We start from the raw sequence: 65,000 nt of genomic DNA, 5'->3' as shown, positions 1-65,000 counted from the left end.
GGGCTTTGCTTAGTGGGCTTATGGAAAGCTTTTGTGGGATGGTTCAGGTTTTTTGTCTTGTTAGGAAAAGCACACTAGTTGTTTTCCTTGGGGTGGGGGAGTGGTGAGAGGAACTTGAGTGCCTAAATGCCTGTCCCCTCATCCCAGGCCTGAGCACCTGTTATGATGAGTGGGAGCAGGGGATAGGGCCCATAGCCCGGTGGTTTTTGGAGATGAGATTTGGAATCCCTGAGACACGTTTCCTTCATTCTCTGTCTCCACTCTCTTCCATCCTGCAGGAAATGACTGCACTTCCTTCCCTTTCTGCAGGCCACATTCAGACCCTGTTCAACAAGGACCACCTTGGTCAGTTCCTGCCATGGGAGGTGGTTTCCACTTTGGGGAGCAGTCCGGCAGGACCCCTGCCCTTCTGATACCCCCCAGCCTCGGGATCACATCTCACGGGGCACAGAGCGACAGAGCCCTGGGGCACCTTGTGGAGGGGCGAATGCTTATCCTCAATCTCATGGCCCTTTGCCATGGCACCAATGCACTCCCATGGCCTGGTGTGTGCAGATACACTGCGTGTCAATCCCTGCATACGTGGTTCTGGGAGGGGATGTTTGCCATCTCAGTATTTCCCCCAGAGCTCACCCTCTAATATGTTGTCACAGCCCTGGGCCCACCAAAAAACTGTCACAGGTAGCTCAACTTCTGCCAGTGGGGACCTGGCAATTTCTATGCCTATTCCAAGGTATCTGGAAGTTTCCCTGAGGGAAGAACACAATCTATCTCATTGGTTTAGTCGAAGTCGCATTAGGGGTCAGTCTCTTGCTGCCAGTGATCAGCCCTCAAGACTAGAAGTCTTCTCTGTCCTCGATCCAAAAGAATCAAAATCCAAAGAGGCAATTTCAGATCTTGGTCAGCCCCTGTCTCCAGCATCTAAAAGCGAATACAGAGGGCAGCTCCCCACATAACTGAATGTAAGATCAACATCTGCAAAACAGCTGTAGTGCTTCTTTCTAATTTTGTGGTTGGTTTGTTTCAGTTTTCCAGTGAGGACAGGACAAATCTAAGCTCCATGAGGTAGCCCACAAAGTCCAAAATGAAAGCTCTACATTTCAGTGGACTGCTTGACTAAAAAGTTGTTTTTCTTGGCTTAAATCAGATTAGGAATTGATGCCCTTGGGCTGGAATGCTCTATTTGCAGAAGTGGTTTTCCTTCAATACCTTGTACTTGCATTTCCTCTGGATTTAAATTTCCTGAACAGGCAGTTAACATGGAGTAAGTTGCCCCAGTATCTACTAAAAGCTCAGGGTAAGTGGCCATTAACTCTTATTAGGGTCCTAGCTCAGTCTCCTACCACTGATTCAGATGCTGCTAGTGCTTCCGGTTCCCCTTCCTTCTGTCACTGTTGGGGCTCATACTGCTGAAATTCTGCCATCTCTTCCACACTTTTATTATCTTGCAGTTTCCAAATTGGAGGGTTTCCGAATCCTCCCCTCATCTGGGGCCAAACAGGGCTCTTTTTTTTTCCAATGCCCTGGTTTCCTGCAATAGGCACAGCAGTTGGGGTCCAGCTGTCCCCTACCCACCATTCCTGTTCCTCTAGTCCTCTTCCTCCTTGACCTCGTCCCCTCATATTTATTGCTCTTCCCCTCACCATTGGAGTTCCTCCCAGCGCTGCTGCCAGCATACTCACTTCCTCCTGCTTTCATCTTCCTTTCTCCTTCCTTTCTTTTTCTGACTTTCCATCATATATCTATGTTGCTAATGAGAGTACCTTTTGTAAATTCTCTCCCTGCCATCCTGGAGCATGCGTTGTGAAATATTGATGAATACCTGGAGCCGCTTGCTGGACAGATATGCTCACTGCCAGTCTGTCATTCAAACTTTCCACGGACATCCCTCCATAGCATAACAGGGCCTGCTGCAAGCGATTCCCAAAATTGCTTGGGTGTTCCTCAGACTTTTGTCTTACTTCCTGAACCCTTTCCCAGCTAACGCCAGTTGCCCTGCAGCTCTTACTGCTAAAACTGGATTTTAGCATGTCATTTCACATGGCACCCCATCATTCACATTATTAAAATCTCGGTTTGGTTCTACTTGTGGTCAAAGTTGTCGGTTTCCATCCCGGTCTGCCAACTCCCTGTCTTTTTCCAGTGTCCGTTCTCTATCCCCTGGCTGAAATATCTGTTGTAACAGTACTTGAACATCCCCGCAACAAGGGTGATGTCCCTCTACTATTGTGGAAAACAGTAGAGCTGCCTTCTCTGGGTCTTCCAGCGCCCGGGACATTTGCTGTGCCCATTGAGTTACTTCCTGGAGCCCACGGCTGATAAACATAGACATGCAAAATCAGTGTGTGCGGGGGTGGGTGGGGGGGGGTGGGGTGGGTGTGGGGCTGTTGTCCCAGTGCCTGTGGTGCCCCCCACAGCTGGGTTAGGCATTACAGTTCCAATCACAGGAGCCTGCAGTATGACAGATTGGTTTCCCGAGGGAAGCGATGGATATAAGTTAGAAGCAGATTTGGGTGCTGAAACAGTATAAGGGGGGAGCAAGGGCAAAACCATTACTCGAGTCTCCCAGCGTTCGTTGCACAAGTGTATGTCTTACCTTACTTGAATCCCCAGATCTCCCTGGTCATTTAAAAGCTCAATTATCCCAGACTTGCTAGTAGTTCATTTGCTGAGGTTTCTGATCCTCCAAGCAATGACCCAAGAAGGTCAGCTTACCCATACCAAATGAAGCACCTTGAGACCATTGCTCAGAGGGTGTCCCCTCCCGAGTCTGTAACAGTCATTCCTCTTGACAGAGGGCTATAGCCCTACCCTTACTGAGACCAGAGGTACCTTCAGGTTTTTTCCAGTTTTCCAGAATTCCCGCTAGTGGTAAACCCCAATTTCAGCCTTCTGAAGTGGCTTTAATGGGGCCTCTCCAATGTTCTTCACCCATGTGCACAGCTTTTCTTGTAGCTCTGGTCTGGAGAGACCAATCCATGGGTCAACTCCCAGGCCCAAATATTTCTCAGAGCTATCAGGCTCAATCAAATGTAACTGAACCCCATCAATCCTCCACAGGTCACAGTTGTTAATTGTATAATAGTCTTTTGTGGGCCTAATAATAATAAAAAAAAAAACTGGCACTTTGCTGCTTGCACCTTCAGCCCAGTCAGATGGCAAAACTTCCACCACTTGAGTATTCTTCTGCATGCCTTCCCACGAATCACTCAGCAGCACCAGATCATCTGTGAATGCCAACGATGACACTGAGCTGTTCTTATACTTGAAACCTTCTTTGCCCTCTTCTAATCGACACAGTAACGGATCCATTGATAGATTGAAGAGAAGCGGGGACATCGGATCACCTTGTCCTCACCGGTGAGGATCTTAACCTTCTCCGAGCATGTCCCCCCAACCTCCAGTCGTGTTGCACTGTTGTTATCCATCTCTGCAATGATGTCGGTTACATGACCGTCGACACCCTTCTGCCTGAGGACCTGGAAGATGTGATGGTGATGGACTGAATCAAAGGCTTTCGCCAAGTCCACAAAGACAACCCCCAGCGATTTATGATCTTTCTTCGCATATCTAATTAACATCCGGAGGAGCTTCGGAATTTCTGCACAGCCTGGGGCTGTAATAAGCCCTCTTTGGTGGCTGTTAATCGGACATGCTCTGTGGCAGTCTGATTCACGGACTCTGATGTGCTGGATCAGGATCAACTTTATTCAAGCAAGCAAGCCCTTTATATAAGCTCTACCCCAGATCGGTACTTCCCCACGGTGATTTACGGTACTTTCTATTCTCCTTGCAAGTGCCACATTATACTTTCCCGAAGGTCATGTTCCCATCATCACTCCCTCATTCCGTGCGGTTACTCCTTATGTTCCCATACTGCTATCTATTCAGCCCATGGCCTTTGGCTCCTTAACTCTATCTTGTGCGATGCCTCGATGTCTGCCCCTACATCTCCCCCTTTTTTGTTTTGTTGAACTATTAACACTGTGTTTATCGATTGTTGTACCATCCGCTGAGTACATTGCAGAATGCAAGGGACACAGACTAGGATGCATAAAAAGATCAACAAACCTTCTGCTACCCATTTCATTAATTGCTTCACCCAACCTCCTAAACCCTAATTATTCAGCAAATTGCCAAACCATCCCCACCCATCATCTTCCCAAAATTGAGCCGCCCCATCCCGTAATCTCTGAATGCTTGCATGAATGGACTCAGAGTGATCCGAGAGGTTCATGCAACACATACCTTCAAAATCCTGACACCCGTGGCCGCTTGCAAGTAACAGAAAATCTATGGCTGCGCGATTTTGCAAAGTGGCATGTCTGACAGAGTCGACATCTATCAATAAGCTAGACAAGGCTGCGGATGTAGCATTGCTTTGCTTAGCGAGCCAGCACCCTAATTTATTCAGCGTGTTAAGAGCTTTAGCAGCTGCAGCCCCTGGTGCAAGCATAGAGGCCAGAATGCGTCCACTGGCGCTCCAAAATTCAACCTCACTATTGCAACTTTGGTCAAAGGCGTGAGTCGTCCGTTGTGAGCGACGGTGGTATTTTGTGTAATTCATGATTATTGTTAAATTTGGGGTCAGCAGTGTAAGCCGTCCCAAACTGCATGGCCCTCCCCTTATGTGTGAGGGGATCCCTCCCCAGGCTTGGTCTCCACAGATAAAGAAGACCCCCCGGGGAAGCTGTGTGGGCTTATTTGTGGATACAGACACATTAAGGCTAGTATAGTTGCACCAGATTGTTGCATTCTTATAGATTGCCAGCGAGGAGTTAACATTTTGTGCAAAGGATTGATTTCGGCCGCTGTAATTGAAAAAGAAGCAAACATCCATTATGGTCGAGCCCAAGAGTTCAATCTCCTGCGGTTCATTTGCAAGGGGGGGCAGGTACCTGGCCCACCCATCCCAATTGTCAACCAGTTTGGGACCACAGCTGCCGTTGCTGCCGGTGCCTGAGGGTCCCGCACAGATGAATCTGGTTTGGGTTGTGCTCAGCCATCCGTTCGTCGGGACTCCCACCAGGCACGTACTGAAGGGGTTTCCTGGCATGGACATCGAGAGGCACAGAGTGTCCTGACCTGCTTTGTTTGCCAGGGTTACCCAGATGTTCTGTTCAGGCACAGGTGGGATCCAAAATCCGCTCACTGCCATTACTCCCACCAGGACGGCAATGATGGTCATAGTGACGGACGGACCCACCTTGCTGGTACCCATCTTGGTCCCATACCTGTGGAAACACAAGCATACACGACCCCAGGTTATTAACGGGTATGGTCCCTCCCACTGATTAATTGCTAAGTTCTTAACCAAAACCTGTGCCTTCTCCTGCTGGGGCACAGGGCGTAAGCCTTCTGAGAGGGAGTTAAAGTGTTTCAACATTGCTGGTTCCCCTTCTGTCCATCGATTCGAGAAGTTGAGCACGTATAGCGCCTTTGCTAATTGCTCTGAGGGGGTACCGAGAGCCATTCCCCCTTTTTGTTTCTGTAGCATTTCCTTAAGGGTTGTGTGCGCACGCTCGACAATAGCTTGGCCAGTAGGTGAGTGGGGAATACCTGTAACATGAGAGATTCCCCATGCACTAAGGAATTGTGCACTTTTGTGAGCGGTATAGCCTGGCCCATTATCAGTCTTAACCCGCCGGGGGACGCCCAACCCCGAAAAGGCAGTTATAAAGTGTCGAATGACATCTCTGGCCTTTTCGCCCATATGGCAGGAGGCAAAAATGCACGCTGAGAAAGTGTCCACGGATACATGCACATATTTCAGCTTGCCAAACTCCGGTACATGAGTGACATCTGTTTGCCACAGCTCCAGTGCCGTTAGACCCCTAGGGTTGACACCTACAGGAGGGGCTGGCATGAGCTGCTGGCAATCCGGGCATGAGGCAATGATGCTTTGTGCCTGCTCTCTGGACAGAGAGAACTGCCGAGCCAGTGCTCTGGCATTCTGGTGAAAGAACCATGTGATAGACAGGCTTGCTCAAATTTGTTCGGGACTACCACAGGGCCAGCCACCATATCTGCTTGGTTTGTGCCCTCTGTTATCGGGCCTGGGATATTTGTATGCGAGCGCACATGCATGACAAAGTACTTGCCTGATCGCCCGTTCAACAGGAACAACAATTCCTTCATAAGTGCAAATAACTGAAGGTTGGAGACTTCCTTCAGGTATGCAGACTCCAAGCGACTAACGAGCCCTGCCACATAGGCAGAGTCTGTGACTATATTGAGATCTGCTGTCCATCGGCGAAAGGCGTGGACGACTGCCGCTAATTCTATAATTTGGGGAGACTCCTGGACCACCTGGACATCTTGCTGCCAAGGGCCGTTATCTCTGATCGCCAAACAATGACAGGTCTCCCTGTGCAGCCAGAGCCATCCGTGAAGACTGTCGGTGCCTGCAGAGGGGTGGGGCTTAGTTTCGAGCCTTTAAATACAGGAAGACTCGGTAGCGTTTGAAAAAGCGGGTGCTTCGGTAGATGGATCCTAAATTGACCTGCAAAACCCTCTGTGGCAATTTGGAATGACAATGACTATTTCAAAAGCCGCTCTAGTTGCTTGAGGTCCACGGGTAGATAAATGTCTCTAGGATCCTGGCCATCCAAGAGCATCATTCTATCCCCGCCTTTTTGAATCAGCATACTGATCAACTCGGGTTGCAAAGTGGCCGTTTTTGAGAACTGATGTGGTAAAAACAGCCATTCAATGATCACTAAGGGGTCTTGCTGACTCGGATCCCACTGGGCTAGGAGTGCAAAAGGTTGCTATGTAGAATTAAAAATGATCAGACCAAACAGAACACCTTCCAGCCTCCGGTGGGCTTTCCGAGCAGCAAGACGCTCCGCAACAGCCTGTAGTGCCCTTTCTGCATCGGTGGAGAGGGTTCTTTTGGAAGTTAAAGCGGGATCTCCCTTTAGCAAAGTGAGAAGCGGGTGAAGCTCCTCATTGGCCAGGTCTATCACAGGACGGAGCCAATTGAGGGATCCTAGCAGCTGTTGCAAATCGTGCAAGTTCTCTATCTTAACGCACAATTTTAGCTCTTGTGGCATAATAGTCTGCTCAGTGATGCGCCACCCTAAATACCTCCAAGGTAGCATCTCTTGCACCTTTTCCGGTGCTACAAGTCCAGCCAGTCACTTGCCGCGTGACAGCTTCCAATACCACCTTCATAGAGTCTATTGTGGGGGCTGCCACAAGGATGTCATCCATATAGTGATATATGATTGCCTGCGGATGCTGCTGCCAGACGGGCGTCAGTGCTTTTGCCACGAAAGCTTGGCAGATAGTGGGGCTATTTTTCATTCCCTGTGGCAACACAGTCCAATGGTATCGGCGATGAGGCTCTGCGACATTAAGAGAGGGAACGGAGAAAGCAAACCTGGGAGCATCCTGCGGGTGCAAGGGGATCGTAAAAAAACAGTCTTTGAGGTCTATTACTGTTAATGCCCATTTTTGTGGGATCATTGTAGGGGACGGGAGTCCTGGTTGTAGGGATCCCTTATCTTCGATTACTGCGTTTATTCGGTGCAAGTCGTGCAACAGACACCATTTCCCACTCCTTTTCTGAATGACAAAAACAGGTGAGTTCCACGGACTAGTGGAGGGGACAACATGGCCTGCAGCTACCTGTTCGTTCACTAGGCTCTGTAAATGATGCAGCTTTTCCCTAGATAGGGGCCAGTGATCAACCCAAACCGGGTCGTGAGTCAGCCAGGTAAGCTGCACGTCAGCAGCCCCTGTGTGAAATCCGAGTGTAATTGGAGGCCCCACTGCGCTAGGCAGTCCCTGCCCCAGAGAGTGACTGGGCTAGGAAGGATAAAAAGCTTTTCCGTCGCCACCCGGCCCTCTGGTCCCGTGAGCAAGATATTATGTTGGCTCTGCGCCGGGAAAGTGCCCCCCCGATGCCCGTGACCGCGGCCGCTGTTTTGGTCATCGGCCATGAGGGGGGCCACACGGTCACTGAAATAATGGTAACATCAGTGCCGGTGTCCATGATTCCCTCCAGCTGCATTTCCTGCTGCAAGGTGGAGTGTTTGAGGGTACAATGATAACAGGGGCGTCTCACAGAGACCCTCTGGGACCACAGGACCTGGGCTGGCCCTGTAGAACCAAAGCCGCCGTCGCCTCGCATTTTCTCCAGATGATGGGGCAGATAGTCCAGACCCCCCTAATTAACACTGTTCCGGCAGTGAGAGGAGGCTTTGCTTCCCAGGGTCCTGGTGCCCAAGCAGGCTTTATTTCAAAGCCTTGACATCCTCCCTTTCATAATGTGAAGTGCAGGAATGCAGACTGCTTGTAACTCCCTTATCTTTCCAGCCTCCACCAGCTCCGGGCTCCTTTCTCACTGAACTAGGAGTGCAGCCTAAGGCTCCAGCAATTTCAGCTACACATGCTAAGCAAGTTTTATAGAAGTTGTGCTAAGCAGCTACCTCTAGACAGCTGCAGTTCAATAATTTACAGCCCAAGTCCCAAAGTCTCTGTGAGTCGTTGCCACTGCCTAGTCCATATCATGAATTGAGTGGCTGTTAGCAGTATTTGCGCGAGGGTTTTACAGTCTTGCAGTGCACCTTATGCTGATCAGGCTGCGCACTCCCCTTTCCAGCCGGACCAAGCTGGGACTTAAAACCCACTCAAACCCTGGGGATGGGACTCGCACCCATCCCCTGGTACGCCTTATGGTGGCCAGCCTGCCTACCCCTTACAGTGCACTGTTACCAGACGAGAATTTAGAATTTAGGCGGGAATTTAAGACTCACCTTCTCAGTGCCTCTCGGTGCCAAAGATCCCAGGCGAACTGACCCGATGGCGCCAGATGATCGTTTGGCGATGAGAGGCCCCGACAGTGGTTGCCTAGGGTCCCATCAATCTTACTCCGGTTTTCCAAAATTTCGGCTAAGGGCGTCCTCTTTTCTATGCCGAAATTATTTCCCGTATTGAGTTTCTGAAAAGTGCATCTCAAGCAAGTCAGGCAGCGCACTTCCTTACCAGTAACACCAGCCCCTGTGGCTGGTGGGATCACACACTCTCTTTCTCTCACTCTCTGGGAACCGCACTCACACCACCCGAGTCTTTAACCGCTAGGACTGCTGTCCCTTCACAGCGGGCGGCTTCATCAGCCAATGGGCGCCCCGGTCGGTTCCCAGGCTATACGCACTCTCACACACAGTACTGTTCACACTCACACCAGTCACAGTGACTCTAGACATGGCCCTGGGTCAAATGGATTGTCTGGGTTGTTTCCTGGGGAGTCCCGTCCACCCACCGCCCCCACCACCGTGTCGCTTGATGGAGGTGCTGTGGGGGCTGCGGGTGCCTCCGGTCCCTGTGTTTTCTTCTTGCTATGCTCTTTCAGGGTCTCAAGCATGGTACGCCACGGAGCTAAAAGTCCTGCTGCCGTCTTATCAGTTCTTGTTGCTGCATCCCACAGCTTAACTACGATTGAGTCCCACGTACCGAGGCTATAAATCATACTGGAATTCACCTCAGGACAGTTCGAGCGTGCCCACACTAATAGCATTTTGAGATCTTGAGGGGGCATCTCTCTGCCGTGCTGTTTCAAAGTCTTTTGCATTACGTTTAGCACGGACCTATCTTGCGGGTAGATTCCATTTCCCGTGGCTCCCACGTGTTCCTGGCCGTTTACCTCCATCCAGCGGTAGGTAACCTGTTGCACGCAATGCCGCTTCCTTTCAGCGGCTCCCCTTCTGCTTCCTTTCAGCAGCTTTGTTCAGCCGGGTTCCGCCACCGGTTCAGCTAACCGCTGCCTCTACAGCCCTGGACAAAGTCAGTCTTCGGTTCCTTTTCGGGAGCCATTTGTGGCGCTCTGATTCACGAACTCCGATGTGCTGGATCAGAATCAACTTTATTCAAGCAAGCAAGCCCTTTATATAAGCTCTAGCCCGGACAGATACTTTCCCACAGTGATTTAAGGTACTTTCTATTGTCCTTGCAAGCACCACATTATACCTGCCCGAAGGTCATGTTCCCATCATCACTCCCTCATTCTGTGCGGTTACTCCCTATGTTCCTATACTGCTATCTGTTCAGCCCATGGCCTTTGGCTCCTTAACTCTATCTTCCCTGATCCCTCGCTGTCTGCCCCTACACGTAGCGACTAGAGGAGGGGAAGGAGCTAATGCGGAAGGGTAGGGCTTCAGCTTAGTGGTGAGGCTTCAGGTCTGGCCCTGCCACAGCAGCTCTCGCGGGCCCTGTGCCAGTGGCATCCCCAATACCTGAAGCCTCCTGACCTCCCCAACACAGCTGCTGTCTCTTGGCCAAGAGCTCCGGGCCCTTCATGTGCTCCCACGCCGGCCTCCAGCTTCTGCCTGCTCACCTAAGTGCACACACAGCACCTCCTCATCAGCACCCAAGCGCTCTCCCCCAAAACCTCCCCCTGCCTCTGATGTTCCTCAACCTCTCTGCCCTCCTGCCATGACCCTGCCCTTCCCGGCACCACCTCACAATGCCAGCCTCCTGCTCCCCACCAATCGCCTTCCTGCACCACAAGTGACCTCGCAGCCAAGAACCCAGCCCTCACCCCTGCACTTGCAGCTCCCCCTCACCTGCCTCTGCCCTCTGCTCTCAGCTCCAGGCGCTTGCACTCCAAGACCAAACACCATCCCTGCCAGGCCTCGGCCTCTGCCTGCCAGGCCCCAAATGCCTTGGCACTAGGCTTACCAGACGCCTGCAGGGTTAGGGTCTTTGCGGGAGCAGCATAGGGCTTAGGCTTCAGGCATCAGTGGGGAGGTTGTGCTTTGCAGTTGCTGGGCTTTGGGAAAGCTTTTGGGTGATGGCTGAGTGCTGGCCTTCATGTTTCTGCTGAGGGTTTTGGGAATGGGACAATCTTGTGGGACGAGGTGTGTGTTTGTGTGTGGGTGAGACCTAGAGCGTGCTCCAGCACTTGAAGGCAAGCGATGAGGGCTAGGCCTTAGCTTCAGACACAGGGCAAGAGTGAAGGTAGGGGGTAAGGATTCAGGCTGCAGCGTAGCGGTTTGGGTTTGGCCTCTAGCAAGTAGAGGACGGGAAGGAGGGAAGGCGGAAGGGTAGGGCTTCAGCTTAGTGGTGAGGCCCTGCCCTTCTGCCTTGCCTCCTTGCCCTTCTCGATTTGCCAAGGCCAAACCCAAAAGTCTACACTGAAGCCACAGTCTCTGCCCCCTTTCCCAAATTCTGCCCCTTTGCCTGAAGCTCATCCCAAGCCCTTATTGCATTCCTTCAAGTCCTGGAGCGGGCTGCAGCCCTCACCCCCACTCCAACCCACAGCCCTCTGCCAAAGCTCTAGCCCCTACCGCAAACCCTGAGCACCAAGGCCAAGCCCTACACTGAGCCAGCAGCCAAAAGCTTTGCCTGACCCCACTCAGCACAAAGCCCAAAGCCTGCACGCATGCCTGAAGCCTAAGGCCAAACTTGCTCTGTCGCAGCCCCTAAGCACCCAGCCTTCTTGTAAGCCGAGCTGGAAGGGCTTGGGGGCCTGGGAGGCAGAAGAAGAGCAGGGCAGGTGGGGTGTTGGAGTGCAGGGGCGTGGAGCTGAGGGGAGAGGGCAGAGGCAGGCAAGAGGCAGGTGGCGGTGAAGGTGTGAGGGCTGCACTGTAGATTGTGAGGTCACTTGTGCTGCAGCAATCTGCTTGGTGAGGGGCATGAGGCAGGCATTGTGAGGTTCTCATGGGAATATCCAGGGCATGGCAGGAGGGCCAGAGGTGACTGGGGTGGCAGAGGTGGGCTGGGGGAACATTCCTTCTTTTTTTACCAGGAGGTCTCTTCTGTTTCAGCGCTTGACTGCCCAAGGCAAGAATGCAACCTGTGAGGACAGGAAGGCTCCATTTTCTCAGGCATACCTGGCCTCCCTGATAGCTTCTACTCAATGTAAAGCCATTTCCTCAGTGCGGTGCCTGTGCACTTGGCTCTTCTTCCAAAACTGGAATCACGAAAGTGGTGATGGAATGGTATCCCAAAAGGGCCCGTTGCTTTGCTTTCATTCTCCATGGGCTCAGGTTGATGTGTTCAGTGTCCCATTGTAAGCTGTTAGGGAACCAGGTTTAGATTCAGGGTTCGCTTTTGGGGCCCTGTGTCAGTGGAGATGGTTAAGGATCCCAGAGTAACCTTCCTGAGGCTGTGACACATCTGTTTGGGCAGGTGATGGCTGAGCATCTTCCTGGAGAGGCAATAAGCTGCCAGCGGAGCTCAGAGCATTTTTGGGAACATCATACAGTGGGGGTGGGCAGTGAGTGGAGCCGTACAACACAAGAGACCATCCAAAGTGGAGTCACCGAGCGGTAAAGAGCAAAATCAGGAAATGCATAGGTAAAGGAGGGCTCCGCAATCCCAGGAGAGGCCGTGGAGACCCAGCAGGCTCAGGGAAGAGAGACTGGAGAGCCATCCTTGTACTCTCTTTGGCATGCCATAGGCTGGCTCCAGTGCAGCCTCATAACATATCTTGTGCCCTCGGAAATGCTGCCTGGGCCCTCCGAGCACCCTCCACAGCCACATAAAATGGGAGGCGGGGACTGCCAGTGGCATGAGAACCATCCTCTTGGGTCTGCTTCCTGCTCTCACGAGAATGGGCACAGTGGAGTCGCCTCACGGCCCTGTGGCACCACCACTGGCTCTCTGCTGAGCAGCAGTGCCTGCACGGAGCCCTGCAGGGAGCACAGGGGAGGGGGACCTGGAGCAGCCGGCCAGGCCAGCGTGGACACCCTCATCTGGGGAAGGGCTTTCTGGGGAGCAGGGATGTGCCTGGAGGGGAGCAAGGGGGTGGTTCCCAGGAAAGGTGAGAAGTGTCATGGCTTCTTTATAAAAACTGCTAAGGATATGCATATGATCAACAGTTGTCATCTGTGGACATTGTGTGGTTCAAATCTCAATACGATACAACCTGGCAACTCTGAGAAATATCGGAGTCTTTGGAACAACCCTTGGGTTGGACTATCAAGACCAGAGTTGCAGGAGAAACTTCAGTCCTGGACATTGTTCGTGTTTTCAGAGGATAAATTGTCAGAGGGCCAGCTTACCCAAATAAATGGACAAATACTTGACTGGGCAATCTTTCTCACGATCATGTCATCACCACCAGCTAACTCTAGGTTGGCTGGATCACTTTAACCTGGAAAAGGGACCTAGCTAGGTGTTTACATAAGGTGCCTATCTAGGTGTTTAATAAATAGCCACCTGCCACATCATCTAACTAGTGGTGCTCATGAATGGATCAACAAGAGTCTCCCTGTCCCTATCTACCATCCAGTGAAACCACAGCCAAGGGAATGGGCTTGGTGCAATCAGTGGGGAAAGAAGACCCTATTGAGATTGACTCTGGTCTGGCACTGAGAAGAGACATAAGAGGTCTGAATGGACCTCTCTGAAAGGACGTGAGAGGAGAAGAAGTGGGACACTACTCTGGTGGTTTTTCGCACTCACTTGGCTAGATAGGGTTGATCAGGTGCTGCACATGGCTAGACAAACGTGCTGCCCTGTTCACACTCGGCCAGTCCATTTTAAACTCTTTTCTCTCATGCTTCTTTCTCCCCAGTCCCCTTTAGGCAATAACCCCTCCAGTCCACAAGGTTGTCAAGGACAGTCACTCGGGTGGCCTCATCTGGGAGCGTACACCCCCTCCAAGGCCCCAGGGACATAATCGCTGCCCCAGGAATGTCCAAGTCTGGGTGCTCCTTTGCAGTGATTAGGCTCCTGGCATTCCTCTGCCATCACTGATCATCTGTTCTTTGTATTGATGGTGACTAGCCTTCCAACACATAAACTCACAGTTTAGTCCAGTGTTTGGCCCATACGTTCTGCAAGTGTTAACAAGCCACAGAAACGATATGCAGAGGAGTTACTGTGCAGCTCTGGGCACAGTGTAATCTGCTTCTCCATAAAATGCATTCTTAGGAAAAACAGGCACTGGCTAAGGTTGAACAATAAGAAAAGAGTAGCAACTGGGAGAGAACTGGAAGCTGCTTCTTGTTGACCTTGCCCCACCCCTCACAACCGGCTTCCTAAGAAAACATGGGATCTCATTTTGCTCCTGTTGTAGATGACTGCATTAATCAATGCAGACACCGCACAGTAAAAACCAAACAAACAAACAAAGAGCTACTATGAAGTTAGTGGCTAGGTATAGGTAGAGGTATATATAGGTATAGGTATAGGTATATATAGTAGTGTAAACAAGGAAGGAGGCAGCAGCAAGGCACAAAAATATAAATCACACCACCCTCCTATAGAAGGTCGTCTTAGAACCACAGTGGAGATCTTAACATACAGCATTATTATGCATATAAAAGAGTCCATGTCTAAAAACAAACCCAAGAAGCCTGTTTTCACAGAAGGATGAACTGGAGCAAGACAGTAAGGGGATTGCACAGGTGATCTGGCTCAAGTCATTGCCTCTGCTGAAGGATACAGCATGCATGCAGAATGGTGGGTTGCAAGGGAGCACTCACATTGTCTTTGGCCAGTTAGAAACAGGTATTAACTCTTAAAGACCTAAAAACACTTACAAGATCTCAGACTCAAAGAGTGGTCCTATGGGAACAGGCAGTCAGGACCCTTGGGACACTGTCTCTGACAGTATCTGGTCTGGAGCATTGTTTAGGAAAGGAAGAATCTCTTTTGACACCTTCAAGCACATGGCATGAAAATTTTGCATTGAGGGATTACTTGAGGCCCTAATAGAAATATTTACTATCATCATCATCATCATTCTATAACACTGTTAAAAATGATAATAACAACAATACTAGAGGCAGCCTTTTTAAGGCTTATGGTAGGAGTCTCAACATGGAATGTGTTGAGCAAGTAGGTATTGTGTGAACCATACCTGGCATGTTGGTGAAGTTTATGAATATGTGGAAAAAAACCTGTAGGACAGGTAAGAATCAAAAGATCTCTCCAGCTATTACTCTTAGTCCCCATCACCCAAGCTCACCTTACCTTTAAGCCCTAAGGATCAGTTCTGGAAGCTTTCTTCAAATGGAATCCACCATTCCCACTCATTTTGAGATTAAGGGTGAGATTCAATCTGAGATTAGGACACCTACATTTGGGGTTCCAAATGTACCTTCTTCCCTGTGAGACAAGTGCGTGAACAGCAGTTTTAACCACTGTGAATCGAGGCAATGGGGGTGGGATTCAGTTGCCCAACATAGGTGTCTAGCACCATCTCAGATGCCCTAAGATAGCTGACAGCCATACAGGGCTGGTAGATCTGGCGCAGGACCTATGCCTTTCTGGAGCAGCAGAGAGACACCAGCTGAGGTACACAGAGTATTTCAAGTGGCATGACATACATGTCTGCACATGGCCAACTGAACGCCACAAAACCAACTGAATCCCTCCTTGTCTGTTGGCTTTAGGCTAAGATGAATCATGTCCTGACTTCTCTTGACAGCTCTGACTGGGGGTGAGATTCAGCTGCCGAAAGAAAGAAAGAAAGAAAGAAGATCAAGTGACGTTTGAGGGTAAATCACTCTAAAAAAGGTGTTTTTATTGAAGTATCACTCTCTGGAGCCGCTTCTCTTCTCCAGTTGGAGGAATGGGAGTGGCTGTTCCACCAATATATATTCATCTTTATGCACTGATATTACCCAAGAGAGGAGACATAGGGCCATATGCAGTAAGTAGGATTTTTCTGAAGGGACCCAGGCTGTTGGCAGTGAAAAGCAGATTTCTGCACAAGACATTCTTGAGCCAAAAGCTCCTCTGATTGCATTGTCCATTGCCTACTACCCCACACAAGCTGCAAGGCAGAACATTTTCTGCACTAGTAACTGTCTAGAGAAAAGTCTTCTCTTTAGGGCACGTTTCACCTCCGCATTCCTCAGGCTGTAGATCAAAGGATTGAGGACGGAGGTGACAACATTATACATAAGGGTGGCTATCATGTCCCGCCTGGGTGAACTCCCTGAGGAAGGTGGCACATAGTTAAAAATAACAGGGACATAGAATAAGGCCACTACTGTGAGATGGGAGATGCAAGTGGAGAAGGATTTCCTCCTCCCCTCCCTCGACTGGACTTTCAGTCAGAGGAAGGAAAAGAAGTACAGGTAAGAAAAGAGTGTGAAGACAAAGGGGCCTATTGCAATACTCCCTGTGATGATGCTGAGCAGGTGCAGGTTGAGCTGGTTGCTATTGCAGGCTAGTCTCACCAGGGGCTTGATGTCACAGAAGAAGTGGTGGATGTGGCTGGGGCCACAGAAATGGAGCCGGGAGGTCATGACTGTAACCCAAGCGGCTGCAGCCAGCAGCAGGCAGGCCCGTGGGCTCATGATCAGGCTGTAGCGCAGCGGGTGGCAGATGGCCACAAAGCGGTCATAGGCCATGACAGCCAGCAGCAAAGCTTCGCTGCTGCCCAGGAAGTGGAAGAAGTGGAGCTGGCTTAGGCAGCCAGTGTAAGAAATACCCTGGTGCCCCCAGAGGAACCCAGCCAGCATCTTGGGGATGGTAACGGTGGAGTAGAAAATATCCAGGCAGGAGAGGTTGCAGAGGAAATAGTACATGGGGATGCGTAGCCGAGGTTCACATATCACCACAGTCACAATTGCCACATTCCCCAGCAGGCTGGACAGGTAGAGCAGGGAGAAGAGCATGAACAGGAACTGCTGAAGCCCTTGAAGGCTGGACAGGCCAAGCAGGATGAACTTGCTCACCTCTGTCTGGTTATCCATCCCTGCAGGGAAAGAGAGAAGAACTCAGCAGTAGCTTGCTATCCTTCTGTCCTGAGCTGCTATTTCTGTTCCCCAGAGTCCTCTTCCATAAGGTGCAGCAGCAGCTGATGCTGCCTCATGAATGGAAGAGATCAGACACTGAGTCCGGAAAGGGACACAAAAGAATCCCTTGATTTTCCACCCCAGCTCTTGCAACCAATACTAGAAACTGTTGTAACCTAGATGGCCAGTACTGATGCCAGAGCTGCCACCTGTGTACCAGCTCACTGAAAGGAATGGTGTGTTTGAGGACAGCGAGAAAAGAAAATGGGAGGGAGGAAGGAAGGGAGTGAGGTAGGAAGGGAGAGAAGGAGGGAGGGAGGCAACAGAAGTTGGTTACCTAGTTTTTAAGTGAAGATCATTCTGAAATCCTGTTTTCCTTTCTTTTATTCAAAGAAGTTTTTCTAATAAGTTTTCTTCATTCCAAATCCTAGCTGAATATACGGTATCTTTCAAAAGCTGAAGTATTATAGAAGTATTAGAGTAGATCACATATAGTACACCAATTTCAAAGAGGACTAATTCGGACTGTTCGGTGGTGTCAGGAAACCTTTATATAGTCCTCCCTGTCATGGAAACAATCACATTTCTTTCCAACAAAGGAAAATTTCCATCTCTCTGATAACTCCTCTTGGGATCAAGCCTCTGAACCTTATGGGACTTCAGTGCAGAAAACATCAAGGCATAGCGTTTCAGGCACACAGAAAACTAATGATGTTGTGGGGAGTTGAACTGATTACTGATTATTTGTACAGCCAGCTCTCATAAGCAGGAGGAAGCTGTAGAATCAAAAGCCATTTCTGGAAATATGCAAGGTTATAGCACATCATTCTCAGGAAGACTAACAGTTTTAATGGGGAATTTGCCAAGGAGTTTGACACATGGTTTTGTAATTCCCAAGGATAATACATGGAATAGGTATCATGGCTTCGTTTGACCTGCTACAACTGCACAGCTGGACTCTGCCTCTGACTTAACATCTTTTGCGCTCTTTATAGTCCATGAAGATCTTAAAATGCTTTTTCTTTTCTTTTCACTTCTAAAGATGGAGATAACAAACTATGGTGATTTTCTGAAGGCCTCAAATACCTGTTTCACTGTCCCCTCTGCAAGCTGTGTTTGCCATGAGCAATGGCATCTGAAACCTCCATAGAAGTGCCCAGGTGCCTGATTGAGAGCACACAGAGGCAGGGGCTGGTGGGGCAGCAGAAGACCCTGCAGGTGCTGTCATAGTTTGCACAGCCCGTGGTGGTGGTGGTGGCCATCACAGGGCTGTACTGCGCTGGCAAGTCCCACCTCATGAACAGGCTGGGTTGTGAGAGGATGGATGAGAGAGGTGGGGAGCCACACAGGTCCCGGCCCTGGGCAGCAAAGATGCCACCGTTTTCCTGCTCTGTAGCTGACACTGCTGAGCCCCTTGCATCCCCTCCACAGGTTTCTCCCTGGCCTTCCCCATGCAGGCCCATACCAAAGGTATCTGGCTGTGGTGTGTGCCTCAGCCCTGTCAGCCTGGACACACGCTGGTGCTCCTGGACACTGAAGGGCGGGGTGATGCGGAGAAGGTGTGGGAGAAGCAGAGGCTTCCTTTTGTGCCTACAGAGAACTTTGTGGAAGCTCTCAAGGGCCCAGGCATGTGGCAGGACTCAAGGTGTTCTCATTGCCTGCACTGGTGTGCCAGGAAGAGACAGAGGCTGTGGGGAAGGAGGCCAGTGCAGAGCTGACTGGATAAAGTCTTCTGGCTGAGGAAGTCTTGTCTGGCATCCTTCACCTCTGCCTTTGCCTGTCAGAGCCCTCATTCTGCCTGGGATGCTGGCTGTCTGCAGGGGACTGGAGCCAGTCTGTGGCTGGGCCCATGACGGTTTGTGGGACACCGCCTCTTCACAGCCACTCTCCCTCTCTTTCTGGATCTTTGATTACTCAGCAGCCATCAGGCTGGTGGGCCTTTTGAGATCCGGTGGCTGGCAGGGAGCTCCAGGCTTTTGAACTGGAGCTGTCTCTGTGGTGCTGACAGCCAGAGGAGCTAGGAGAAGGCTCGTGAGGTTGACAAGCTGCCAAATTCCTCAGCACTTGCTGGTAAACTTCAGCAGACCAGGAATGGGGAGCTCAGGGAGTCCTTTAATAATCAGAAGCCTGTGGGACTCGGAGAGTTAAGAGCTGAAGACAAGGCAGCTATAGGAAGACATGGTGATGTCATGTGTGGGGGTCTCTCCAAAAAGCTGACCCTGCCATGGCCCATGGTTAGGCATTCAGGGCCTGGGGATTTGGGGCTTTGCTAACTCTTAGGGGGCCTTGCACAGAGTTTCTTGGTATGAGCCAAGGCTGTTTGTTCCAGGGAAACACCAAGAATGACGCATGGATCTTTGTGCTAGCCGTACTGCTGTCCTGCACTCTGGTCTATAACAGCAAGGGCACCATCAACCAGCAAGACATGGGCCAGCTGCAGTGTCCTCAGTGGGGCAGCAGCACCATGGATGCCCCATCTCCCTCAGCAGTAGCTAAGGGGTCCACACATCTCAGCTCCTCAAACAGCTGTTTTTTATGGGGAGATCAGAGCCTGCTGGTGATGCCCAGTGACCAGGCTCTGGTTCCTCAGGGATCCTGTGCTCTGGATCTCAGGGCTGAGGGTTTGAGCCCTACTCCTGCTGGTGACTCCAGGCTGCTCTCTGTCCATGCAGAATCTCCCCTTTTCCCCATCAAATGCTGATGGGTGGGGAGGGTGGGGTTAGAGTTAGGGTTAGCCCCTTCCTGCATGAGGATCCAGCATCTCTGTTTCCTTAGCCAGCTCCCCAGCTATGTGACAAAGCTGACGGAGGATGTAAAGGTGAAAGCAACACCTCGGGAGAGTGGAGATGAACTGGAGGATTCAGATAAAGTTTCCTAGTTCTTCCTGACCTTTGTCTGGGCCGTGCGGGACTTCACATTGCACCTGAAGGTGGATGGGGAGGAAATCTCTGAGGACGCGTACCTGGAGAATGTGCTGAAGTTAAAGCCTGGTAGGGGAATGGTGCTGTTCCCAGTGCTGTGCTTCAGGAAGGGCAGGATGTGTCCAGCTCTGGACAGCTGCATTTCAGCATAAGGCAACAAAAGCCCAAGCCCTGTGAGCTTGCTCCCTGGCCTACCTCCGCAGGTAGCAGCCAGGAAACCCAGCTCTATAACCATTCCCGGGAATGCCTCCACCAGATCTCCCCAGACTGGAAGTGCTTTGGTTTTGACTAGCTGGCCAGCAAGAGGGACCTGCCACCCTTGCAAGAGCTTCATAACAGGGAGATCGAGCCTGAATTCCAGGAGCAGCTGGTGAAATTCTGCAGCCACATCTGGGAGAAGTCTGCACCCAAGACCATCCATGGTGGCAGCACAGTAGTAATGGGGAACTGTGAATGCCAGGGTCCAGAAGGTCAGGGCTGGCTAGTGGCTCTTGGGACTGTGTCTGGGGAAGGCTCAAATGCACAGCCAAATGATGCAGGTGGGAAATGGAAGAGCTTTTCCACTGGCTGCTGTACTTGCCTCTTGATTGAGAGCCACATCTCTCCCGTTTCCCCTCCCTGTACCCATTCTTGCTGCTCTGCCCCTTTGCTGCTGTTGCAGACTGAGCATTGTGGCTTCACCACTCCCAGCTGCTCAGAGCTGAGGATGGTCTTCAGGGCACCTTCACTCCTCAGGAAAGGCACTCCCTGAGGGTTGTCACAGGGACCAGCATGTGGTTGAGTCCCACCTCTCAGAGACGAGAGAGTGACAGAGAGCTCCTCATCTACCAGTGGCAAACTTCTAGAAAGGTCTCATCCCCATGGGAATGTGCTACCATGCCCTGGGACCTCTTCCCCATCCTAGAGGATCTGGGTCAGGAGGGATATCTGGAGGTCTATATCCACACCCTCTGCTCTGAGCATGGCTAACTTCCCAGTTAGATTGTGTTGGTCAGTACTTTGTCCAGACAAGTTCTGAGAATCTCTGGGCCCCTGTACCACTACTGCTCCACTCTGATGCTGACAGTTTTTTCCCTAACACCCAGCTGAAATGTCCCTTGCTGCTGCTTGTGCCCTTGTGCCTATTGCACCTTCTCCTCCTGTTCCCCCGGCCTGCTCTGAGCACCTGCTTTGGACTAAGCAGAGACAGGCACTGCTTATTCCTACCTGGGGTCAGAGGAGGGCACATGGAGACTCACCTTTACCCAGCCCAGAGGGACTGTGGCAGTGCCCGTGGGCTGACAACAGAGCAGAGCAGGACTGAGGGGAAGTGAGGAGGTCTCCAGCAGCTCCTCCCACAAACCCCAGGTAGGGAATCACTCACTGGAAAGCAGTCCTGAAAGACTATGAAGTAGAAGGGAATGCTCTGGTGAGCTGCCGCTCTTGCACAGCTGGACTCTGCATTTCATCTATGGGCACTCTAAAGAGCGATGCCTGTGGTTTCAGCTCTAGGCACATCCTAAACTCCCCGTGACCAACAGCGAGTCCCTACCACAACTGTTGGGGGCTGCTCTGGCTTCAGAGGGGCTGCTGGGGGAGCACTGGGGCTGGCGCTGCTCACCCTGCACCTCCCATCCCAGGGTGCCTCTTGGGCTCCTGGCAGCTGTTGCAATGATCAGGAGGGAGAGCCTGTTCCATACCAGTGCAAGGCACCAGGGTAGTGTTTCTTATGATCCCAGCAAGAAAGGCACTCAGACTCTGTAAGGTATTGCTTAAAATACCATTTATTGGAGCTGACACAAGAAGGAAAAAGAGGAAAGACAGTATTACATCCCCTTAGATGCTGAGAACCCCAAGCTGTGCAGCACTGGACAGACCTCCAATCAGGGCATGGCATGGCACAGCACACGGTGCAGATCCCATCCATGGAGAGGTTCACCAGCACCTTGCTCTTTAGGGCTCTTACAGGATTTCCTCAGAAGAAAACAATCCTATTCATCATTTATAGTGTCAAAAGGAGGTTTGCATGAGAACTTGCTCCTTCTCTTGAGATAAAGACAAGGGCACACAGGTGGTGGAATTGCCAATAGCAAATGGGAGCTGTCTACAGGCAGGTGTTGGTGTTATAATACGCCTGGAGAGTTTGTCCTGCAGCCAAGGGACACGTGCAGCACAGCACAGGCTTGAAGGCCAAGCTGTACGTGCAGCAAGGTGCAGCACAGCACGGCACATGCCTGTGCCTGCTCAGGTTACCCGTTATGTGGATCACCAACTCCTCGATGTACAATAGTCTTCCAGTTAGGATCACTAGCGAGCCCTGTCTTGCTTGGGTCCAGGGGCAGCTTGGGGGCCTCAGCAGCGTGGGAGGGAGAGGCGGGAGATACCTGAGTGCAATGGAGGTGCTGCTCTGGGGTCTGGGACCTGGCAGAGAGGGCTCTGCCCTGGATACTGCCTGTGGAGCCGGTTCCCAAGAGGGAAATGGTCTCAGCTGTCCCCAGGGCATGGGTGAGTGACAGGAGAGAACCCGAGGAGGCCAGGCCTGGGACAGGGATGGGAAATGGCTCTGTTGGAGGTCTCCCACAGAGGGGATGAGCTGGGCCTACAGTGCCAGGGGCCATCATGATGTGGCACAGCCCCAGGGCATGCTCTGCCGGCTGCCAGAGTGGGGCTGGGCTGTGATACCAGTGCCAGGAGGCCTTCCCCAATGGGCTCCCAAGCTGCCAGCTGGCTCCCAGCCCTTGCCTTAACGCTGCTCACCCGAATGAGCTTCCCAGGGCCTGCAGGGCCTGCAGAGCTGGTTCCTGCTCTGTGCAGCACAGCTGCCTCTTGGCAATGGAGCAGTGAGGAGTGTCCTGGCTCCAGCCTGCACCCAGCCCTGCTGCCCTGCTCGTGGTCCCACAGACCTGCCCTGCAGGCACTTCACAGGGCAGGGTACCTTCAGGGGTGGGGAAACATCCCCCTGGCACAGTCCCAATGATGTGCCCCATCCCCCCGCAGCCCTCCTGCTTTGGCAGCCTCCCACCAGTGCCCAGTCCCTGCCTAGCCCTGGCTGTGCCCCACACAGGGGTCAGCACACCGCTGTCCTCCAAGGGTCTTTGGGGGTCTGGGCCAGGAGAGAGGCTGCTCAGGGCTGGCTCTTCCCCCTCGATACAGATGCCGACATCAGGCCTGGAATGAACAATCAGAGCTGGAATTTACCACTGCAAGGGGACAGGTCTTTACCTTTTCCAGCTACGCTTCAAATGTTCTCTCCTTTCGAGAGGCTCCATCCACTGCACGCCCCCAGCACGTGGTGTCCCTGGAGATCCCATGTGCTCTCCGAGCTGCCTCCAGATTCCCTGCCAGAAGGATGGTGTCTGCCACTGGCCCTGTCTCATGTATGACAGCCCCGGGCAGGTGAGTGGGAGCCCATTCACCATGTCCACTGCCACCACAGTGAGCCATGAATCTAGCCCTCCGTGCCTAGCAGTCTTCACTGGTAAGACTGGTCCCCAGGAATCCCAGGACCTAGAGTCCAGGGGGGGAATCTGGAGAAAGGAAGACTTTCTCTTGGTGGAGGAGAATGGGGTTAGGGATCACTTCAGCAAACGACTTACACAAGTCCATGGGCCCTGATGGGATGCATCCACAAGTCCTGAGGAAGCTGGCAGACATCACTGCTAGGCCACTCTCAATTATCTCTGACAGATCATGGCAACCAGGAGAGGTGCTTGAGGACGGGAAGAAAGCAGATGTCACTCCAGTGTTCAAAAAGGGCAAGAGAGAGGACCCAGGGAACTGCAGGCCAGTCAGCGTCACCTCAATCCCTGGGAAGGTGATGGAGCAGCTCATCCTGGGAGCCATTTCCAAGTATATGAAGGATAAGAAGGTGATCAGGAGTAGTCAGCCTGCACTCACCAGGGGGAAATTATGCTTAACCAACCTGATAGCCCTCTGTGATGGAAAGACTGGCTGGGTGGAGGAGGGGAGAGCAGTGGATGTTGTGTATGTGCAGTTTGTTCAAATCTTCCCTAATCTGAGCCTCCTCCACCAAGGGTAAATCTTCACCTCTCATATTCCCATGGGTCTCAGGGGCCTGAGATTCCTGAAGCCATGTCTCATCAGGAAAGACTGAGACAAAGCAGGCACTATAAACCTTTGCCTTTTCCATGTCCTTTGTTACCATGTCCCCTGCCCTATTCTGTGCTGCAACCACATATTCCCTAGTCTTCTTTTTGCTGATGATATACCTGCAAAAGCCCTTCTTGTTGCCTTTCATGTCCCCCACCAGAGTCAGCTCCAGGTGGGTTTTGGCTTCCTGCATGCTTGGACAACAATTCTATATTCCTGCCTGGTCAACTGTCCCTGTTTCTGCCTCTTGTATGCTTCCTTTTCATGCTTGAGTTCAGTCAGGAGTTCCACGTTCATCCATGCAGGCCTCCTGACACCTTTGCTTTGTTTCTTGATTATCAGGATGGACCATTCTTGAGCTTGGAGGAGGTGATCCTTGAAAATCAGCCAGCTCTCTTGGACCTCCCCCCTTCTCTCCAGGACTGTATCTCACGGGATTCTTCCAAGCAGGGCCCTGAAGAGGCTGAAGTCTGCTCTCCTGAAGCCCAGGGTTGTGATCCTGCTTTTTGCCCTCCTCCCTCCTCTCAGGATCCTGAACTCCACCATCTCATGGTCACTGCAGCCAAGGCTGCCCCCAGTCTTGAAAACCCCAACCAGTTCTTCCTTGTCAGTGAGTATCAGGTCCAGCAAAGTGCCTGCCCTCGTTGACTCCGTGATCACCTGTGTCACAGTGTTATCATCACTGCACTCCAGAAACCTCCCGGATTGCTCCTGCCCTGCCTTGTTGTCCTTGTGTCCTTGTGTGCACACACTTGGGGTGGGCCCCCTCCTGCCCTGTTTTGTTGATTATGAGGTCTCTTTTATCATCTGCTAAAGCACTCAGCAGCACTTTGAAACCTCAAGCCCTACCCCTCCACCCACCATAAACGTCTTCCCTCCTCTGCACTCCTTGGAACAATGTGCACAGCTGCACAAACTGGGTTTTCTTGGGTGATCACGACACCCACTTCCCAAACTACTTCCAGCAAATCCCTCCCATGCCCTTGGGCACTGCCAAACACTCCAGCACAGCACAGCCCCCATCACAGTGTGGCAAAGCCATCCCGACCATGGCCCTTTTCTGAATCATTTTCTCAGGACAGCAAGTACAGAGTCATGGAGCCCAACCTAGACTTCTTGTGCACCGAGGAAATGATGCCCTGGTGTGGCATGCATCTGCATGGAGGATGGCAGAAGGCAATAGTGCATTGCACTGGGTGTATCCAAGCAGCATCAAGTTATGACATGGCTCCTTAGACACTTCTCCTTAGGACTGAGCTCTGACGCAGGGGCTCAGATGCCCTATGGAAGCCCGCCTTTGGGGGGAAGATGTCAGTGGGAGACTGGCGTCAGAGGGAGGATCACTAGCCATTCTTCAGCCACATCTGAAAGTCTCTTCTGGTTGTGCCCCACAAGGTCTGCAGAGGAAGCAGGCAGAGGGCACAGACCACACTCTTGTGCACTTTTTATATCTCAGCTCCTTCGCCATGAAGTCTGGCTCTGCAACCCAAGCACACTGGTGTGTTCGCCCACCCTGCCTCTTCACACAAGTTATCTGAAGACTGGTATTTCCCACCCCCAGGCACTTTCCAGCCCACTTCAGGCGCCTCCCCAGCTCTCCCCACCTCCCATTGCCTCTCCCAGCCCATCCCAGCAGAGCAGGACAGTCTGGGAATCACCCCACAGCAGTGTCCACCACAGGGTGCTGCAGGTATCTGCATACTTGACACCAAGCCTGAGCCCCTCGAATGGGCACAGCAGCTCCTGGGGTGGCAGAGAGTGGGTGTCAGCCTCCCCACCAGCCCTAAGACCTCCAATGGCACTAGGAAATGGAAGCCAGTCACTCTCTTGCCCCCCTGCTCTTGTCTCTAGGATGACAACCCCCCACCTCAGCTGCCTCCTAACCAGACCCACTCCCCAGGCCAGCACAAGTGTCCTGGTGCTGGGGCTCCTCCAGCAACTCCTGCTGCTCTCCAACCTCCCTTCCTAGTGTAAGACGAGCCCAGCCTTCAGGCACTGCACTGGGAAGATCCCTTTTTAGTACAGAGATGCTGTCACAGCAGCCAGCTCCGACCCAGGCACAGAAGGCCTCTGGTCAGGCAGACCAGGTTCATGCCTCTGGAGAAGTGTGATAAATACAAATATCTGTGTACAGAAATGATTTTCACAGATATAATAAACAAGCAATGAAAGCATAAGCCAGCCTGAGAGAAACTGGGAATCGTTCATGAAGAGAGAAGGGCAGCCTATGAGTGGTAAAATATTACACATTGAATCAATTTCCTCAGTGCCTCTTTGATCTCTTTGTTCCTCATGCTGTAGATGAGCGGGTTCAGTGTTGGAGGCACCACTGAGCACAGAACAGCCACCACCAGCTCCAGAGCTGGGGAGGACATGGAGGGGGGCTTCAGGTAGGCAAACATTGCAGTGATGACGAACAGGGAGACCACGGCCAGGTGCGGGAGGCACATGGAAAAGGCTTTGTGCCGGGCCTGCTCGGAGGGGATCCTCAGCACGACCCTGAAGATCTGCACGTAGGACAGCACAATGAACGCAAAGCACTCACAAGCTACACAAAAACTAACTGCAGTAACCCCAGCTTTCCTGAAGTAGGAGTCAGAGCAGGAGAGCCTGAGGAGCTGGGGAATTTCACAGAAAAACTGCTCCACAGCATTGCCTTGGCAGAGTGGAATTGAAAATGTGTTCACAGTGTGCAGCACTGCATTGAGAAAACCACTGGCCCAGGCAGCTCCTGCCATTTGGACACAAGCTCTGCTGCCCATGAGTGTCCCGTAGTGCAGGGGTCTGCAGATGGCAATATAGCGGTCATAGGCCATGACAGTGAGGAGATAATATTCTGATGAAATGAAGAAAAGAAACAGAAAGACCTGGGCAGCACATCCTGAGTAGGAAATGGCCCTTGTGTTCCACAGGGAATTGGCCATGGATCTGGGGACAGTGGTGGAGATGGAGCCAAAGTCCAGGATGGAGAGATTGAGCAGGAAGAAGTACCTGGGGGTGTGGAGGCGGTGGTCACTGGCTATGGCAGAGATGATGAGGATGTTGCCCAGGACGGCAGCCAGGTAGATGCCCAGGAAGAGGGAGAAGTGCAAGAGCTGCAGCTCCCGTTTGTCCGCAAATGCCAGGAGGAGGAACTCGGTGAGGAAGCTGCTGTTGGACATTTCCTCCCTCTGGGCAGTGGGGACTGTCCAAGGAGGAGAAGACAACGAAGAGTTAGGAAAGACTCCTCTGAGCCAAGTCCATGCCATTTCTCATAGGCTCCCCACTTTGCACCCCCTCACCCCCCAATAAACATGTGCATTTCCTTTCCCATTTTTGGGAGGACCTTCACTCAGCCCCCTTGCTTTAGCTCCGTTTTGTGCTGGTTGAGTTTGCTGTGAGGAGCAGGGACCTCTGCCCATGGGCTCCAAAGGAGTCAGTCCTGCTCCACGGCAATGAGCACATGGCAATAGAGCTCTGATGTTCATTTTATGTCAGATGAAGGTCCCCTTTAACGGGGAAGAGCTTTGTAATATCTTCACACAGAGTTCCTGAGACTGTGGGCTGCTGCAGCAATGCTTAAGGTTGATTTTATAGTCATTTTGGCAAGGTTTTTTTCGATGCTCCCACCACACGTGGGGAGCTTTCTCTGAAGTTGTAGAGATCCTCATTTCTGTTGTTGCAGAGGTGAACGCTACTGAGACCAGAGAGGAAAAAGCACTCCCCGTGGTTTAGCGCAGTGTAGGGAACGGCGATCGGAAGATCTCGCGATGGCACGGAAAGAGGAAGGATATGACGTAGAGATAGCAGTATGCTTGTAGGTATATAAGTGAATGCATACGTACAATAAACGCCATTTGTAGCATCCTCATATTGGTGTCAGTGCTCATTGGCCCGGAGGCAGGGGGAGCCTTCGTGCCGTCTCAGGCGGACGGGAGATTGTCGCATCAGAAGGCGACAAGTGGTGACCCCGACGTGATAGCTGAGACGGCGGACCGCAGGCGGTCGAGAGGATCCGGATCATGGACGCGGTACTTAAGGTTGTACGCGTGGGTGCCCGGGAATGGGGGCTCTCTATGAGAGCGGATGCAGTTGCGAACTGCGTCGGGCGGCTCCTGAAAGATGGAGCGATAGTTAGACCAGGGGACATTTTTTCCCCTTCTAACTGGGAGAAGTGCACTCGAGCACTTGCTCAGAGAGCTATGGCCACTAAGAAGGCCACAGAGCTTAAGACATGGGGAGACATAATGACCATTTTACAAAGGACTAGGGAGGAGCATGAGACCTGGCAGGCTGCCCGCGCGGCGCTGCACATGTCCGCGGAAATGGCGACACAGACAGCAGCGAACGCAGAGGAGCGAACGGAGGTGATAGAGGGAGAGATGATAGTAGGGGATGAAGTGAGAACGGAGAGTGTGGAAACAGACATAAAGGAGGAGGCGGTTAATCAAGAACCAGAGCGGGGAGAGGGGGAGGCAGAAACTCCAGAGGCTTACCCAATAACGCCCTCTTCTCCGTCACCGCCGCGGTATCCGTGGAAAGAGATGAGGGCGATGGAAGGGGGAGAACCAGGAGACCTTTGTGGAGACCGAGATATGAAAAAGCCAGTGGCGGGTAGAGGAAAAGAAAGCAAGGTGAAAGTGGAGGAGGCAGAAGAAAAGGAAAGACCGATTATAGTGGATGATCCCTGAGACTGGCTACCGGGGACCATGATTCGGGTGCAGTGGGAGGACGAAAGAAGAGAAGAAGCAGGGGAAAGACCAGAAGCGGGGGAAAGACCGAGGGTGCCGCACCCGGGGAAAGATGGCGCTGGCCGCGAGAGGAGTGGGCGTCGACCAGCATTGCGGAAGGAGGGGACTGAAGACTCAGGCACAGACTCTGACTCCTTAGAAGGAATAAGGACGAAGATGCAGCAACTAGGGCGGAGTTCCCCGCCGCAGTCAGAGGCGGGAGGAAAAAAGGGGAGGAAAGTCACAAGAGATATGGAGCAGATGTTTATGCTGCTTACAGCTCTGGAAGAAGAAATAGCTAAACAAAGAGGGCTATTAGAGGCAACAGCTAAACAAAGAGGGCTATCAGAGGCAGCAGCTAAACAAAGAGGGCCATCAGAGACAGCAGGTTCCGCCCAAGCGGGAGGGGGAAAAGAAATTCCCCTAACGGACTGGAAACTGATAGCGACGGAATGTGCCCTGAGTGGCCTCAAGTTTCGTGCGCCAATAGGGGCCTTCCCAGTACAAGTTGCCCTGGGGGGGGGGGGGGCAGTGGAATGGGTGCCCCTTGACCCAAAGACGGTACAACAGCTATTGAAAGCAGTGCAAGAACAGGGCCTGCGACACCTGGTGACACAGACGTTGCTGGACGCGGCGCACGCGGGAGGCCTAGTACCGTGGGATTGGAGGACCCGGATAGGCCTGCTCAGATCATCCGTGTGCGGCCGTACATAACTGCCATAGGGGAACCATTGTTAGGGCGAGATGCCTTATCGCAAAGCGGCTTTCACCTGACAAATTTAGGGTAAGGGCCACTGCCTACCTCCTCGGGGCTCATTTCGCTGTCCCGCTGACATGGTGCTCCAATGAGCCTGTGTGGGTAGAGCAGTGGCCATTGACAGGGGACAAATTGGCGGCTGCCCGACAAATAGTAAGTAGAGAACTAGAGCAGGGACACCTGGAGGAAAGCCACAGTCCCTGGAACACTCCTATATTTGTGATACACAAAAAGGACAAGTCTAAATTTCGATTACTGCACGACCTACGAGCGGTAAATCAGCAGATGGAAGCGATGGGTGCCCTCCAGCCGGGGTTGCCACTACCATCAGCAATACCAAAGAATTGGCCAGTGGTGGTGATGGATATCCAAGATTGCTTTTTCTCTATACCATTAGCCCCTCAGGACAAAGCTCGATTTGCCTTCACACTGCCCTCAGAGAATCTGCAGGAGCCAGCAGCATGATATCAATGGACAGTCCTCCCGCAGGGCATGAAAAATTCACCTACGATTTGTCAGGCGGCAGTAGCTAAGGTATTGCAGCTGGTAAGGGCGCAGCTCCCGCGCGCGCTTATCATCCATTACATGGACGACCTCCTAATAGCTGCAGAGACCCAGCAAGAAACCGATCAGGCAGAACAGGCAGTAATTAACTGCCTAAATGAAGCGGGATTGTACGTCCAGAAAGCGAAGACGCAAAGGGGAGAATCTGTCGACTATCTGGGAACCACCATCCTCCCCAGAGCTGTGGTCCCACAGCCGATAAAGCTCAATAGAGAGATACGGACGTTGCATGATGTACAGCAATTGGTTGGAGCTCTCCAATGGCTGCGAGGGCTGATAGGTATTCCCAAGGAGTGGATGGAGCCACTGTTCGAGTTGCTCAAGGGCCACAAACCATGGGAACCGAGGCAGATGATACCAAACGCGTTAGAAGCCCTCCGAAAAATAGAAGATCTCATGGCAAAGGGCGGAGTAACGAGATACGACCCGGCCAGACCTATCAATCTGTACGTGGCAGTTACAAGAACAGGAGCCATAGGCGTTTTAGGACAAGGGACGCCGGAGCGTCCGGAAGTCGTATGGTGGATAGTGTCGAACCAAATAAGTACGGCATACGTCACAATCGTAACAGCGTTGGCACAGATGATACAGAAGGGACGAACCGCCACCGTTCGGCACTTCGCGAAGGAGCCTGAGTCCATTTACCTGCCGGTAAAAAGGAGTCAATGGGACAGCGTGGTCCAGAAACAAGATAGTATAGCAATAGCTTTAGAAGGATTCCCAGGAACAATCAGATTATCGCCTGTGCTGGAGATGTATACACACCTCTCCGTCCTTCGGCCCCATCTGAAAGCCCGAGTGCTACAGCGACCTGCACCAGGGCGCACAGTGTTCACCGACGCGTCATCGGTGACCAGGGCAGCGGTCGTTGTGTGGCAAGATCAAAAGGCCCAATGGCACCGAGTGAAGATCAGCGAGCCGGACAGTAGCGTACAGCATCTAGAGGCCCGAGCTGTGGTGCAGGCATTGCAAATGTGGCCAGAAGAGCATTTGAATGTAGTGACAGACTCCATGTTCGTCTTTAAATTGTTACACAACATGTCATATCCCGGATGGGCCGGATCGCCCATTGCGCTAATGCTAGAAGAAGCCCTACAACAGCGGCAGGCCACTGCCTCTGTTATTCATGTTCGGAGTCATGAGGCAATCCAAGGAGTGTACCAAGAAGGCAACAATAAAGCCGATCAAGCGGCCAAAGGTGTGTGGACAGTCGCAGAAGCAAGGCAGGTGCACGACCTTCTCCACGTTGGTGCAAAAGCACTGGCAAAAAGCTGCAACATCCCCCTCACCACGGCTCGTGAAGTGGTTGCGGCTTGCCCGTATTGCCAAAAAACCCCTCTGTGGGGCGCCGGCATCAACCCCAGGGGGCTGAAAGGAAACCAAATATGGCAAACGGACTTCACAATGTGCCAGCGACTTCGACCACGGCCCTGGCTGGCTGTCACAGTGGACACACACAGCGGTATCATCGTGGCGACCCAACATAAACGAGTCACAGCGCGGGCGGCACAGTTGCATTGGCACACGGCAATGGACTGGCTGGGTGCCCCAGAAACTATTAAAACAGACAACGGCACGTGTTTCACAGCGCAAAGCACGAGAGAATGGGCCGTACGGTGGGGAATTAAGCTAGTGCACGGTATTGCCTATAATAGCACAGGTCAGGCCATTGTCGAGCGAGCAAACCGCACTTTAAAGCAAAGGATCGAGATTCTTGGGGAGGGGGAAGGATATACACAAAGAATCCCCGCGCACAAACAATCAGAAATAATTATGCGCGCCTTATTCGGTCTGAATCAGTTCATCAGGGGGGAGGAGAACAAGACGCCAGCGGAAAAGCATTGGGCGGTCCGAGCAATGCACGAGGGACCAGACGTAAAGGTCCGAATCCCGGAAAAAGGGGAATGGGAAGAGGGGTGGCAACTGGTAACCCAAGGACGAGGGTATGCAGCGGTCAGGCAGGGGGAAGTGGTAAGATGGGTCCCTGTGAAGTGGGTGCGCCCAGACCTCAGGGCAAGGACAAGACAGGAAGCAGAGAGTCAGGTGAATTAATGAATGTCTGAGCTTTATTGCAGGGGAGGACCACCCTGAAAAGCCGATGATCCCTCCTAGCAGCAAAGACAGCAGACAGGAGAAGAAGAACAGATGAGAAAAGGCGCGTGAAACCACAAGAAGAACGCGTAACCAGAAAACCTGAGAAGATGGCAGGGGGAGCAACCCAAGTAGCTCTCCTCGTAGCGATGCTGGGACTGGGACTCCAAGGGGTGAAAGGCGAACCAATGTTAGCGAAATGGGGTAGTAACAATCTATGGCTCACCTGGCAAACCGGACAGGAAATAAGCAATTTTGCCTGACGCTGGCGGGTGCGGGGCAGCCTTTAAGACATGCTTAATAGGGGTCCCATTGAATTTGACCATGGACCTACCAAAGCTGAGAGAGCATTGCACAAACACAAGCAATATTAGTAACTGCTTGAACACGCTGAATGCATCATTGCCCTGGGACCCGCAAGAGCTTGACCTTCTGGGTTCAGTAGTGGTAATTGGCTTGGGCTAGGACCATGGGCCAGGCAATTACTAATAGAAGAGTTGCACCTGCTGCTGATGCTCGTGCTAGGCATATTAGCATGTAGACTAGTGTTTAGATGCTTGGTAAGACAACTGCTAGAAAAGGGGTGGTCCCACCCACACCCACACTATGAACGCTTAACCCGCGACACGGCAATTTAAAGCAAATAGCATAGTCAAAGCATGGGGAGGGGGAGATGTAGGGAACGGCGATCAGAAGATCTCGCGATGGCACGGAAAGAGGAAGGAAGAGGAAGGATATGACGTAGAGATAGCAGTATGCTTGTAGGTATAAAAGCGAATGCATACGTACAATAAACGCCATTTGTAGCATCCTCATATTGGTGTCAGTGCTCATTGGCCCGGAGGCAGGGGGAGCCTCCGTGCCGTCTCAGGCGAACGGGAGATTGTCGCATCAGAAGGCGACACATCCCCTTCCTTGAGTGCCCAGAAGAAAGCTCGCAAGTCCCAGCACTCCGGCCAGCCCCACACGGGCACCTCAGAGCACCAGTCAGCCGGGGGTCAGGGATTGTTTCTCAGCCCCCCGTGACACACAGGCCCCAAAGTGAAGGAATGATTGGTCAACCAGCTTCAAGCTAGGCTTGGAAGATGTCTTGAAGGCTCTGGGATTTGAGGGAGGCAGCTTGGTCCTAAGGCTGTAGGCGTTCCTCTTAGGGCTTAGACTGTAGGCAGTAGGTGAAGCTTTCTGCTTTGCAGTTATGGCTCAGGTTAGGCTCTCACCTCACCCCTCATCTGCACAAGCTTGACCTCCAAGGTTGGGGGTGGATTTGACTTCTCCTTGGGTGCCATCATCTGAGCATGCCCTTACTGCTTCTGGAGCTGGCTTCAAAAGATGCAGTTACACTGTGGTTTTTTAGTAATGTAGTCTTCACTTCTGCTGTCTCATGAAACACGTCCTTGGCCTTGTTCATCGCAGAGATGTGACTGCTAGGTGCTGCTGGGAGAGGAGATCATTCCTTCTGAGCTGGCTGGTCACCGAGCTCCTTGGCCACAGCAGCAGGGCACTGCCGTTGTGTCTGTCCTGACTCAGGAGCAAGCCCTGCTGGCAGAAAGGCTCCGGATGAGGAGTAGGGCAGAGCCGATGCTGGGTTGCAGCCTGCGCTAAGAAGGGGTCACTGGGATCCTCTGTCCTGACCTGCTGATTAGGGAGAGCAGTGAACCCCTGGCCAGGCTCTGACATTCCCCGGCAACCGGAGATGAGGTGACTCTCCTGGTTCTCCCACTGTGAATGTGACATGGTGCTGGAGGAATATTTTTAGGCCATATGACATTGAGTCGCTGCATTTGACTTAAATGAGGTGTCTGAAAAATAGGGACATACATGTGTCAAAAGGAGATCTAGCAAATAAAGTCGAGGGAGCCTGCAGAGAGAGACAGCTCTTGTTTTGGTCAGCTGCATAGTCCAACACTGGACTTAAAGAGCAGTGACAAGTTTAGTTGTCCTAAATGTGGGCATCTACTGTCATATCAGGCAGCCAAGGATATTCCTTCCTCTCCTGGCCTCCAGCTGATGCTGCAAAATGATGCAAGTCTCATAACTGCTTCATCAGAGCTTGCGAACACTTGCTCGTGTCTTGGACCACCCCTCAAGTGCCTCTAGGTGTTTCTGCCAGCGCTCCTGCCTTCCATCTCCACTGATTATACTGGGAGCTTGGACAAGGGGCTTGCGTGTAGACACCTATTTTGTGCTCAGCAGAACCAGAGGCAAGAGGGATCCCCCCCTGCTCTGTGCTCGTGGTGCTTATGGGATGGTGTGGAATCCCCATCCAGCCTTTGGGCAGCTAAACTGAGATTACGTGCCTCGGTTGACTCAGCTGAATCAGTAATCAAAGGATGGGTGAATGAATTCCCTTCTTGTCGCTGTCAAGGATTCCTGTCTAGTTGTGTGACGGGAATAGAGAATTCCAGAGGAGGAGGGCTCCACTTCTCTTAGGCATCTCTCTCTTCCGACAGGAAAAATTGCACTGCTGGATTTAGTCTCTCTCCATAGTTTAGAGAGGGAAGATAGGTGATTGCTTTAGCCTACTTCAAAGCACATTCCCCAGGAGGGACCCTGCTGCCTCTCAGGAGCTGTCAGCCCTGGAGCCAACAGGCACATCTTGAGGAAGCCTGTAGGGCAGAGAAAGTCCTGCCTTTGGCTGTGCCTCTGCTCCTGAGCTGGGCCAGGCTCCTGGGACCGCAAGAGCTCATGGCAACCTGGCAGACTCTGCAGAGAGCTGCTCAGTCCAGGAGCAGCTCCTCTGCAAAGAGCAGCAGGGCTCAGGGCACTGCCTGAAAGTGCCTAGATGCGACAAGGCATGGCAGAGAGACGTTCATGGCAGCCTGGAGTGGGAGGACAGCTGAGAGCTCGCTGGAGGGGAAGTCTTCACTGCCCTTGGCACAGTAGGTCTCTGGCTGCCTGGCCATGCAGCTGTGGTTCCTACGGGGGTCTTCTAAGCTGGCACATCCCATGGCTGAGCCGATCTGTCAGGACGGCTCTCACAGCTCCTTGGGGCGGGGCAGGAGAAGGAGGTGCTCCACAGCAGGGATTCCTTGCCCCACCGTCGGAAGGACAAGGCGTCACTGCTCTCTTCTCCTAGGCACAGCTTTAGGGATGTGAAGCCGGAGCGTGCACACGTGTCTCCACAGGTCACACTTCAGAGCAGTGTCCCTGCACTCCAGGGATGCTGTGTGTCCTGAGCAGTGACGCTGCTGCCCGTGAGGGTCAGCACTCAGCCCGCCCGGGGAACTCGCCGTGACACTGCGCAGAGAAGCTCTGGGTAGAAGGAGCAACCCCTGGCAGGGCAGGTTCATTCTCCCATCGGGAGGGTGCATGTGAGCCTGGGCTGTTCACAGCTTGATCTCACCCCCAGGACATCTCCTGAGGGGATCTTCCGAGAGGAAGGTCAAAGCAGGAGCTACCTCAAAGCTCCACCAGAGTTCTGCAGCACTGCGCACGCAGAGGGTGGCACGGGGTCTGTGAGCCCTGGATGGGACAAGGCACAGGAACAGCTCCAGGCAGCAGAGCCATGGCCAGAGTCAGAGGAGACTGGTGACACTGCAAGGGGGACGTGGAGCAACTCCCCTTTGGCCCCCTCCGTGCAGGCACCTTCCTCTGAGCAATCTCCCGTGTCTCCTCTCCCACCCAGCAGAATGCAAGTGTTGACGTTTGGGTGTCAGCACCCATATCACAGAGTCCTCGGTCTGATCATCTGTGTCAGGAGCCATGTCACGCCTTCTCCATCACACCTCCATGTCTAGGCTGAGAAAGAGAGAAGTTTGGAGAGCTGCACTTTGAGCCTGGACCTTTGTGCTCTCATCACAGCCCAGTTTCTTTTTCAGAGTAACCTCGGAGGGCAGTTGTCCTCCAGCTGAGAGAGGTGCAAGCCCAGGACAGCTGGGAATGAATCTGCTAGACAGATCAGCTGTCCTGACTCTGCGCTAAACCACGGGGAGTGCTTTTTCCTCTCTGGTCTCAGTAGTCTTCATCTCTCCAACAACAGAAATGAGGATTTCTACAACTTCAGAGAAAGCTCCCCACGTGTGGTGGGAGCATCGAAAAAAACCTTGCCAAAATGACTATAAAATCAACCTTAAGCATTGCTGCAGCAGCCCACAGTCTCAGGAACTCTGCGTGAAGATATTACAAAGCTCTTCCCCGTTAAAGGGGACCTTCATCTGACATAAAATGAACATCAGAGCTCTATTGCCGTGTGCTCATTGCTGTGGAGCAGGACTGACTCCTTTGGAGCCCGTGGGCAGAGGTCCCTGCTCCTCACAGCAAACTCAACCAGCACAAAACGGAGCTAAAGCAAGGGGGCTGAGGGAAGGTCCTCCCAAAACTGGGAAAGGAAATGCACATGTTTATTGGGGGGTGAGGGGGTGCAAAGTGGGGAGCCTATGAGAAATGGCATGGGCTTGGCTCAGAGGAGTCTTTCCTAACTCTTCGTTGTCTTCTCCTCCTTGGACAGTCCCCACTGCCCAGAGGGAGGAAATGTCCAACAGCAGCTTCCTCACCGAGTTCCTCCTCCTGGCATTTGCGGACAAACGGGAGCTGCAGCTCTTGCACTTCTCACTCTTCCTGGGCATCTACCTGGCTGCCGTCCTGGGCAACATCCTCATCATCTCTGCCATAGCGAGTGACCACCGCCTCCACACCCCCAGGTACTTCTTCCTCCTCAATCTCTCCATCCTGGACTTTGGCTCCATCTCCACCACTGTCCCCAAATCCATGGCCAATTCCCTGTGGAACACAAGGGCCATTTCCTACTCAGGATGTGCTGCCCAGGTCTTTCTGTTTCTTTTCTCCATTTCATCAGAATATTATCTCCTCACTGTCATGGCCTATGACCGCTATATTGCCATCTGCAGACCCCTGCACTATGGGACACTCATGGGCAGCAGAGCTTGTGTCCAAATGGCAGGAGCTGCCTGGGCCAGTGGTTTTCTCAATGCAGTGCTGCACACTGTGAACACATTTTCAATTCCACACTGCCAAGGCAATGCTGTGGAGCAGTTCTTCTGTGAAATTCCCCAGCTCCTCAGGCTCTCCTGCTCTGACTCCTGCTTCAGGAAAGCTGGGGTTACTGCGGTTAGTTTTTGTGTAGCTTGTGAGTGCTTTGTGTTCATTGTGCTGTCCTACGTGCAGATCTTCAGGGTCATGCTGAGGATCCCCTCCGAGCAGGCCCGGCACAAAGCCTTTTCCATGTGCCTCCCGCACCTGGCCGTGGCCTCCCTGTTTGCCAGCACTGCAATGTTTGCCTACCTGAAGCCCCCCTCCATGTCCTCCCCAGCTCTGGAGCTGGTGGTGGCTGTTCTGTGCTCAGTGGTGCCTCCAACACTGAACCCGCTCATCTACAGCATGAGGAACAAAGAGATCAAAGAGGCACTGAGGAAATTGATTCAATGTGTAGTATTTTACCACTCATAGGCTGCCCTTCTCTCTTCATGAATGATTCCCAGTTTCTCTCAGGCTGGCTTATGCTTTTCTTTGCTTGTTTATTATATCTGTGAAAATCATTTCTGTACACAGATATTTGTATTTATCACACTTCTCCAGAGGCATGAACCTGGTCTGCCTGACCAGAGGCCTTCTGTGCCTGGGTCGGAGCTGGCTGCTGTGACAGCATCTCTGTACTAAAAGGGGATCTTCCCAGTGCAGTGCCTGAAGGCTGGGCTCGTCTTACACTAGGAAGGGAGGTTGGAGAGCAGCAGGAGTTGCTGGAGGAGCCCCAGCACCAGGACACTTGTGCTGGCCTGGGGAGAGGGGCTGGTTAGGAGGCAGCTGAGGTGGCAGCTGTCATCCTAGAGACAAGAGCAGGGGGGCAAGAGAGTGACTGGCTTCCATTTCCTAGTGCCACTGGAGGTCTTAGGGCTGGTGGGGAGGCTGACACCCACTCTCTGCCACCCCAGGAGCTGCTGTGCCCATTCGAGGGGCTCAGGCTTGGTGTCAAGTATGCAGATACCTGCAGCACCCTGTGGTGGACACTGCTGTGGGGTGATTCCCAGACTGTCCTGCTCTGCTGGGATGGGCTGGGAGAGGCAATGGGAGGTGGGAAGAGCTGGGGAGGGGCTGAAGTGGGCTGGAGAGTGCCTGGGGGTGGGAAAGACCAGTCTTCAGATAACTTGTGTGAAGAAGCAGGGTGGGCGAACACACCAGTGTGCTTGGGTCGCAGAGCCAAGCTTCATGGCGAAGGAGCTGAGACATAAAAAGTGCACAAGAGTGTGGTCTGTGCCCTCTGCCTGCTTCCTCTGCAGACCTTGTGGGGCACAACCAGAAGAGACTTTCAGATGTGGCTGAAGAATGGCTAGTGGTCCTCCCTCTGACGCCAGTCTCCCACTGACATCTTCCCCCCAAAGGCGGGCTTCCATAGGGCATCTGAGCCCCAGCGTCAGAGCTCACTCCTAAGGAGAAGTGTCTAAGGAGCCATGTCATAGCTTGATGCTGTCTGGATACACCCAGTGCAATGCACTATTGCCTTCTGCCATCCTCCATGCAGATGCATGCCACACCAGGGCATCATTTCCTCAGTGCACAAAAAGTCTAGGTTGGGCTCCATGACTCTGTACTTGCTGTCCTGAGAAAATGATTCAGAAAAGGGCCATGGTCGGGATGGCTTTGCCACACTGTGATGGGGGCTGTGCTGTGCTGGAGTGGCTGGCAGTGCCCAAGGGCATGGGAGGGATTTGCTGGAAGTAGTTTGGGAAGTGGGTGTCGTGATCACCCAAGAAAACCCAGTTTGTGCAGCTGTGCACATTGTTCCAAGGAGTGCAGAGGAGGGAAGACGTTTATGGTGGGTGGAGGGGTAGGGCTTGAGGTTCCAAAGTGCTGCTAAGTGCTTTAGCAGATGATAAAAGAGACCTCATAATCAACAAAACAGGGCAGAAGGGGGCCCACCCCAAGTGTGTGCACACAAGGACACAAGGACAACAAGGCAGGGCAGGAGCAATCCGGGAGGTTTCTGGAGTGCAGTGATGATAACACTGTGACACGGGTGATCACGGAGTCAACGAGGGCAGGCACTTTGCTGGACCTGATACTCACTGACAAGGAAGAACTGGTTGGGGTTTTCAAGACTGGGGGCAGCCTTGGCTGCAGTGACCATGAGATGGTGGAGCTCAGGATCCTGAGAGGAGGGAGGAGGGCAAAAAGCAGGATCACAACCCTGAGCTTCAGGAGAGCAGACTTCAGCCTCTTCTGGGACCTGCTTGGAAGAATCCCATGAGATACAGTCCTGGAGAGAAGGGGGAGGTCCAAGAGAGCTGGCTGATTTTCAAGGATCACCTCCTCCAAGCTCAAGAATGGTCCATCCTGATAATCAAGAAACAAAGCAAAGGTGTCAGGAGGCCTGCATGGATGAACATGGAACTCCTGACTGAACTCAAGCATGAAAAGGAAGCATACAAGAGGCAGAAACAGGGACAGTTGACCAGGCAGGAATATAGAATTGTTGTCCAAGCATACAGGAAGCCAAAACCCACCTGCAGCTGACTCTGGTGGGGGACATGAAAGGCAACAAGAAGGGCTTTTGCAGGTATATCATCAGCAAAAAGACTAGGGAATATGTGGTCCCAGTGCAGAATAGGGCAGGGGACATGGTAACAAAGGACATGGAAAAGGCAAAGGTTTACAGTGCCTTCTTTGTCTCAGTCTTTCCTGATGAGACATGGCTTCAGGAATCTCAGGCCCCTGAGACCCATGGGAATATGAGAGGTGAAGATTTACCCTTGGTGGAGGAGACTCAGATTAGGGAAGATTTGAACAAACTGGACATACACAACATCCACTGCTCTCCCCTCCTCCACCCAGCCAGTCTTTCCATCACAGAGGGCTAGCAGGTTGGTTAAGCATAATTTCCCCCTGGTGAGTGCAGGCTGACTACTCCTGATCACCTTCTTATCCTTCATATACTTGGAAATGGCTCCCAGGACGAGCTGCTCCATCACCTTCCCAGGGATTGAGGTGATGCTGACTGGCCTGCAGTTCCCTGGGTCCTCTCTCTTGCCCTTTTTGAACACTGGAGTGACATCTGCTTTCTTCCCGTCCTCAAGCACCTCTCCTGGTTGCCATGATCTGTCAAAGATAATTGAGAGTGGCCCAGCAATGATGTCCGCCAGCTCCCTCAGGACTTGTGGATGCATCCCATCAGGGCCCATGGACTTGTGTAAGTCGTTTGCTGAAGTGATCCCTAACCCCATTCTCCTCCACCAAGAGAAAGTCTTCCTTTCTCCAGATTCTCCCCCCCACCCCACCCCAGGCTCTAGGTCCTGGGATTCCTGGGGACCAGTCTTACCAGTGAAGACTGCTAGGCACGGAGGGCCAGATTCATGGCTCACTGTGGTGGCATTGGAGATGGTGAATGGGCTCCCACTCACCTGCCCGGGGCTGTCATACATGAGACAGGACCAGTGGCAGACACCATCCTTCTGGCAGGGAATCTGGAGGCAGCTCGGAGAGCACATGGGATCTCCAGGGGCACCATGTGCTGGGGGCGTGCAGTGGATGGAGCCTCTCGAAAGGAGAGAACATTTGATGCGTAGCTGGAAAAGGTAAAGACCTGTCCCCTTGCAGTGGTAAATACCAGCTCTGATTGTTCATTCCAGGCCTGATGTCAGCATCTGTATCGAGGGGGAAGAGCCAGCCCTGAGCAGCCTCTCTCCTGGCCCAGACCCCCAAAGACCCTTGGAGGACAGCGGTGTGCTGACCCCTGTGTGGGGCACAGCCAGGGCTAGGCAGGGACTGGGCACTGGTGGGAAGCTGCCAAAGCAGGAGGGCTGCGGGGGGATGGGGCACATCATTGGGACTGTGCCAGGGGGATGTTTCCCCACCCCTGAAGGTACCCTGCCCTGTGAAGTGCCTGCAGGGCAGGTCTGTGGGACCACGTGCAGGGCAGCAGGGCTGGGTGCAGACTGGAGCCAGGACACTCCTCACTGCTCCATTGCCAAGAGGCAGCTGTGCTGCACAGAGCAGGAACCAGCTCTGCAGGCCCTGCAGGCCCTGGGAAGCTCATTCGGGTGAGCAGCGTTAAGGCAAGGGCTGGGAGCCAGCTGGCAGCTTGGGAGCCCATTGGGGAAGGCCTCCTGGCACTGGTATCACAGCCCAGCCCCACTCTGGCAGCCGGCAGAGCATGCCCTGGGGCTGTGCCACATCATGATGGCCCCTGGCACTGTAGGCCCAGCTCATCCCCTCTGTGGGAGACCTCCAACAGAGCCATTTCCCATCCCTGTCCCAGGCCTGGCCTCCTCGGGTTCTCTCCTGTCACTCACCCATGCCCTGGGGACAGCTGAGACCATTTCTCTCTTGGGAACTGGCTCCACAGGCAGTATCCAGGGCAGAGCCATCTCTGCCAGGTCCCAGACCCCAGAGCAGCACCTCCATTGCACTCAGGTATCTCCCGCCTCTCCCTCCCACACTGCTGAGGCCCCCAAGCTGCCCTTGGACCCAAGCAAGACAGGGCTCGCTAGTGATCCTAACTGGAAGACTATTGTACATCGAGGAGTTGGTGATCCACATAACGGGTAACCTGAGCAGGCACAGGCATGTGCCGTGCTGTGCTGCACCTTGCTGCACGTACAGCTTGGCCTTCAAGCCTGTGCTGTGCTGCACGTGTCCCTTGGCTGCAGGACAAACTCTCCAGGCGTATTATAACACCTGCCTGTAGACAGCTCCCATTTGCTATTGGCAATTCCACCACCTGTGTGCCCTTGTCTTTATCTCAAGAGAAGGAGCAAGTTCTCATGCAAACCTCCTTTTGACACTATAAATGATGAATAGGATTGTTTTCTTCTGAGGAAATCCTGTAAGAGCCCTAAAGAGCAAGGTGCTGGTGAACCTCTCCATGGATGGGATCTGCACCGTGTGCTGTGCCATGCCATGCCCTGATTGGAGGTCTGCCCAGTGCTGCACAGCTTGGGGTTCTCAGCATCTAAGAGGACATAGTACTATCTTTCCTCTTTTTCCTTCTTGTGTCAGCTCCAATAAATGGTATTTTAAGCAATACCTTACAGAGTCTGAGTGCCTTTCTTGCTGGGATCATAAGATACACTACCCTGGTGCCTTGCACTGGTATGGAACAGGCTCTCCCTCCTGATCATTGCAACAGCTGCCAGGAGCCCAAGAGGCACCCTGGGATGGGAGGTGCAGGGTGAGCAGCCCCTCTGAAGCCAGAGCAGCCCCCAACAGTTGTGGTAGGGACTCGCTGTTGGTCACGGGGAGTCTAGGATGTGCCTGGAGCTGAAACCACAGGCATCGCTCTTTAGAGTGCCCATAGATGAAATGCAGAGTCCAGGTGCGCAAGAGTGGCAGCTCACCAGAGCATTCCCTTCTACTTCATAGTCTTCTTTCAGGACTGCTTTCCAGTGAGTGATTCCCTACCTGGGGTTTGTGGGAGGAGCTGTTGGAGACCTCCTCACTTCCCCTCAGTCCTGCTCTGCTCTGTTGTCAGCCCACGGGCACTGCCACAGTCCCTCTGGGCTGGGTAAAGGTGAGTCTCCATGTGCCCTCCTCTGACCCCAGGTAGGAATAAGCAGTGCCTGTCTCTGCTTAGTCCAAAGCAGGTGCTCAGAGCAGGCTGGGGGAACAGAAGGAGAAGGTGCAATAGGGACAAGGGCAGAAGCAGCAGCAAGGGACATTTCAGCTGGGTATTAGGGAAAAAACTGTCAGCATCAGAGTGGAGCAGTAGTGGTACAGGGGCCCAGAGATTTTCAGAACTTGTCTGGACAAAGTACTGACCAACACAATCTAACTGGGAAGTTAGCCATGCTCAGAGCAGAGGGTGTGGATATAGACCTCCAGATATCCCTCCTGACCCAGATCCTCTAGGATGGGGAAGAGGTCCCAGGGCATGGTAGCACATTCCCATGGGGATGAGACCTTTCTAGAAGTTTGCCACTGATAGATGAGGAGCTCTCTGTCACTCCCTAGTCTCTGAGAGGTGGGACTCAACCACATGCTGGTCCCTGTGACAACCCTCAGGGAGTGCCTTTCCTGAGGAGTGAAGGTGCCCTGAGGATCATCCTCAGCTCTGAGCAGCTGGGAGTGGTGAAGCCGCAATGCTCAGTCTGCAACAGCAGCAAAGAGGCAGAGCAGCAAGAATGGCTACAGGGAGGGGAAACGGGAGAGATGTGGCTCTCAATCAAGAGGCAAGTACAGCAGCCAGTGGAAAAGCTCTTCCATTTCCCACCTGCATCATTTGGCTGTGCATTTGAGCCTTCCCCAGACACAGTCCCAAGAGCCACTAGCCAGCCCTGACCTTCTGGACCCTGGCATTCACAGTTCCCCATTACTACTGTGCTGCCACCATGGATGGTCTTGGGTGCAGACTTCTCCCAGATGTGGCTGCAGAATTTCACCAGTTGCTCCTGGAATTCAGGCTCGATCTCACTGTTATGGAGCTCTTGCAAGGGTGGCAGGTCCCTCTTGCTGGCCGGCTGGTCAAAACCAAAGCACTTCCAGTCTGGGGAGATCTGGTGGAGGCATTCCCGGGAATGGTTATAGAGATGGGTTTCCCGGCTGCTACCTGCGGAGGTAGGCCAGGGAGCAAGCTCACAGGGCTTGGGCTTTTGTTGCCTTATGCTGAAATGCAGCTGTCCAGAGCTGGACACATCCTGCCCTTCCTGAAGTAAAGCACTGGCAACAGCACCATTCCCCTACCAGGCTTTAACTTCAGCACATTCTCCAGGTACGCGTCCTCAGAGATTTCCTCCCCATCCACCTTCAGGTGCAATGTGAAGTCTCGCACGGCCCAGACAAAGGTCAGGAAGAACTAGGAAACTTTATCTGAATCCTCCAGTTCATCTCCACTCTCCCGAGGTGTTGCTTTCACCTTTACATTCTCCATCAGCTTCATCACATAGCTGGGGAGCTGGCTAAGGAAACAGAGACCCTGGATCCTCATGCAGGGAGGGGCTAACCCTAACTCTAACCCCACCCTCCCCACCCATCAGCATTTGATGGGGAAAAGGGGAGATTCTGCAGGGACAGAGAGCAGCCTGGAGTCACCAGCAGGAGTAGGGCTCAAACCCTCAGCCCTGAGATCCAGAGCACAGGATCCCTGAGGAACCAGAGCCTGGTCACTGGGCATCACCAGCAGGCTGATCTCCCCATAAAAAGCAGCCGTTTGAGGAGCTGAGATGTGTGGACCCCTTAGCTACTGCTGAGGGAGATGGGGCATCCCTGGTGCTGCTGCCCCACTGAGGACACTGCAGCTGGTCCATGTCTTGCTGGTCGATGGTGCCCTTGCTGTTATAGACCAGAGTGCAGGACAGCAGTACAGCTAGCACGAAGATCCATGCGTCATTCTTGGTGTTTCCCAGGAACAAACAGCCTTGGCTCATACCAAGAAACTCTGTGCAAGGCCCCCTAAGAGTGAGCAAAGCCCCAAATCCCCAGGCCCTGAATGCCTAACCATGGGCCATGGCAGGGTCAGCTTTTTGGAGAGACCCCCACACGTGACATCACCATGTCTTCCTGTAGCTGCCTTGTCTTCAGCTCTTAACTCTCCGAGTCCCACAGGCTTCTGATTATTAAAGGACTCCCTGAGCTCCCCATTCCTGGTCTGCTGAAGTTTACCAGCAAGTGCTGAGGAATTTGGCAGCTTGTCAACCTCACGAGCCTTCTCCTAGCTCCTCTGGCTGTCAGCACCACAGAGACAGCTCCAGTTCAAAAGCCTGGAGCTCCCTGCCAGCCACCGGATCTCAAAAGGCCCACCAGCCTGATGGCTGCTGAGTAATCAAAGATCCAGAAAGAGAGGGAGAGTGGCTGTGAAGAGGCGGTGTCCCACAAACCGTCATGGGCCCAGCCACAGACTGGCTCCAGTCCCCTGCAGACAGCCAGCATCCCAGGCAGAATGAGGGCTCTGACAGGCAAAGGCAGAGGTGAAGGATGCCAGACAGGAGGACTTCATCAGCCGGAAGACTTTATCCAGTCAGCTCTGCACTGGCCTCCTTCCCCACAGCCTCTGTCTCTTCCTGGCACACCAGTGCAGGCAATGAGAACACCTTGAGTCCTGCCACATGCCTGGGCCCTTGAGAGCTTCCACAAAGTTCTCTGTAGGCACAAAAGGAAGCCTCTGCTTCTCCCACACCTTCTCCGCATCACCCCGCCCTTCAGTGTCCAGGAGCACCAGCGTGTGTCCAGGCTGACAGGGCTGAGGCACACACCACAGCCAGATACCTTTGGTATGGGCCTGCATGGGGAAGGCCAGGGAGAAACCTGTGGAGGGGATGCAAGGGGCTCAGCAGTGTCAGCTACAGAGCAGGAAAACGGTGGCATCTTTGCTGCCCAGGGCCAGGACCTGTGTGGCTCCCCACCTCTCTCATCCATCCTCTCACAACCCAGCCTGTTCATGAGGTGGGACTTGCCAGCGCAGTACAGCCCTGTGATGGCCACCACCACCACAACGGGCTGTGCAAACTATGACAGCACCTGCCGGGTCTTCTGCTGCCCCACCAGCCCCTGCCTCTGTGTGTTCTCATCAGGCACCTGGGCACTTCTATGGAGGTTTCAGATGCCATTGCTCATGGCAAACACAGCTTGCAGAGGGGACAGTGAAACAGGTATTTGAGGCCTTCAGAAAATCACCATAGTTTGTTATCTCCATCTTTAGAAGTGAAAAGAAAAGAAAAAGCATTTTAAGATCTTCATGGACTATAAAGAGCGCAAAAGATGTGAAGTCAGAGGCAGAGTCCAGCTGTGCAGTTGTAGCAGGTCAAAGGAAGCCATGATACCTATTCCATGTATTATCCTTGGGAATTACAAAACCATGTGTCAAACTCCTTGGCAAATTCCCCATTAAAACTGTTAGTCTTCCTGAGAATGATGTGCTATAACCTTGCATATTTCCAGAAATGGCTTTTGATTCTACAGCTTCCTCCTGCTTGTGAGAGCTGGCTGTGCAAATAATCAGTAATCAGTTCAACTCCCCACAACATCATTAGTTTTCTGTGTGCCTGAAACACTATGCCTTGATGTTTTCTGCACTGAAGTCCCATAAGGTTCAGAGGCTTGATCCCAAGAGGAGTTATCAGAGAGATGGAAATTTTCCTTTGTTGGAAAGAAATGTGATTGTTTCCGTGACAGGGAGGACTATATAAAGGTTTCCTGACACCACTGAACAGTCCGAATTAGTCCTCTTTGAAAGTGGTGTACTATATGTGATCAACTATACTACTATAATACTTCAGCTTTGGAAACATACAGCATATTCAGCAAGGATTTGGAATGAAGAAAACTTATTAGAATACCTTTTTTTGAATTAAAAGACAAACAGGACTTCAGAGTGATCTTCACTTAAAAACTAGGTAACCAACTTCTCTTGCCTCTCTTCCTCCTTCTCTCCCTTCCTACCTCACTCCCTTCCTTCCTTCCTCCCATTTTCTTTTCTCGCTGTCCTCAAACACACCATTCCTTTCAGTGAGCTGGTACACAGGTAGCAGCTCCGGCATCAGTACTGGCCATCTAGGTTACAACAGTTTCTAGTATTTGTTGAAACAGCTGGGGTGGAAAATCAAGGGATTCTTTTGTGTCCCTTTCCGGACTCGGTGTCTGATCTTTTCCATTCATGAGGCAGCATCAGCTGCTGCTGCACCTTATGGAAGAGGACTCTGGGGAATGGAAATAACAGCTCAGGACAGAAAGACAGCAAGCTACTGCTGAGTTCTTCTCTCTTTCCCTGCAGGGATGGATAACCAGACAGAGGTGAGCAAGTTCATCCTGCTTGGCCTGTCCAGCCTTCAAGGGCTGCAGCAGTTCCTGTTCATGCTCTTCTCCCTGCTCTACCTGTCCAGCCTGCTGGGGAATGTGGCAATTGTGACTGTGGTGATATATGAACCTCGGCTACGCATCCCCATGTACTATTTCCTCTGCAACCTCTCCTGCCTGGATATTTTCTACTCCACAGTTACCATCCCCAAGATGCTGGCTGGGTTCCTCTGGGGGCACCAGGGTATTTCTTACACTGGCTGCCTAAGCCAGCTCCACTTCTTCCACTTCCTGGGCAGCAGCGAAGCTTTGCTGCTGGCTGTCATGGCCTATGACCGCTTTGTGGCCATCTGCCACCCGCTGCGCTACAGCCTGATCATGAGCCCACGGGCCTGCCTGCTGCTGGCTGCAGCCGCTTGGGCTACTGGCTCCTTCATGCTCTGATGCACACAGTCATGACCTCCCGGCTCCATTTCTGTGGCCCCAGCCACATCCACCACTTCTTCTGTGACATCAAGCCCCTGGTGAGACTAGACTGCAATAGCAACCAGCTCAACCTGCACCTGCTCAGCATCATCACAGGGAGTATTGCAATAGGCCCCTTTGTCTTCACACTCTTTTCTTACCTGTACTTCTTTTCCTTCCTCTGACTGAAAGTCCAGTCGAGGGAGGGAAGGAGGAAATCCTTCTCCACTTGCATCTCCCATCTCACAGTAGTGGCCTTATTCTATGTCCCTGCTGTTTTTAACTATGTGCCACCTTCCTCAGGGAGTTCACCCAGGCGGGACATGATAGCCACCCTTATGTATACTGTTGTCACCCCCGTCCTCAATCCTTTGATCTACACCCTGAGGAATGCGGAGGTGAAACGTGCCCTAAAGAGAAGACTTTTCTCCAGACAGTTACTAGTGCAGAAAATGTTCTGCCTTGCAGCTTGTGTGGGGTAGTAGGCAACGGACAATGCAATCAGAGGAGCTTTTGGCTCAAGAATGTCTTGTGCAGAAATCTGCTTTTCACTGCCAACAGCCTGGGTCCCTTCAGAAAAATCCTACATACTGCATATGGCCCTACGTCTGCTATCTTGGGCAATATCAGTGCATAAAGATGAATATATGTCGGTGGAACAGCCACTCCCATTCATCCAAGTGGAGAAGAGAAGTGGCTCCAGAGAGTGATACTTCAATAAAAACACCTTTTTTAGAGTGGTTTACCCTCAAACGTCACTTCATTTTTTTGCTCTTTCTTTCTTTCTTTCTTTCGGCAGCTGAATCCCACCCCCAGTCAGAGCTGTCAAGAGAAGTCAGGACATGATTCATCTTAGCCTAAAGCCGACAGACAAGGAGGGATTCAGTTGCTTTTGTGGGATCCAGTTGGCCATGTGCAGACATGTATGTCATGCCACTTGAAATACTCTGTGTATCTCAGCTGGTGTCTCTCTGCTGCTCCAGAAAGGCATAGGTCCTGCGCCAGATCTACCAGCCCTGTATGGCTGTCAGCTATCTTAGGGCATCTGAGATGGTGCTAGACACCTATGTTGGGCAACTGAATCCCACCCCCATTGCCTAGATTCACAGCGGTTAAAACTGCTCTTCAGGCACTTGTCTCACAGGGAGGAAGGTACATTTGGAACCCCAAACGTAGGTGTCCTAATCTCAGATTGAATCTCACCCTTAATCTCAAAATGAGTGGGAATGGTGGATTCCATTTGAAGAAAGCTTCCAGAACTGATCCTTAGGGCTTAAAGGTAAGGTGAGCTTGGGTGATGGGGATTAAGAGTAACAGCTGGAGAGGTCTTTTGATTCTTACCTGTCCTTCAGGTTTTTTCCACATATTCATAAACTTCACCAACATGCCAGGTGTGTTTCACACAATACCTACTTGCTCAACACATTCCATGTTGAGACTCCTACCATAAGCCTTAAAAAGGCTGCTTCTAGTATTGTTGTTATTATCATTTTTAACAGTGTTATAGAATGATGATGATGATGATGATAGTAAATATTTCTATTAGGGCCTCAAGTAATCCCTCAATGCAAAATTTTCATGCCATGTGCTTGAAGGTGTCAAAAGAGATTCTTCCTCTCCTAAACAATGCTCCAGACCGGATACTGTCAGAGACAGTGTCCCAAGGGTCCTGACTGCCTGTTCCCATAGGACCACTCTTTGAGTCTGAGCTCTTGTAAGTGTTTTTAGGTCTTTAAGAGTTAATATCTGTTTCTAACTGGCCAAAGACAATGTGAGTGCTCCCTTGCAACCCACCATTCTGCATGCGTGCTGTATCCTTCAGCAGAGGCAATGACTTGAGCCAGATCACCTGTGAAATCCCCTTACTGTCTTGCTCCAGTTCATCCTTCTGTGAAAACAGGCTTCTTGGGTTTGTTTTTAGACATGGGCTCTTTTATATGCATAATAATGCTCTATGTTAAGCTCGTCACTGTGGTTCTAAGACTACCTTCTATAGGAGGGTGGTGTGATTTATATTTTTGTGCCTTGCTGCTGCCTCCTTCCTTGTTTACACTACTATATACACCTATACCTATATATACTTATACCTATATGTAGCCACTAACTCCATAGTAGCTCTTTGTTTGTTTGTTTGTTTTTTACTGTGCGGTGTCTGCATTGATTAATGCAGTCATCTACAATGGGAGCAAAATGAGATCCCATGCTTTCTTAGGAAGTCAGTTGCAAGGGGTGGGGCAAGATCAACAAGAAGCAGCTTCCTGTTTTCTCCCAGTTGCTACTCTTTTCTTATTGTTCAACCTTAGCCAGTGCCTGTTTTTCCTAAGAATGCATTTTATGGAGAAGCAGATTACACTGTGCCCAGAGCTGCACAATAACTCCTCTGCATAGCATTTCTGTGGCTTGTTAACACTTGCAGAACGTATGGGCCAAACACTGGGCTAAACTGTGAGTTTATGTGTTGGAAGGCTAGTCACCATCAATAAAAAGAACAGATGATCACTGATGGCAGAGGAATGCGAGGAGCCTAATCAGTGCAAAGGAGCACCCAGACTTGGACATTCCTGGGGCAGCGATTATGTCCCTGGGGCCTTGGAGGGGGTGTACGCTCCCAGATGAGGCCACCCGAGTGATTCTCCTTGACAGCCTTCTGGACTGGAGGGGTTATTGCCTAAAGGGGACTGGGGAGAAAGAAGCATGAGAGAAAAGAGGTTAAAATGGACTGGCCGAGTGCAAACAGGGCAGCACGTTTGTCTAGCCATGTGCAGCACCTGATCAACCCTACCTAGCCAAGTGAGTGAAAAAACCACCAGAGCAGTGTCCCACTTCTTCTCCACTCATGTGCTTTCAGAGAGGTCCATTCAGACCTCTTATGTCTCTTCTCAGTGCCAGACCAGAGTCAATCTCAATAGGGTCTTCTTTCCCCACTGCTTGCACCAAGCCCCTTCCCTTGGCTGTGGTTTCATTGGATGGTAGATAGGGACAGGGAGACTCTTGTTGATCCATTCATGAGCACCACGAGTTAGATGATGTAGCAGGTGGCTATTTATTAAACACCTAGATAGGCACCTTATGTAAACACCTAGCTAGGTCCCTTTTCCAGGTTAAAATGATCCAGCCAACCTAGAGTTAGCTGGTGGTGATGACATGATTGTGAGAAAGATTGCCCAATCAAGTAGTTGTCCATTTATTTGGGTAAGCTGGCCCTCTGACAATTTATCCTCTGAATATGTGAACAATGTCCAGGACTGAAGTTTCTCCTGCAACTCTGGTCTTGATAGTCCAACCCAAGGGTTGTTCCAAAGACTCCGATATTTCTCAGAGTTGCCAGGTTGTATCGTATTGAGATTTGAACCACACAATGTCCACAGATGACAACTGTTGATCATATGCATAGCCTTAGCAGCTTTTATAAAGAAGCCATGACACTTCTCACCTTTCCTGGGAACCACCCCCTTGCTCCCCTCCAGGCACGTCCCTGCTCCCCAGAAAGCCCTTCCCCAGATGAGGGTGTCCACGCTGGCCTGGCTGGCTGCTCCAGGTCCCCCTCCCCTGTGCTCCCTGCAGGGCTCCGTGCAGGCACTGCTGCTCAGCAGAGAGCCAATGGTGGTGCCGCAGGGCCGTGAGGCGACTCCACTGTGCCCATTCTCGTGAGAGCAGGAAGCAGACCCAAGAGGATGGTTCTCATGCCACTGGCAGTCCCCGCCTCCCATTTTATGTGGCTATGGAGGGTGCTCAGAGGGCCCAGGCAGCATTTCCGAGGGCACAAGATATGTTATGAGGCTGCACTGGAGCCAGCCTATGGCATGCCAAAGAGAGTACAAGGATGGCTCTCCAGTCTCTCTTCCCTGAGCCTGCTGGGTCTCCACGGCCTCTCCTGGGATTGCGGAGCCCTCCTTTACCTATGCATTTCCTGATTTTGCTCTTTACCGCTCGGTGACTCCACCTTGGATGGTCTCCTGTGTTGTATGGCTCCACTCACTGCCCACCCCCACTGTATGATGTTCCCAAAAACGCTCTGAGCTCCGCTGGCAGCTTATTGCCTCTCCAGGAAGATGCTCAGCCATCACCCACCCAAACAAACGTGTCACAGCCTCAGGAAGGTTACTCTGGGATCCTTAACCATCTCCACTGACACAGGGCCCCAAAAGCGAACCCTGAATCTAAACCTGGTTCCCTAACAGCTTACAATGGGACACTGAACACATCAACCTGAGCCCATGGAGAATGAAAGCAAAGCAACGAGCCCTTTAGGGATACCATTCCATGACCACTTTCATGACTCCAATTTTGGAAGAAGAGCCAAGTGCACAGGCACCGCACGGAGGAAATGGCTTTACATTGCGTAGATGCTATAAGGGAGGCCAGCTGTGTCTGAGAAAATGGAGCCTTCATGTCCTCACACGTTGCATTCTTGCCTTGGACAGACCTCCTGGCATGCCCTGGATTTCCCGTGAGCTCCTCACAGTGCGCGCCTCCTGCTCCTCACCAATCAGATTGCTGCAGCACAAGTGACCTCACAATCTACAGCACAGCCCTCACACCTTCACCACCACCTCCCTCTTGCCTGCCTCTGCCCTCTGCCCTCAGCTCCACGCCCCTGCACTCCAACACCCCACCTGCCCTGCTCTTCTTCTGCCTCCCAGGCCCCCAAGCCCTTCCAGCTGGGCTTACAAGAAGGCTGGGTGCTTAGGGGCTGCGCCAGAGCAAGTTTGGCCTTAGGCTTCAGGCATGCGTGCAGGCTTTGGGCTTTGTGCTGAGTGGGGTCAGGCAAAGCTTTTGGCTGCTGGCTCAGTGTAGGGCTTGGCCTTGGTGCTCAGGGTTTGCGGTAGGGGCTAGAGCTTTGGCAGAGGGCTGTGGGTTGGAGTGGGGGTGAGGGCTGCAGCCCGGTGCAGCACCCCAAGGCGAGCGATGAGGCCTTGGGATTAGCTTCAGGCACAGGGTCTGAGTTTGGGGAAGCGGGCAGAGACGGAGGCTTCAGTGTGGCCCTTGGGGTTTGGCCTTGGGGAATCGAGGGGGCCTCACCACTAAGATGAAGCTCTACCCTTCTGCCTTCCCTCCTTCCCCTCCTCTAGCCACTAAGGCCAAACCCAAACGGCTGTGCTGCAGCCTGAATCCTTACCCCCTACCCTCACTCTTGCCCGGTGTCTGAAGCTAAGGCCTAGCCCTCATCGCTTGCCTTCAAGTGCTAGAGCACGCTCTAGGTCTCACCCACACACAGACACACACCCCGGGCCACAGAGTTTGCCCATTCCCAAAACCCTCAGCAGAAACAGGAAGGCCAGCACTCAGCCATCACCCAAAAGCTTTCCCAAAGCCCAGCAGCTGCAAAGCACAACCTCCCCACTGAGGCCTGAAGCCTAAGCCCTATGCTGCTCCCGCAAAGCCCCTAACCCTGCAGGCGTCTTGTAAGCCTAGCGCCAAGGCGTTTGGGGCCTGGCAGGCAGAGGCAGAGGCCTGGCAGGGCTGGTGTTTGGTCTTGGAGTGCAAGCACCTGGAGCTGAGAGCAGAGGGCAGAGGCAGGCGAGGGGGAGCTGCAAGTGCAGGGGTGAGGGCTGGGTTCTTGGCTGCGAGGTCACTTGTGCTGCAGCAATCTGATTGGTGAGGAGCAGGAATCTGGCACTGTGAGGTGCTGCTGGGAAGGTCAGGGGCATGCCAGGAGGGTAAACAGGTAGTGGGGTGGGGGGAGGTGTGCTGAGCCGCAAGGCCAAGCCAAACACTGAGGCTGGAGCCAAAAGCTTTGCCTGACCCCACTCAGCACAAAGCCCAAAGCCTGCACGCATGCCTGAAGCCTAAGGCCAAACTTGCTCTGGCGCAGCCCCTAAGCACCCAGCCTTCTTGTAAGCCGAGCTGGAAGGGGTTGGGGGCCTGGGAGGCAGAAGAAGAGCAGGGCAGGTGGGGTGTTGGAGTGCAGGGGCGTGGAGCTGAAGGCAGAGGGCAGAGGCAGGCAAGAGGGAGGTGGCGGTGAAGGTGTGAGGGCTGTGCTGTAGATTGTGAGGTCACTTGTGCTGCAGCAATGTGATTGGTGAGGAGCAGGAGGCGGGCACTGTGAGGTGCTCCTGGGAAAATGAAGGGCATGGCAGGAGGGCCGCAGGTGGCTGGGGTGGCAGAGGCAGAGGCAGGCTGGAGGGAGAGTGCTTGGGTGCTGATGAGGAGGTGCTCTGTGTTGCCTCAGCGAAGCACGCAGGAGCTGGAGGCAGGCGCGGGAGGACAGGAAGGGCTGCCAGGTGGCAGCCAGGAGAGAGGCCATGTTGTGGGGAGGTAAGGGGCCTTGAGGCAGTGGTTCTGCAGCTGGGACAGGACCTGGCAGAGCCCCTCCGGGAGGCCCCCACCCCATGCCTAAGCACTGACCTGAAGCCCCACCCTTGCACCTTGCTGCCTTGGCGTCCTAAATTCGCCAAGGCCAAACCCCAAGGGCTACAGTGAAGCCTCCATCTCTGCCCGCTTCCCTAAACTCGGACCCTGTGCCTGAAGCTAATCCCAAGGCCTCATCGCTCGCCTTGGGGTGCTGCACCGGGCTGCAGCCCTCACCCCCACTCCAACCCACAGCCCTCTGCCAAAGCTCTAGCCCCTACCGCAAACCCTAAGCACCAAGGCCAAGACCAACCCTGAGCCAGCACCCAAAAGTTTTCCCTGTTCCCTGGGGATCTGGGGATTTGCTAACTCTTAGCAGGCCTTGCACACAGTTTCTTGGTATCATCCAGGGCTGTTTGTTCCAGGGAAACACCAAGAATGACGCATGGATCTTCGTGCTAGCCGTACTGCTGTCCAGCACTCTGGTCTATAACAGCAAGGGCACCATCGACCAGCAAGACATGGACCAGCTGCAGTGTCCTCAGTGGGGCAGCAGCACCGGGGATGCCCCATCTCCCTCAGCAGTAGCTTAGGGGTTCACACATCGCAGCTCCTCGAACAGCATAAACAGTACAATCTACTGGGCAAGAACTGAGTCACCATGCAGCAGAACCTGCTATAGCATATGCTGATATTGTTGTCCGAAAAGCGGATTCGTTGCCCGGTGTGCAATAAGCCAATAATTACACACTCAGGAGAGACATTTGTTTATTTATTTCAGAGTTGCGCAAGCCTGGGTGCTCGGTGGTTTTCCACAAATTGAGCACACCATCCCCCCCCCCCCCCCAATTTTTCAGGTAGCATTTATACAATCAAATTTGCCATATTTGTGACTTCCTTCCTCTTTTACATTGATTGGTTAATGATTTCTTCACATTTCCCTGGGTCCCACCCCTGCTTCTCAAGGTCCTGGTCAATTAATTAACACTGCCCCAGCTGGGTCAGTAGGTGTTATCTTCCAAGGCCCTGAGGAAGAAGACATAATCCAGACCCCTTAATCATCACTGTTTTAACAGTGAGAGGAAGCTTTTTGCTTCCCAAGGTCTTGGCGCCCAAATAGGCCTTATTTCTCAGCCTTGGCATCCTCCCTTTCGGAGAGTGGGGCACAGGAATGCAGACTGCTTGTAACTCCCTTATCTTTCCAGCCTGCACCAGCTCTGAGGCCTTTTCTTAACGAACTAGGAGCGCAGCCTAAGGCTTCAGCAAATTTAGCTACTTATGCTAAGCAAGTGTGCGGCTACTCATGCTAAGCAAATTCTATCTAAGATAGAAGTTATCCAAATCTACCTACTTCGAACATTCTTTCTGAGCTTCTCAGGGTTGTCTTGTAACAATATGAATCACAGATCGCCTTACAGCAATAAAGGCATTTGGCTGTTCTCCAGCCTTGTGCGTGTGAATCTCCTTCCGGTCAAGATCCAAAAGAACTCAAGTACACACTCCACAGTGTGTCACAACAACAAACTGATCACGCACAAGAAGGCTGATTATGCTTACAATGAAGGACAGTAATCATTGCATCTGTGCACTGCATGCTGTGCTACAGCTAACCACTCCAGATGGCCAGGAGGGCAGTGAAGTTGTTGTCTCATGCAACAAGGCTTCTTGCCAAAATCTGCCAAACCTTTTCTCCTTGCTGGGACTGAAAACACGGAACCAAGAAGGCAGCTCATGACAGTCAAGGAAATCTCCCTGCAACACTTCCTGCCCAACATTCTTATGTACCTTGCCTCTGTCTTTCTCCTTCTGGTACTTCCGTGAGGTTAGGGATCAGAGGCTCTGTTAGCAAATGATTGCTGCTACAGTTTTTATAGCTAGGCTGCACTTTTAGTGCTTCTGATGTCTGACTTGATGGGTGACTACCCTCTTACAAGAGGTCAGATTGTCTGGGTAGCTATTTCTTAGCAGGAAAATCTGCCCCCCCCCTTTCAAGTAGAGAGTGAAGCCAGAAGAACAGATCTCTTCTCCAGCTGGATAGCTCATCCCTTCACTGCATAATGGTTTAGCTTATAGCATGGCTGAGATTGCTTTTGAGGGTGTCTCCCAAAATCCCCCAGGAGGAAAGTTACAGCAAGGACCAATGCAGTTTCTAAGTCGTGCAGGAACCTCCCTTCTGTGCCCAGGGGCCTGAACTGCTCCTGGGAACTGCTACATCTGTAGCTTGCCAGAGAATTCACTAGAGATGCAAGACAGGGGAAAAGGGCAGTTTATCCAGGTTGGTCACTGAGCCGCTCTGAGCTCCTGGGAGCAAATCATTGATTAAAGGAGCTCAGGGGTCACCTTTAGATGTGAAGTCAGTTCTGAGCTGTATTCACCATTTCTCCTGCTTCCCTTTGTGTTTGACTCCTGTTCCAGAACATATTGTCTTTGCACTGACAGCACATTGTCAGTCTAGTTGGAGGGGAGGGGAGGGGTGTCAGTCTAGTGGGGCTTGGAGGAGAAAGCGAGAATGTTGAAAATCACTTGAAGACTATGTAGGGAGATGAGCTTCCTTAACGTCAATCTCTGTACACTGATAATATTTTAGCAGTTTTGGTGACCCAGGTGGGACACTGCTGGCCTCCAATCTGGTGAGCACTGGAACTGCATTTGACACAGCTGGCACAGGCTGAGTTCACCTGACAGTCGTTGCAGTAGTGGCACTCACTAGGGAGGTACTAAAACTGGGTCAGCATGAGTCATGGGAGGTTCAGTGGGGAAGGTAAAATTGGGGTTCACTGCTAGCAGAAATTCTGGAAAACTGGAAAGAAATTGAAGGTACCTCAGGTCTCAGTAAGGGTAGGGCTATAGCTCTCTGTCAAGAGGAATGGCTGTTACAGACTTGGGAGGGGACACCCTCTGAGCAATGGTCTCAAGGTGCTTCATTTGGTATGGGTAAGCTGACCTTCTTGGGTCATTGCTTGGGGGATCAGAAACCTCAGCAAATGAACCACTAGTAAGTCTGGGATAACTGAGCTTTTAAATGACCAGGGAGATCTGGGGATTCAAGTAAGGTAAGACATACGCTTGCGCAACAAACACTGGGACACTCGAGTAATGGTTTTGCCCTTGCTCCCCCCTTATACTGTTTCAGTACCCAAATCTGCTTCTAGGGGAACCGGAAGCACTAGCAGCATCTGAATCAGTGGTAGGAGACTGAGCTAGGACCCTAATAAGAGTTAATGGCCACTTACCCTGAGCTTTTAGTAGATACTGGGGCAACTTACTCCATGTTAATGGCCTACTGAGGAAATTTAAATCCAGAGGAAATGCAAGTACAAGGTATTGAAGGAAAACCATTTCTGCAAATAGAGCATTCCAGCCCAAGGGCATCAATTCCTAATCTGATTTAAGCCAAGAAAAACAACTTTTTAGTGAAGCAGTCCACTGAAATGTAGAGCTTTCATTTTGGACTTTGTGGGCTACCTCATGGAGCTTAGATTTGTCCTGTCCTCACTGGAAAACTGAAACAAACCGACCACAAATTTAGAAAGAAGCACTGTAGCTGTTTTGCAGACCTTGATCTTATGCTCAGTTATGTGGGGAGCTGCCCTCTGTATTTGATCTCACATGCTGGAGACAGGGGCTGACCAAGATCTGAAATTGCCTCTTTGGATTTTGATTCTTTTGGATCGAGAAGACTTCTAGTCTTGAGGGCTGATCACTGGCAGCAAGAGACTGACCCCTAATGTGACTTCGACTAAACAAATGAGATAGATTGTGTTCTTCCCTCAGGGAAACTGCCAGATACCTTGGAATAGGCATAGAAATTGCCAGGTCCCCACTGGCAGAAGTTGAGCTACCTGTGACAGTTTTTTGGTGGGCCCAGGGCTGTGACAACATATTAGAGGGTGAGCTCTGGGGGAAATACTGAGATGGCAAACATCCCCTCCCAGAACCACGTATGCAGGGATTGACACGCAGCGTATCTGCACACACCAGGCCATGGGAGTGCATTGGTGCCATGGCAAAGGGCCATGAGATTGAGGATAAGCATTCGCCCCTCCACAAGGTGCCCCAGGGCTCTGTCGCTCTGTGCCCCGTGAGATGTGATCCTGAGGCTGGGGGGTATCAGAAGGGCAGGGGTCCTGCCGGACTGCTCCCCAAAGTGGAAACCACCTCCCATAGCAGGAACTGACCAAGGTGGTCCTTGTTGAACAGTGTCTGGAAGAAGAATGTGGCCTGCAGAAAGGGAAGGAAGTGCAGTCATTTCCTGCAGGATGGAAGAGAGTGGAGACAGAGAATGAAGGAAACGTGTCTCAGGGATTCCAAATCTCATCTCCAAACACCACCAGGCTATGGGCCCAATCCCCTGCTCCCACTCATCGTAACAGGTGCTCAGGACTGGGATGAGGGGACAGGCATTTAGGCACTCAAGTTCCTCTCACCACTCCCCCACCCCAAGGAAAAGAACTAGCGTGCTTTCCCTAACAAGACAAAAAAATGGAACCATCCCCAAAAAGCTTTCCATAAGTCCACTAAGCAAAGCCCAGACTCTGCACCGATGCCTGAAGCCTCAGCCCGAAGCTGCTCCCTGGCAGCCCCTAACCGTCCAGTCACCTTGTAAGCCGAGCTGGAAGGGGTTTGTGGCCTGGGAGGCAGAGGAAGGGCAGGGCAGGTGGTGTGTTGTGTGTTGGAGTGAAGGGGCGTGGAGCAGAGAGGAGAGGGCAGAGGCAGCCAAGAGGGAGGTGGTGGTGAAGGTGTGAGGGCTGGGCCATAGGCTGTGAGGTTACTTCTGCAGCAAGAAGCTGCTCAGAAGCAGCAGGCTGGCATGGAGAGGTGCTCAAGTGGATGGAGTGGGGCAGCCCATGAGGGAAGAGAACTTGTGGGAGGGTGGAGGCAGAAGCAGCTTGGATGGACTGTGCTTGATGTTGACAGGGAAGGTACCTTCTGTTTCAGCATAGGACCGCCCGAGTTAAAGGCAACATGTTGAAGAAATTCTCAATACTTCTGGGTTAGGTCAGAACAAAAGATTTGTTTCTATACCACTGCACAGAAGAGCACAGGGCAGCAACTCTGCATCTCCCACCCATAGCAAGGCCTTTTATGTACTCTCTCACATGGTCCAGATGCTCCTAACCAATCAAAGAGCATAATCAGAAACCTTTCCTTTTATGGCATGCTTTGGCTCCATGTGCTGGCAGCCTCAAGGCTGCTTGCATCTGCTTTTTACCAGGGACACTGCTTACAGTTTGTTCATGAGGGAAAGTGCTAGAATAGCAAAGAAACAGTAATAACATCAGCATCGACCACGAGGGCTGCAGTCAGCAATCCACAACCATCTTCGTGTTGCTGGAGCCCTGAGGGTAACAGAGAAGAGGTACTCCACCGTCACACCTTGGCCGACGAATACATCGGTGGATTATACCACGAGGAGAATGGAAAACAACATGTTCTATGACACCATATCAATTTATGTTGCAGCACTTGGTCTTTTAGCTATCGTTCTAACTGCTTTTTTAATATGCCTTTGTTTGCCTTGGTATTGTCATTGTAGACGATCACCTTCCTCCACTAATCCCCCAGCGCCATAGGCAAACCCTCAAACTTGGCCTGGGACACCTTTTGGTTCGGTTGGTTTTAGAGATGTTATTGTTAAAAGTAGATATGTTAAGATACTGTTCTTTCGATATGTTATTGTTCAAAGAAGTTATTGTTAAAAATTGGTTAGTTTTAGAGATGATTATTGTTAAAAGTAGGTATTGTTAAAAATTGTTCATAACTCCCGTGCACACTTCTACCTTTTCTATACTTCCTTCTGATCTCTCTCTATCTCATATCACCACCGTGGACGAAAGCTATGAAAACATAACCCCGAACAAGCCATCTGTTCTTGATGGAAACAGGACTGAGCTGCCGCGACCCCTGAAATGGTCTCCCCACGACCACCCGGGACACACCGAACCAGACCGTGATCACGCAGAGACTTTGGGACTTGGATTTGCTTTGATTTGGCTCTGAACTTTTCCAAGACACCCCGGTTGAAGAGGACCAAAGGGATGCTGCTGGTTCCACGGGTGGAGCTTTCTCTCCCCCCCGTCCCCCCGCCCCTTTTGCAAATCGTGTGGCACAGGACTTGTTTATGTCAGACTTGAGTGTCTGCAATGGATACTACCTGTTGTAGTCTTTATTATTAAAAATGCAACAGCTAAGAATGGCATTTTTAACCTGTATTCAAAAGATGTATCTCACTTTAATGTGCTTATATGCGCTACGGCAAATCTGCTGGCATCAGGGTTTCACGCCATTCAAATCAGGATTCTCTTCTGCCTCAGTATCAAACAAGTCAGCGTTGTGGTGTTGCCAAGACATAATAAATTGACCAGAAGGCTTTTGTTTGGATCGGGGACCTCATTTTATAGCAGAAATAGTACAGGAAATCTCAGAAATCCTACCAATTAAATGGGATTTACATACCCCCTGGAAGCCACAATCCAGTGGAAAAGGAAAGAATGAATCAAACAACTAAGAGACAGAGAGGGAAATTGTGTCAGGAGACTCAGATGAAATGGACTGATGTTTTACCTCTGGCATTATTAAGAATCAGAATAACCCCAAGGGTTAGGGAGAAAGTTAGTCCATTTGAGATTCTGTATAGTAAACCTTACACGTTAAATTTAACTGGAAATGAAATTCAGATGCACATTAAGGGCCATTAAATTTTAAGTGATTCTCTCTTGTCTATGGCAAAGGTTCTTACTTCTCTGCATAGGTACATCCAGTTAAGATCTCCTGTACTTTTAGATTCAGCTGTACGTTCATTCCAGCCGGGAGATCAAGTATATCTTCGAACCTGGAAGGATGAGCCGTTGATAGGAAAATGGAGAGGACCGTATCTGGTACTGCTAACAACAAATACTGCTGTGAAACTGCAGGGAATTGATTCCTGGATCCACCACACCCGAGTGAAAGCAGTACCTTGAGAGACGTGGAAAGCTGAACAAGTTCACCCTTTAACGTTAAAAATATATAAAGATATATGAGCTGTATTAAAAGTGAATCAGTTTTAAATTTAGATTGTATTCAGGGGAAAATTGCTTTAATCTGTTTGTTAGGAATAGGGTTAATATTGTTGTTATGGTATCTGCGTAAAAATGATGTTCTTAACAACCAGGGGAGAAATGTGGTGGTTAGTTTTTCTAGGTTACCTGAGCCAAACAATTAAAGGGAATCAGGAAGGATTTGGGGGTCAAAATCTTCCTTTGGAAGTAATTACGAAATCTATGAAGATAGTTAACCAGAGGGATTGTTGGGTGTGTGCCCACTTCCCTGAAGATTCCAACAAGGGCTTCCCGCTAATTGGAGTGCCTCTTATTTTTTTCCTTTATGGAGTTTATAAAACAGATAAGAAATGATAGTGATCAACCAAAATATGATGAAACAACAGAACAGGAATGGGAAGTCCAGAGTGTGACAGGAGATTATGATCAATGTATCCGAAGATGTAATAATAGAAATAAATAGTAGGAGAAACCTGTACTTTATGGAAAACAGCCGATCAACTGTACTGGAGCCATTAAGGTAGGAAGTTATGAAGATTGCTTTCGGATACCTGAAATAGGTTATAAGTGGCCAAGTAAGGAACTAAATGGGTGGCGTGTTCTGAAAGGTAGTGGATGGTGTTGGTTGTGTGAGAGCAAGGCACAAAAAGTGCTGCCTCCTAATTGGTCCGGGACATGTACTCTAGGGGCAATAATCCCAACCATTACTGTAACAAAGAACTGAATAACAGATATCAAAGATCATGGCTAAGAACATTCATGAGGAGACAAAAGAGGATCAATAATCCTTTAACGGATCAACCTACTCGGTTTCACTCATTCACAAGGTGTCTGTTTCCACAGTTGGGAGTGAGTGAACTTGAAAAAGCAATGGTAAATATTTCAGCAGTTATTGAGAGAATAGGGAATAAAACCTCTGATGCCATTACAGCTTTACAAGGGGAGGTTTCAGAGACTGCTAAAATAACCACCCAGAACGGAATGGCTCTAGGTATGTTATTAGCATCTCAGGGAGGAGTAGGTACAGTAATAAATACTAGTCACTGTGTATATGTGGATCAAAGCGGGAGAATTTCTCCCCATCTAAATGAAATCTGGAAGCAAACTGAAATCTTACATGGGGCTCAGCAAGATGATGCCTCTTTGGGATTTGAAGAAACAGAAGCCCCCTCTCCCCGGGGCAACAGGCCTGCAAGGCGCCCCAGCCGTGCCACACCGCACACGATGTGCAGTGCAGCGGCGGCCGCCGGGCTCGGAGGGGAGGACAGGCACGGCCGGGCACACCTGAACTGTGCCCTCCCCTGCCTGCCAAGGGGCGGTACTGCTGCGCCCACGCCACATCGCAGGTGATGATTGACTGTCAAGAGACACCCAGACAGGCGTAGCCCCGGGAGGAACCCAGGGCCGCAAGTGCGTTCGAAGTGTCGATGATCAATGCGTCCTGCAATTCACATTAATTCTTGGAGCTAGCTGCTTTCTTCATTGATGCACAAGCTGAGTGATCCACTGCTAAGAGTTGTCTCGGTTTCGGTCCCCACCGAGGGAGGAGTGGACAGCATTTGCAGCCCCTGAGGGACCCCGCTCTGCTCTGCCTCCCTCCTCATGTCGACACTGGCTGCTGAGCAAGGGACAGTAGAGAGAAAGAGGGCTCGCCTTGCTGACCATACAAGAACGGGGCAGGAGGGGGAAAGAAGGGCAGACCTGAACGAGAAGGGCGCCGCCCACCGCCACCGCCAGTGCTGCTGTATGGGCTCTCCTCCACCACTCTCTCAGTGGTGCGCTGGTCCTTTGTTCCCGACCGGGGTCCAGGGGATGGGGACGATGGCTGACTGCCTTTCCCTTGCACTGCCCTGACTGCTGCCGTTTTGGTGCCTGCCGGGCCCCCCTCCCCCACGACACACCCACGGCACATGTCGAGCCACTTCCACCCGCCAGATCCAGAAGGAGTTTGAGAGGGTATGGATCGCCACAGGAGGTAAAGCAGACAAGGTTCCATCAACAGGGGATGAACTCCCTGTTACAATTCCCACCACACTGGAAGGAGGCGAGTTGGTGTCCAAATGGGAAATTCCAGCTCCCCGTAGCATCTATCCTATTCCTAGCAAGTGGAGAAAAAGAGAGTTAGAGAATTGGGCCAATCTAAAAGCACAAGGCCACGGTATTAAGAACTTCTTAAGAAAACAATAGCATCCATAACTATTGGCTTGTACGTTACCGGGGAATTCCTCACAGGAAGTAATTGACAGCAATACAGCTGCATGCCAATGTCTATCCCACCAGGGAGTATTTGGCACGCAAGCTGGGAGAAGGGGCACCGAAGGGGTGCAGGCATTGTCCTGCGGAATGGGAGACTTGCTCACATATCATCGGCTACTGCCCTGTAGTCCAGGATGTCTGGATTAAGAGACATAACATCTTGTGTGGCATGCTGCCTGAAGAGGTTAAGAGACTGGGGTGGGAGGTTTATCTAGAGCTCAGCCTTAGGGATCAGATGGTACCACCCAGCTGTTCCTTGGCTGGGGGACCACGGCCTCCTCGAGGTCGCATTCTCCTCTAGCACGTCCGTGGCTAGAAGGAGAAAGGGTTGAAGGGCCCCAATTTATATACACTGATAGTTGGCCACTACATAAGGGCCTTACGTATGGTCTATTGGGTATATGGAATGGGGTATTCACGCAAGAAAAGATGGGGAAAGCCCCTATGGCCTAGCATCTGGGAAGCCAGCACCCAACGCTGAATTGCCATAAGGCATGTGAATGCCCATGCAACCGATTCTGCCAAAGAAACCCAATATAATGGTGAGGTCGACACTATGGTGGCTCTAAGTCTGGCCTTTGCTCCTGGAGTAGCAGCCTGCATTCACCACAGAACTGAACATCCGGGTGGAGAGAAGGCCAGGGGCTTGGAGGGAAGGAGTTGCGAGAGGCTGCAGGCACTGTCCTGCTGAATGGGAAATGCCTGGATGAAAAGGCATAACATCTTTTGCAAAATGCTGGTGAAGGAAGCAAGGGGGACAGACTGGGTGGTATTGGTAGAACATCATTTGAGGGATAAGACCAACAAGCTCTTTAAGCCAGATTTGATTGTGTTAAATGGATCTCGGGCAAAGGGGGTGGACAGAACATTCCGGTTTGAAAGTTCTTTGTCATCTTTAGGGGACACAGCAGCAGAAAAATGTGCAGAAGTAGCAGCACCTGGAGGAGCAGGTGAGAGAACTCCTGAATGCTGACGACGTGGAATTCCTGGGATTCCCAGTCAGTGCTAGAGGGAAGTGGCTTGCAGGCAATTTTGGCTTCTTAACTGACCTTGGGCTCTCTTTGAAGTGACAAAAGCGGATTGCGAAGCTCTTCATTAGAGGGGGCTCTTCTCTCCTCTCCTCTGGTGACATACTCCACACCTTTGCCAGCTTAGGTAAGGCTAGCTTTTAATGTGGCATGCAGGACTGCATGTGCCTTTTGAGAAAGTCCTTCCCAGAAGGCAACAGCAAAATTCTTCACAGAGATGGCACGAGTTACCTCAGTCATCTGAAAGCATTGAATGTTGCTATTGCTGGACCTTTGGTGGTTGTTTGAGGAGGTAGGGAGACGAAGGCGTCTGCCCGCAGAAGGGCTGGGAGAGTGCGTGCTGTCATGTGGGAGGTTGTGTGTGCATGGGTGGGTGTGGGCACCATCTCTGGGATGGTGGAGCTGGAGGCTGGAGAGGCAAGCTCAGAGCTCGGAAGCGTGGGTCCAGTAGGTTGTGGGTGCGTGGCCAGTGGGCGGTGCCCGGTGGTGCCAGGCTCCAATGCCAGGGGTCTGCAGGGAGCCCCCTCCCTGAGGCAGGCTGTGTGGCCGGTGCATTGCTCCCTGCTGGGCCGGGCCAAGCCAGGCACCTGGGCTGAACTCAAAGTGAGAAAGGGGTTGTCCCAGGTTGGGAGAGAGGGCTCCCCATCCTTCTCATTTGGGTCTGCCCTCCATTTTTCCCCTGGCTGGCCGGCTCTCTTTCCCTCCCCCTACCTTGACCACTGTTGTTTTGGTGCCCACTGACCCCCCTCCCCATGGCACACCCGCTTCCGTAGTGTGTGTCGAGCCACTTCCACCCACCAGCTGGCGTCAGCTGTGGTGTTGTGTTGAGGCCGGCAGTGACAGTGCAGGTGTTGCTGCAGTGGGCAGCGTAGGCATTGATTGGTGGTGAGAGGAGAAAGGAGGGAAGGGTTGCTATGCTGTCTTGTGCCAGGGTGAGAGCCGAGACAGCAACTGGGATGGGGAGCCAGCCGCTGCCGGCAGAGGGCTGCGCGAGTGCGTGAGAGCACGAACGTTCAGGATCCGGGCCCAGGGGAAAGGTCAACCTCGTCCCCCGCCCTGCATGGCTGTCTGCAGGTGAGTACCGTGGTGGTACTGCACCGTACTGCCGTGCATGTGTGTTGGAGGGCCCCTGGCTGTCCTCCCACCTCCGTGGTGGCAAACTGCAGTCGCTGCACTGCTTCCCCCTCGTCCTGGAAGGGGCCTTGGGCTGTCCTAGCTGCGGCAGCCATGTCAGAGTCCAATACTCTCTGACCAGGTTCTTTTAGATACTGCGCACATGTGGAGAGTGCAATGTTTTATATAAAAGTTTATTTTGAAGGTATTTGATGTTACACAAATTATTTAGCAGATTGATTCAACGATGTACTGAAATCACAATACACGTGTACACTTAGACAGTTCAATCACAAT

General features: G+C 52.0%; 1 non-coding gene and 2 pseudogenes across 1 annotated transcript; 1 reads left to right on the top strand and 2 right to left on the bottom strand.

The window, feature by feature from the left end:
• Positions 1-15,719: 15,719 nt before the first annotated feature.
• Positions 15,720-16,619, bottom strand: LOC135327037 (olfactory receptor 12D1-like; annotated as a pseudogene).
• Positions 16,620-46,489: 29,870 nt separating this feature from the next.
• LOC135327036 (olfactory receptor 12D1-like) lies at positions 46,490-47,457 on the top strand (annotated as a pseudogene).
• Positions 47,458-61,671: 14,214 nt separating this feature from the next.
• Positions 61,672-61,824, bottom strand: LOC135327087 (5.8S ribosomal RNA). The gene has a single exon (XR_010387161.1). It is a non-coding gene; the product is annotated as a 5.8S ribosomal RNA (ribosomal RNA).
• Between the last annotated feature and the right edge of the window lie 3,176 nt (positions 61,825-65,000).

The sequence above is a fragment of the Dromaius novaehollandiae genome, unplaced genomic scaffold, assembly GCF_036370855.1.
Source record: "Dromaius novaehollandiae isolate bDroNov1 unplaced genomic scaffold, bDroNov1.hap1 HAP1_SCAFFOLD_45, whole genome shotgun sequence".
Lineage (NCBI taxonomy): Eukaryota > Metazoa > Chordata > Aves > Casuariiformes > Dromaiidae > Dromaius > Dromaius novaehollandiae.
This window is presented reverse-complemented; position numbering and strand designations above follow the sequence as displayed.